Source organism: Neovison vison, chromosome 7 (assembly GCF_020171115.1).
Source record: "Neovison vison isolate M4711 chromosome 7, ASM_NN_V1, whole genome shotgun sequence".
In the NCBI taxonomy this organism is placed as follows: Eukaryota; Metazoa; Chordata; class Mammalia; order Carnivora; family Mustelidae; genus Neogale; species Neogale vison.
Window position 1 is genome coordinate 55,740,679 of NC_058097.1, and position 59,440 is coordinate 55,800,118.

Consider the following 59,440-nt stretch of genomic DNA (forward strand, 5'->3'; position numbering starts at 1 on the left):
CCCGTTCCATTTAAGAAAACATCTACCAGGGGCACCTGGGTGGCTCAGTGCGTTAAGGCCTCTGTCTTCTGCTCAGGTCATGATCCTGGGGTCCCGGGGTCAAGCCCCGCATCGGGCTCTCTGTTCAGTGGGGAGCCTGCTTCCCCCTCTCTCTCTGACTGCTGCTCTGCCTACTTGTGATCTCTCTGTCAAATAAATAAATAAAATCTTAAAAAAAAGAAAGAAAGAAAACATCTACCAAGTGCTAGTGTGTGCCAATACTATGCTGTGAGCTTAAGACACAAAGGGGACTGAGGCACAACTCTGCCCTCACAGAGACCTGGTCTGGGGGGAGACAGACAATACATGTGCAGTTACTGAGGGGAAGCAACACAGAGGAACCCCAGAGCAAAGGGAGAGAAGCTGGACACAGAAGACTACATACTTTAGGATCCCATTTACATGAAATTCTATGCAAAGCAAAACTATAGCAACCAGAAAGCAGATCAGTGGTTGGAAGTGCTGCGAGCTGGAGGGGACTTATGGGGTAATGGGCATGTTTTGCATCATGATTGTGGTGGTGGTTACACAACTGTGTGTATGTGTGTTGGGTGGGAAGGGGGGACTTATCATACAATCAGAACTGTGAATGCTATACTTATATTGCAATAAAGCTGACCAAAAATAAGTAAATAAACAAGCAACCATAAGGCAGAATGTTAAGGCTCAAGATAGGGAACACTCAGTAAACACTCAGTACTCTGCAGGACCCAAGAGAAGGCAGAGGGGGCAGTGAGAGAGGGCTTCCAGGAGGAGGTGATGCCTGAGATAAGACCTGAAGGACAGCAGTGAAGGTTGAGACATTTCCATGGGGGAGGGACTTTCACATGGAAGCATGTGAAAACTAGAAAAAGTTCAGTATGTTTTTTTTTTTTAAGATTTTATTTTTAAGTAATCTCTGCACCCAAGGTGGGGCTTGAACTCAGGTTTGGCAATCAAGCGTCACATGCTTCACTGACTGAGCCAGCCAGGCACCCCAAAATTTCATTATGTCTTGAGGCCAGAATGCAAAATGGAACTAATGAGAGTAGAGAAAAGCGAGGTCCAGAATACAAACCCCACGATGCTGGGAGTACCTTGTTGAATAAGTCCCCCCACCCTGCTGCCCCTCAGGCCCACAAGAGGGAAACTGCAACACAGAACTGGGGATTGTGAATCTGCCCCTGTCTGCCTCACAAAAAGGACTTCCTTCCTCCGCCCTTCCAGAACTTCTTCCCTACTCCTTTCACATCAGGACATCCCTACCCCTAGGAAATAGCCTCTACAAGGGACAACCCCCTAATCCCTGCCACAGCCCACATCAACCCCCGCCAGTTTGCTGGTCACAGTAAATCCCTCTAACCTGGATTCCGTGTGGCCACTGCCCCCTGGTGGCTAGAGCCATGCATTACTGAGGATAAAGGGACAGTCCCAAAGCCAGGCCTAGTCTCTGCTCCTCCAGGGCCCATGAAGGCCGCTCCCATCACTGTCCCCTTCCTGCTTCTTGCTAAATCCAACAGGTGCTTCTCGGCCTTATGTGACTTATCTTGGTCTTATGTGACTTGTCTTGTCGACCGCACAGGGGCCCAACCGTCTTTTAAAAATCCTCTTTGCATCTAAGAAAGCTCACTCTCTTGGTTCTCCTGCTCTGTCTCAGCTGCTGTCTCAGAGTGAAATTTTCCCTCCCACAACTGCCTTCTCTAAGCTGATATACCCAAATATTTCTCCATCTTATCCCTCTCGCCTAAGCTTCAGACCCAGATATCCAGCCACCTCCTAGAAGTCTCAAAGGCATCTCAAAATCAAAATGTTCAACCTGAACACACTGTCTTCCCCACCATGCCCCACCCCCACACCGACGTGGGTTTCCTCTTCCCATACTGGCACCTCCATCCGATCCAGCAATCAAGTCAGAAAAATGGCCCCCAGTCTTAACAGCCTCACATTCACCTCCAAGTCAGACTCAAAGTCCCATCCAGTTCATTTACTTTATTGTTTTTTAAAATTTATTTATTTGACAGACATCACAAGTAGGCAGAGAGGCAGGCAGAGAGAGAGAGAGGGAAGCAGGCTCCCAGCTGAGCAGGGAGCCCGATGCAGGGCTCGATCCCAGGACCCTGGGATCATGACCTGAGCCAAAGGCAGAGGCTTTAACACACTGAGCCACCCAGGTGCCCCTTCATTTACTTTCTTAATATTAACATGGGCCATATAAAAATGGCCAAGAGTCAACACGGGCTTTTTCTTACAAAACAGCAATTTCATAGGTTTCAACCTATTTCTCAAATCTGTCCCCTCTTCTCTTCCAGTGACCCCCGCCTCCAGGTCCTCATTCAGACCTCCATGCCTCCTGCTCAGCCTGATGTACGGGCCTCCCATCCAGCCTCCCAACCTCCAGTCCTGCCCTTTCTAGTCCATCCTCCACACTGGCCACTGGGGTGAGCTTTCTACAACATGGCTTTGATGATATCATTCCCTGCTTCAAACTCTTTCAGGGCTCCCTGTTGCCAACAGGATGAAAGCCAAAACCTTCCTTAGCCAGTTTTTCAGGCCCTTCCCAGTATCTGGCTCCCCTCCGGCTCAAGTCAGCACCCACTACGCATTGTATACTCCAACCAAACCAGACCAGCCCCACTTCCTTGAGCTGGCTTCCTCCAACTTCCTCCTCTTTACACATCCAATTCTTTGTAACTGGAATATCCTTTCCCCTTTCTTCCCCCTGGCTAATTTCCATTTGACTTCAAGAACCATTTCATAGCGGGCGCCTGGCTGGCTCAGTCATTAGAGTATGTTGACTCTTGAGTTTGGAGTTCAAGTCTCACATTGGGTGTACAGATTACTTAAAAAAAAAAAAAAGAGGCGTTTCATACATCCTAGGCTATCAGAAATCTCCTGTTTATACATCCATGCATTTAATACACACAGCTGGGGGCGCCTGGGTGGCTCAGTGGGTTAAGCCGCTGCCTTCGGCTCAGGTCATGATCCCAGGGTCCTGGGATAGAGTCCCACGTCGGGCTCTCTGCTGGGCGGAGAGCCTGCTTTCCTCTCTCTCTCTCTCTGCCTACTTCTCTGCCTACTTGTGATCTCTCTCTGTCAAATAAATAAATAAAATCTTAAAAAAAAAATACACACAGCTGGAGTAGCCATAAAAGTGTGACCTCCATGGAAAGTGCTAGTGATGCCAAGAGGGAGAGAATACAGTTCCCATACTCAAGAGCTCATGGTCCAGTAGGACAGACAAGCACATCGAGAAACCAAAACAATGTTGTGTGCTGGGACACAACACCAGCCTGAGAAATATCTTCTCCTGACGTTGGAGGAACACTGAAATCAGAGAGGACTGGGGCACCTGGGTGGCTCAGTGGGTTAAGCCTCTGCCTTTGGCTCAGGTCATGATCTCAGGGTCTTGGGATCGAGCCCCACATCGGGCTCTCTGCTCAGCAGGGAGCCTGCTTCCCCCCCCGCTCTGCCTGCCTCTCTGCCTACTTGTGATCTCTGCCAAATAAATAAACAAAACCTTAAAAAAATAAAGAAAAGAAAAGAAAATCAGAGAGGACAGTATAAACAAAAGCATGCATGTGAGGAAGAGCAGGTTGTAGGCCGGCGGGCAGTGGAGTTGCTAACATATAAACTGTGATGGAAAGATACTGCTGGAAGGGCCTGATGGGGCCCTATCATTAAGTATCTTTTGATCTCAGAGGCCACAAGGGTTTTCATCAAGGGAAGCTCTATGTTTCTGAGAGGGCAACAGTAGGGGCCAGAAAAACCAGGAAGCTGTTGCAATAACCCAAGCAAGACGAGCTATAGGCTGATATTGTGACATTATTATTAGCAATGCAGAGCAGGTGACTAGTTTGAAAAACCTTGAGGTAAATCAAGTCAGCAAGGCTTTATGTTTGGATGTGAGGGGGAGGGAGAGGGTGGCATCAAGGGTGATGGCCATGTTTCTCCCCTGGATGACCGGGTGGATGGAGGTGCCATTCACTGAGACAAAGAAAATACGAGGAGGCCCAGAGCTTCTTCCAAGAGGTTCTTTTCAAAACCTCCGATGTCTGAGGTGCCCATGGGACACGCACTGGATGCAGCAGTCTATACTGGTTCTGCAGTCAGTATTAGGGTATATTTACATGCAGTATCATGGAGAACTCTGGGTTGAAGGTCTGGACATCATCAGTATACTGGTGATAGCTAAAATCACGTGGGTGGACAACGTCTCCCAGGAAGACCATGCAGAATGAGAAGCACTATAGGCTGAGAGAGGAGCCTGGGGAAGACCCACATTTCAAAGCTGTGCAGAGGAAGAGGAGTCCCTGTGTGGACCAGAGAAGAAGCGGTCAGGGAGGAACAAGAACCATGAATACGCTAGGTCATGGGAGCTGTGGCAGGCAGCCTCTAAGAGGCACCCAGGGACCCTGTCTTGTGTGATCCCCTCCCCATAAGTGTGGGCTTGGCCTAGCAACTCGCTTCTCATGGACAGACTATGGCAGAGGTAATGGGGTGTAACTTCCAAGATTAGGTTATAAAAAGACCACAAATTCTGTTCATGCCTGCACGTCTTTTTCCCCTTCTCTCTCTCCTTCCCTTCCCTGATCCCTCTGTTGGATCACCCACCTTGGGGAAATTATGGCATGCTATATCCCCCATACAACCCGAACTTCATACGAGATCACAACCCCCACTAAGCCATTCATGGATTCTGGGCTTGCAGAAATTATGAGATAATAAACGTATGTCGTTCTGAAATGCTAAGTTTTTTGTTTTTTGTTTTTTTAAGACTTTATTTATTTATTTGACAGACAGAGATCACAAGTAGGCAGAGAGGCAGGCAGAGAGAGAGGAGGAAGCAGGCTCCCGGCTGAGCAGAGAGCCTGATACGGGGCTCGATCCCAGGACCCTGGGATCATGACCTGAGCCTAAGGCAGAGGCATTAACTCACTGAGCCACCCACGCGCCCCTGAAATGCTAAGTTTTGCAGATCAATCTGTTACCCAGAAGCCGAGGGAGGAAAGATTTTCAAGAGAGAGGTACTGGTCAATGGAGTAAAAAACTGCAGGTAAAAACTGGAAAATGTCCTTGGATTTGGCAAGAGAAAGTCACCCACAAGCTCAGTGCAAGTGGTTTCAGTGAGTTGAGGCTCAGTTGAGAGAGGAGAGCTGGGGTTGGTGAGCAGGAGTGCTCTGTGTTGCAGACATCCATTGTTTCTGCCTGTCCAGCAGCCATTTCACCCTCGTCTGTGACAGCTCTCTGATTTTTCTCTGAGTAACCACCTTGGCCTACCAGATAGGACTCCATGAGACTGTCCGTCAGGAAGCCCAGCTGTCCACAGGCCAAGGGGAGGCCATGTGACTCAAGCCGCACCAATCAGAGGCTCTCCCTGGAATTTGAATTGTGAGCTTACGGGACCTGCCGCTGGAACCTGGTTAGAGCTGATTCATGTGGCCAGCCAGGGCCCTGAGGAAACAGTTATTCCTTCCTGCTCTCTCCATCCCTGCCACTGCCCTGGTTCAATTCCTTTTAGAAATGGGGCTCTTCAGTCTCTCCCGCCATCTTGTGTGCCACCGTCATTTCCTTCTAATCAATTTTCTCTTGCTTATGCTTGCAATTCAGTCTCTGTTGCTTACAGCCAAAGAACCCTAACTCATACATATTCTTTCAAGAATTTTGGATGGGATGAGGAGGAGAAAAAGGACAAGCACTAGAGATAGAAGGAGGTAGAGGCTCTTTGTTAGTTTTTAAGGCGGTAGAAACTTGGACATATTTATAGGCTAAGAGGGAAGAGAGAGAAGAAAGGACTGTCAAAAAGGGAAGAATGATGGAGTGATGCTCTGGGAGTCATGATGGGCTGGGGGACGCATGGGAGGAGAGGCTGGCCTGGAACACAGCCTGGAAAGGTGAAGTAAATCCAGGTGTGGATACTTACAGGTTTGAATAGGAAGCTGAAGGAAATCACAACTGATTCACCATAACTGTATTTGTTGAACATGAAAGAGTAGTGTTGGGGGAAACTTGTGGGAGAGCGGCGGCAGAGAGAAGCTGGCCAAGAAGTAGGACTACTTTGCCACCATCCTTCTCTGAACCGGTCACAAGCACCTGGACTGAGGCTAGGGATATGCTGCGAGATGAGGCAGAAGGTCTCCACGTAAAGCAATCAAGAGTGTGCTGGTCATTTTCCCTTTGCCCTTCCAGGTCTACTCTCCATCCTTCTCTACCCAGGTGGACAACATCCCCTGGGCTCCTTTGCCCTCTGACGTCTAGCTGGGACCTCCACAAAGGCGCCAGCAGGATATTAGAGTGGGAGAAGAAAGCACCATTCTGGATATTTCTTCTCTTAATCCCAGCTCTGTGTCAGTGGTTCTGGCCATGGCTGTACCTTTCACAACTTCAGCGCCTCTCAGGCATGTCCCATGGCTCTCACTGAGCTCCAGTGGTACCATTTCCTTTCCTCACCCCTGCAGACCAAAGGGTGGTCACAGCTTCCTACTACTTTCACCTCCCTTGTTGGTTCCCTCAACCCTGCCCAACACCTCTGCAAATAATTCCTTCATTAAATTATCTTCAAAATCCCAGCTGTGATGCCCTCTGTTTCCTGCTGGGACCCTGGCTATTAGAGAGCTAGCGAGAAACATCATATAGTCTAATATGAGGCTCTGGCTGGGCAGGGAAGAGAGAGAAGCCAGGAGGAGTCTGACCAACTAGCCCTAAACAGAGGGACCAGGGGAGTGGAGCTCTCTGTGAGTTAATCTACAGGTGTGATGGCAGTGGGGGCCTGAGGGCCTGGAAGGCAGGTGCTGGGATCAGAGCACAAGATGCTGGATTTCAAACACACAAAACAGTAATAGGTTGTGGTTAAAACCAGGGCTTTTTTTGTTTTGTTTTAAAGATTTTATTTGTTTTTAAGTAATCTCCACACCCAATGTGGGGCTTGAACTTACAAACTCGAGATGAAGAGTCACGTATTCAACCAACTGAGCAAGCCAGGTGCCCCTACAACCAGGGGTTTTTAATTTGGGACCCAGGGAATTCTGTGTTAGCATCCTAGCTCTGCCACTTTACTATGCGTCAGCCAGGGAAGTGACTTCACCTTCCTTAGTGTGCATGCTCACTTTAAAATGAGGCTACTAATACCAACCTTGCAGGTTTTGTGAGGGGTAAACACATGTAAACCACTTGGCACCAGGCCTGACATGTGGTATGAATGCTCAGCAAATGTTCGCTATGTGCGCTGCACTTCCAAGCAATGACTAAATCCAAGGTGTGGTCACGGGAATGAATGGCTACAGCGGGATGAAGGTCAGCAGAGATGAGGTGGAAAGAGACCAAGAGGCTAGATAATTGGATGGTTGAGTCAACAATCTCCCTCCAACCAGGGAGGTTAAGTATTCCAGCAGGACCGTGGCATGGGGTAGAGATACAGTCTGTGAGGAGGTTCTAGAGTCCTCAGGAATGAGGGCAAGTGACCAGAGTCAACAGATGTCAATAAGGAAGTGGCAAAGAGGGTGGGAGAACCTGAAGACATAGCCTCTAGGAAGCCCGAGGTCCATGAAGCCAAAATTAGAGTCAGTGTGCCTCTTCTGAGCCTCCACAGCTCCTTGCATGTCCCTTTGAGATGCCCCCAGTGACCATGTCCCCCACTAAGCCAGAGCTTGTCAAGGGAGGGACTGGATCTGACCCATCCTATAGTAGCTAGAACAGAAGTATCCTTTGGCAAATGATTGTTGAATGACTTGGAGGGTCAGGAAAGGAGCACAGTTCTGAGTGACATTTAGTAAAGTGGCAGGGCCAGCATGCTAGTGCAGGACTCTCTGAGTCCCAAACTTAAAATCCCTGGTTTTAACCACAACCTATTACTGTTTTGCATGCTAGAAATGTGCTATCTCATGCTCTGATCCCAGCACCTGCCTTCCAGGCCCCCAGGACCTCACAGCCATCATACCTGTAGATAACTCATGGAGAGCTCCAGTCCCCTGGTCCCTCTGTTCGGAGCTGGTTGGCCAGACCCCTCCTGGCTTCTCTCCCTTCCCTGCCCAGCTAGAGCCTCATATTGGACCATCTTATTTAAGTTTCACTTTGTCCCACCTCTCTCTCTCTGCATTCTCTCTAAAATATTTTATTTAGGGGTGCCTGGGTGGCTCAGTTGGTTAAGCGGCTGCCTTCAGCTCATGATTCCAGGGTCCTGGGATCGAGCCCCGCATCAGGCTCCCTGCTTACCAGAGAGCCTGCTTCTCTCTCTCCCTCTGCCTGCTGCTCTGCTTACTTGTGCTCTCTCGCTCTCTCTCAAATAAATAAATAAAAAATATTTTTAAAAATATTTTATTTATTTATTTGAGAGAGAGAATGAGAGACAGAGAAAGAGATGATGAGAAGGGGGAGGGTCAGAGGGAGAAGCAGACTCCCTGCCGAGCAGGGAGGCTGATGCGGGACTTGATCCTGGGACTCCAGGATCATGATCTGAGCCAAAGGGAGTCGCTTAACTAAGCTACCCAGGTCCCCCTGCCTTCTCTTTTAATAACCGAGTGCCTTAAAAAAGATCTCTTATTCAATTCAAAACAAATGTTCCCTGAGGGGCACCTGGGTGGCTCAGTCGGTTGAGCCAACTCTTGATTTCAGCTCAAGTCCTCATCTCAGCGTGGCAGGATCAAGCCCTACATCGGGCTCCACACTGGGCATGCTCTCCTTTCCCTTTGCCCTGACTCCTCACTCACTTTCTCTTAAAAAAAAAAAAAATACAAATGTTCCCTGAGATCTCATGGAATACATTCTATTCCACCTATCTGGAATATCCTTGTCCATTTTATCCACCCAAAGACTTCCTACTCTGCATTCAAGAATGAGCAGAAATTAATCATCAGGGAGAAGAAAAATAAACCACAAGGACACCGCACGTTCATTGGACTGGTAAAATTAAAGTGTCTGACAATCCGAAGCTGATGACAGTATGTAAAGAGAAGATGAAAAGAGAACTCTCATCAGGGTGGGAAGGAGAATAACCTGGTACAAACACTTTAGAAAAGTTGTTTGGCAATGTGGTAGGCTGCAAAATGTCCCCCAAAAGGTGTCTATGGCTTAATTCCTGGAATCTGTGAAGGAAGGTAACCACGGATGGCAAAAGGACAGCAGATATGGTTAAAGTATGGATTTTGAGACGAGATTGTCCTGATTATTCGGTTGGTCCCTAAGCGCCATCCCATGTGTCCTCATAAGAGGGAGGTTGAGGGAGATGTGACACAGAGAGAAGAAGAGGCAATGTGATCACAGAAGCAGAGACTGGAGGGATGTGGCCATAAGCCAAGGGATGTTAGCAGCCACCAAAAGTTGGAAGAGGCAAAAAGCAAATTCTTCCCTAGAGCCTCTGGAGGGAGTATGGGTCTGTTGACATCTTGATTCTGGCCCAGTGAAAATTTTAGACTTCTCACTTCCAGAACTACAGAGAATACATTTCTGTTGTATTAAGCCATCAAATTTGTGCTAATTTATTACACCAGCCATAGGAAACTAACATAGGCAGTATCTACCAGACCTGAACATACCCAGGTCCAGCAGTTCCACTTGCGGGTATATCCCAACAGAAATGTAAGCATTTGTTCACCAAAAACCATGCACTACAATGTTCGCAGCAGCACTATTCGTAACGGTCCCACACTGGAAACAACCTCAATGTCCACCAACGGTGCCATGCATGAAGTACTTGTGGGATGTTTATAACAGTGAGTCAGCTACTGACGGATATGTGGAAGAAACTTACAAACACAACACTGAGCAAAAGAAAACAGACACAACGGGAGACTTATTGTATGGTTCCATTTATATCAAGTGCAAGATGAGAGAAGATTATCTACATCATTGCGGGGCCAAAAAAATAAAAAGAGGAATTATTACTAAAAGGCAAGGTAGTGTTCCCAGCTAGGAGAAATGGCGAGGGGGTGGGGATGGTCAGGAGGGAGCACATGACAGGCTGGGGGGTGAGGGGCTTCTGGGGTGTGGTAAGGTGTTTCTTAATGTGGGAGGCACATGTGTTTTACAACGTACTAACACCATATATCCGCTGTCCCTACTTTTCAGAATGTTCTAGTTCACAGCTGAAACGTAGGGTGGTGGTGTTGATTTTGAACAGAATGAACGGGGGTCCGATCCACGCGCCTTCCTGGGACCCTCCAATCCGTGTCCTCTGGGCTCCCCCGGCCTCTGCGGCTTATTCAGTCACTACCCACCCTGGGCTGTGGCCCGCGGTGGCCCGGCGTGGCTCGCCCACCAGCACAGGGCCTGCGGAGCCAGCGGCGCCCCAGCCAGAGCAATGCCCGAGCCCCGGCGGAGGCCCCGGGACAGGCGCACGGCTGGGACCCCCACACGTGGGGCCTCGTGAGCCCACCTCACACTACCACCTTCTAGCGCAACCATGCTGTGGCTGTCCTCGTGGCCAGCCCGCGGGAGCACATGGCCACTGTGCAGACGAGGGCTGACTAGGCGCCGCCACTTACCTTTGACTCTGCCGATCTGTCCGTCTCTCTGCACCCGGTTTGGGCACGTTTCCTAAGACCTTCCCCGGGCTGCCCTCTCTGCTGTAAGGCCGCTCTCCGTCATTCTGTTGAACTCCTACTCATCCCTCAAGAGCCAGCTCCGGGCTCCTCTCCTCTGTGAAGCCTTCCTCTGGGCTCTCACAGGCCCCTAGTTCGCCTGCCCGCGGTCTGCCCAAGCCCTGCCCCACGGACTTTCTTGACTCCTGAAGCTCTTTGATCTCCCCAGCTTGTCCTCACGGCCTTCCGTGACCCACTTCTTGGCCTCCGCGGTGTGTTGGTCACACCCCGGGGTACCGCGCGGTCTCTGGCAAATCCAGGCCAGCTCCACCGCAGACGCGCTCAATGGCGCTCTGGAGGCGACCGACATCTCCATGTTCCCGCCACCGCCGGCGCCTGCCGCGCACTGCGCCTGCGCGGGCTCCGGTGGCCTCGCGGCTAGGCGTCTCCACGTCCGGCACGCGCTGACCGGCGAGGTAGGGGGACGCCGGGCTGGAGAGGGTGGGGCGGGCGGGGCCTCGGAGAACGGGGAGGGGTGGGCCATAGGCGGGGCCCACACCCCGGAACCGACGGGTGGGCAGCGCCTGACTCTCTCCCCACAAAGGGGCGGGGACCCTTGTGCAGAAGAGGCGGAAAGACCCGCCTCAGAGCCGGGTGAGGAGGCTGGCTCCGCAATGCTGGCCAGCAGAGCGACAACCAGCAGCAGTTCCCGCCCCCAAGTACAAAAATCCCCCAAACCTTGAGAAGAAAACCTACTCCCGCCCAAACCAAAGGCAGTTCCCACAACTGGAGGGAAGAAGGGGCGTGGAAACCCCCCCACCCGCCTCCCCAACCTGCATCTACTTGGGGAGAGAGGCTCTCGAGCTCAGGTTTTCTCTATCCCCCAGGCAAGCCACCTCCCCTCTCTGAAACCCATTTCCTGTCAAATATGGGGGCAGAATCCCTACTTCACACAAGCTAAGCATTAAATAAATCTTGAGGTGCCCAGCAGACCCTAGCTCCTGCCCAGAAAGGGTATGGTGCTAGACCAGGTCTTCATTCCAGGACAGGTCTCAACCCTTAGACTTGCCACAATGTCCCTCCCCACCAACACAGGCCAGCGGTCCAGGTTCCCAAGTGTGGGCAGAAGTACCTCTTCCCCCAGGAAAGGCCAGCAGTCCCTGCCTACCTCCTTCCACCCACCCCCACTCCCCAGCCTGATTCCCTTCCCCCACAGGAAGGAAAACCTTGGTTATTGTGTAAGAAACCTGAGTTCCTAAGCCCTTAAACAAGGGGTGGGGAAAGAGGCCACAACCTCCAGTAGCCACAAGGCAGCAGAAAGCAGTGCTGGGCCCCGGGAGGAAGAATGCAGGTCCAGATTTAAGAGGTGACTGTCCAGAAGGCATGAGGAGCCATCTGGGGAAGGATTCCAGCCAGCGAACTGTGGCTTGTGACCCGTTTGGTTTCCAAAGCTTGGGGCTAGAGTGCTGGGCTAGATAGCTGGCACGAATAAAGTAAAAACACGAGTATTCCCAAGAACCTAACAAGAGCAAAGCATGTGCCAATGGAATTGGGACAGGTTATGACTCCCAAAGCAGTTAATTCCTTTGACAGATGAGGAAACTGAGGCCCAGAGAGAAGAGCAGGCCTGGGGTAGCAGCAGCTGATGATGCTCCAGCATCCTGCCCTTCCTCTAGCCAGATAACTGGGCCAGGAACCCCAGGGCTGGAACTGGGCCCAGGTCCTCATTAGCTCCTTCCTCCAGCCCATAAAGAAAGAGTCCTAGAGAGCCTTGATGCCCACCCTAAGCCCCAATCCAGGGCAGTTTTATTGGCGCCATTTGTAAAAGGCCTTTCCCATCAGCCCCAAGCCTTTGCCTTCCCTTTTGGAGAAGGAAGTTGGTTTCTGATCCTGGCCCCACGGGCAACGACACACTAGGTCTGATGCTACTGCAATGCACGTGTGACACTCCGGGTGCAGGTCCTTGTTCAAGTCTGCATCCAACTGTGGGGAGCAGTAGAATGTGGAGATCCAGGTCTGTGTCTGGAAGTCGGGCAGAGCCCCAGCTGGCTAGAGAGATGTGGGCAAGAGGAGCAGGTCCCGTGTGCACCCTAGCCCCAGTGCCCAGCGTGGCTGAGGTCCAGGCTTGGGGACAGTAAAATCAGAGATCCTGAGAGAGAAGCCCTTAGGCCAAAGACATGTGTGGAACAGGCCAGGGCAGGAGCCAAGGGAAGATTCCAGAGGGAGCAGTGTGCATGTGCACACACAGTTCACGGCCAGGGACACGGTGTGCAGGGGGCCTTTGGTGAATGTGTAGCTATGCCTCCCGCCCGTTCTGATCTGCATGCCTGAGTCCCTGGCCTCCTGAAGCTGAGGGAACACACGAGAGGGTAGGGTTGGGAGGAGGCTGGGAAGGAAACTCAGGTGGAAGTGGTTTAGGCCTCAGAGCCCACATCCTGTGGGAGAGTCTGTCAAGGGGCCAGGCCATCTGTCCCAGTCCTCGGGGCTACTGAAGTTGACAGTCCTCTAGGGGCAGAGATGGATGTCCTCCAGGGAAGAAAGTGGCCCGAAGGCTAGGAGGTGGGTTCAGTCCTGCCATGTCCAGAATCAGGAGGCCTCAGTCGGGCGCCGTCCTCCCTCCTCCTCCATCAGCAGCAGGCGGCGCCGGCCAGCCTCATAGTCGGCCTCGTCCACACTGACCAGCAGGCGGACAGCCTCCCGGCCTACGGCCTCGCGAAGGGCCTCAGTCAGGAACACGCCCCGAAGGGCCTGCAGCAGGGCGCCACTCAGGTAGTCGCCCCAGAAGGCGTCCAGATAGGAGAGCTCAGAGAACTTGATGTCACATACCACGGAGCCCAGGTCCCGGGAGCGCAGCACAGCCGTGGCCTGCCCAAACACGTCCAGCTGCCGGGCCAGTGCCTGCGGCCGCCGGGAGGCCACACCCTGCTCCAAGGCGGGCCCGTGCTCACAGTACTCTGCTCGCACCCTGAGCCGGATGTCTGTGGAGAAGGAGGGACTGGTCAGGGAGGGGCCAACACTACAGACAGACACACACACACACACACACATGCACACGCACATGCACATGCGCACACGCACACCACAGTGGGACCAGGGGCCCACAACCCCTTCCTCCAGCCCCAGCCTCCTCCCACAGGCTCCTCCCACTGCCCTACGGGTTGCTCGGCCCCTGCCCACATCCTTCCCCCTTCTGGTAACCACACCCAAGTATGGAGACGCTCTCCCATGGCTTCTCTCCTGCTGCCTGGCCTCTGTTACCTCCTGACCCGGTGCCGTCCTCTCTCCGCACGTGCCCCACTCCAGCCGCAGCACCCTGCTGCACCCCCACCCACTAGCCAGGCTCTACCTAAACCTGCCTCTCCTCCCGCTGGGGATGCTCTGGCCGGCCCAGTATCACTTGCTCCCTCAATTCCTTCAAACGCCACCTTCCCAATGATGTCTCCCCTAAGCTCCCCATTTAAAACTTCACCACCACCAGGGACCCCAGCCCCCCACCCTCCCAGTCCCCCAGACCCTGCTCCCTTTCTTCCCAAGGCACTTACCACGTAACCTCGGAGGTTTCCCTTATGCTGTCAGGTTTTTCACCTGTCTCCCCTGGCTGAGTCCCCTGTGAGCCCCCCGGAAGGAAGAGACTGTCTGTTTTATTCACGGGTGTAGCCCTGTGGCACCCAGCAGACACTCGATAGATACTTGTGAAAGAACCAATGTGCGGGCTGAAAGACCTGCCTTGCAGTAATGGGCCTCGCCCTATCCTGCACTCAGTGAGACTCCTGTGGGGCCACCACACCCAACAGGAGAGCACCACCCCCAACAGGAGAGCACCACCCAGGGGTCTCAAGGCTGGGACGGGGATGGCTTTGCTGGTAGCAGGTGCCCTCTTTCCTCAGAGGCTGCTAAGATGGTGGGCCCTAAGCCCGGAGCTGCCAGGGACACTTGGCCACCAGGGGCACTTGGCCACCAGGAGGAGAGAGCATGATTCTCTGCTACGATCCATTCCCTTTTTGCTCAGGCCAGTCAGAGCTGAGTTTCTGTTCTTTACAACCCTGACCCCATCTGCCCAAATGAGGGGGCAACTCTGCGCAGGGCACAGCACCCAAGATTTCCTAGACTGTCCCTATAAATGTGACCTCTGGCAGATCACCTCCCTGTGGGATTACTAAAGCCCCCCTTGGCGCCTGGGTGGCTCAGTGGGTTAAGCCTCTGCCTCCGGCTCAGGTCATGATCTCGGGATCCTGGGATCGAGCCCCGCATCGGGCTCTCTGCTCAGCGGGGAGCCTGCTTCCCCCTCTCTCTCTGCCTGCCTTTCTGCCTACTTGTGACCTCTGCCTGTCAAATAAATGAATAAATAAAAATATTTTTCAAAAAATAATAAAACCGGGGCGCCTGGGTGGCTCAGTGGGTTAAAGCCTCTGCCTTCTGCTCAGGTCATGATCCCAGGGTCCTGGGATCGAGCCCCGCGTCGGGCTCTCTGCTCTGCAGGGAGCCTGCTTCCCTCTCTCTCTCTCTCTGCCTGCCTCTCTGCCTACTTGTGATCTCTGTCTGTCAAATAAATAAAAATAATAATAATAATAATAATAAAACCCCACTTGTAACTCAGGCTACTAACAGAACTTCCTCTCCACACAACCCCAGCTCTGAGAGAGTCAGGTATGAGCTGGAAATGACAACAGGCACCACCCACACAGGAACTCATTTAATCCACGAACACCCCATGAGACAGGCTCTATAATCACCCCAATTTACAGGTGACCAAACTGAGGCAAAGAGAAGGGATTTGCCTAAGGTCACGCAGCCAGGGTGTGGCAGTCCTCCACAGAGGTCACTTGGGCTGCTCATGCCCCAGAGGGCAGCTTCGGGTCCATGAAGATGAGTCCAACCCAGAGCCTTTAGATGCCGCTGTGTGACCTGGCACAAGTCAGCACCTCTCTTGAGCCCAGGCTCTTGACGAACCCAGGAATTCCAACTCGAAAAGACCGTTGAAAGGACTAGAAAGAAAACAGTGGATGGAAAAGAAGTGACTAGCACTGCCAACAGTGCCCAAGGGGTACTCCAAGCACGGCGCTGCCAACAGCTCTGATGTGCCAAACGCTTCACCCTCAGCCTTCCGCCAGACCAGCCCCACCGGGTACGGGCCACATGCCACCCATCTGACGGATGAGGAAACTGAAGCTCTGGAAGGGGAACTACCATGTGCCCAACTCCCTGCGCCTTCCACACATGGTGTCAGCAGCAGGGCACAAGGTGAAGGCAGGTCTCTGCTCCCCCAGATGACTTCTCAGCACCACCCACTTCCTCCTCCCACTCCTACCCTTCCTCCTTCTGTGAGGGAACCTCATTCTCTCAGCTCAAAGCCCAGGGAACCCCACCTGGCCTCCGCACCTAGGACTTCCCACGGCACTCAGGCCCAACTCCCTCCATCTTAAGAACCACATGAGACCGCCAGGCCTATAGCCTAGACTCCCCCGAGTGCCTGACCACACCCTCAGTTAGTGTGGGCCGGGGAGCAGGGGACTGGGAGAAGCAGCACCTGTCCAAGGCCACACGGGGCAGCTTAGTGGCAGAGGCACAAAGCCAGGTGACGGAGTCCGACAGACCTTGAGGCGAGTCCCGGCTCTGCCACTCTCTAGCTGTGGGGCCTTGGGCATGTGACCTCACCTCTCTGAGCCTCAGTTTCCCCATCTGAAAAACATAAACAGACAAACAAGAGGTCCCTGCTACATGGTGCGGTCACGAGGATTCAAAAAAGCAACTCATGAAGCAGTTGCCCCAGGTCCTACGACATAAGAGGCCCCCAAAAACAGGAACTGTGATTTCGACACCCACCTCTCTACCCCACGGCCCCTGCCCAGGCCTGGTCCTCTCTCGCTTGGGCCCAAGTGAACCTCCCCCTCACCTTCTCCTTCAGTTCCAGCTGCGTTCTCCCCTGCCCCACCTCCAGTCACAAGGCCAGGGCCCCCATCACAAGCCTTACTCACTCGCACAATCACTGGTCCACCTCCTCTGCGGTGGACCTCCTCCCACTCACCCACCAAGGCCCAGCTCACAGGACCACACATCCCGAGCCAGTGAAGCCCTCCCACATCGCCCTTCTCCTCAGCACAGCTCTGTACTCAACCTGTGGCAGAAACTGTTCAGATCCTGCCCCCAGCATGAGGGGTGGAAGGAAAGCAAAACCAGGATGGACTACTGTGTGTCCCATCTGTTCTTTCATCCCACGAATCAATTTACAAAGCCCCATGAATGTGGGGTGACACGCATGCCCCACCACCAGTGGGCTGGCAAGATACAGAACCCCAGTTAGGGAACGCCTCCCATGGGCCAGGCCCTCCCCAAGGGCTTTCCCGATCTCTGGCTCTGAATCCTCACAGCATTTTCCTTATCCCCACTGACAAATGAAATCCCTCCCCAGACCAGAGGCCAACATCAGGTCTGGAACACAACAGTGTGACACTCAGAGAAAGAGGCCAAGGAGACTCCACAAAGGCAAAGGAAAAGACCTGCTTTACCACCCCTGGCCAAGGACCAGGGGCACCAAGCACCATCAACCCCTTTAGTCCTCGCCCAAATGACCAAAGGACAACAGGTGACACGCACAGAGGATTTACTGCAGACTGGCACACAGGTCACTTATTGACCCTTTGATTCTCCCTGTAACCTTCAAAAGCAGTGCTATTACCTCCTTTTTGCAAATGGGGAAACTGAGGCACAGAGGATGAGTCACCTGCCCAAGGGCAGAGAGGCAGGAAATAGCAGAGCTGGAATTCCAACCGGGGTGCCTGGCCCCGCAGCCCGAGCTCTGAACTACCCTGTCCTGTTGCGGCCTCTCGCACAATGATACACGGTAAGCTATCATTAAAAGACATCCCGAGGGCCACAAGAGAAAATGAGAGAGAGCGAGGTGTAATTTAGGTTTCAACAATCAGAAGGAACCTCTCTAGGAAATGACACTGGAAGTAAAATGTGAAGAACAAGTAGGTCGAGAGAGAAAAACGAGGAGAAGGAAGAGCAGCATTCCCGAGAGAGAACGGCCCCCATCGAAGTCCAGAAGCAAAAAACGAACTACGCGTTCAGAGGCTGGGGCCAGGGTGGATGGACCACGCAGAGGAGAAGGGCACCAGGGGATGACTGGAGGGACAGGACCCAACCCGGAGGAGCAGGGAGTCCAGGGCCTCGCGAGGCAAACACACCCCTCAGCAGCTCAGGGGCCTCCTTGGTAAAGCCTCACCCCTGCACTGGCTCTCGTGGGGTCGCTCTGGGGATTACACAGCTGGCTGCGAGTACAGAGCAGAGGCCAGTGCCTGGTATACAACGAGCCCTCCGAGGGCCTCAGGAAGGACGTGAGCTTACACCGAGACGACTTGGGCCGCACTGCGGAAGTAGCAAGGCAGCAGGAACAGAGCCAGGGTAGGGGCCGGGGAAGGCCAAAGGGCCAGGACAGATGCAGCAGACACGGACAGAAGTGGACAGGCTGGTCCAGTGTGTCTGTGAGGAGCAAGGCGCAAAGAGCGCCTTGTGTGACCTGGGCTTGGAGCTGGCTGAATTGCTTCCTCCGGCCAAGAACGCCAAACATTTAGCAATGGTCCCTCTCCCCTTGGGCAGCTTTGCAGCAAGGCTCCCTGTCCCCAGGGCAGAGGGGGTGGTGCTACCTTCCTACTGAGGAAAGCTGCTCTTGCTCCTGCACTCAGGTGGGCCCCAGCATCCTCTTGTCCCCCAACCCCAAACCTCATCCTTCTCTCCTCGAGCGCAGAATAAGATGCGGAGGGAAATGGGCAGGGATGCCCAGGGGCTGCTCAGGAAAGGACAGGGACAGGCACAAGGGGGAGAAGGGCAGCCAGAGTGCTCGGATGGAAAGACCCCTTCCCCTCCGCTGCCACTCCAGGGCCCGCACCCGCCCTCCTCTGGACAATACTGGTGCCCAACCTTGCTTTAGTCTTCCCCCGGGGACACAGTGTCATATCAAATGTAAGGTTTTCGGGAACGAGCAGATCAAAGCAACGAGGAGACGCTGCCACCAACGTCAGAGAAAGATAAGCAGCCACTCACTCCCCACTTCCTGATGGAAGGCTACAGCACCACCTGGGAAGTGAGCTTGAGAACAAAACATCGCACCAGAGTCTGATCAAGTCTCTCCAGGCCAACCACCGATTTCCAGGCAACACAGACAACAGGGGACCCTATCGATCTACTCCACTGCAGGATGCAGCTGACAAAATCCAGTCTTCAGGAAACAGGACAACTACCTCCAACAAACACAGAGCTCAGGGGATGGGGGAGAGAGAACAGACATGGCAGGGGGATCTCTGCAATCAGAAGAGACTTCCGAGAGCCAGCAGCAGGGGGCCTGGGCGGCTCAGTCGGTTGAGCGCCAGACTTCCGCTCACATCATGATCCCAGGGTCCTGGACTGAGCCCCACATCGGGCTCCCTGCTCAGTGGAGGGTCTGCGTGTTCCTCTGCCCCCTACACCCTGCACGCACACGCTTGCACTCTCAAATAAATTAAATTTAAAAAAACAGAACCAGCACTTCTGAGACAACTGGACATCAGAGGACTGACTGGACATCTGACAGTAAGAAACTTGACATTTTTGGGGCAGTAATTTTTCGAGAATTCTGATCTTTTAGAAGTACACAGTAGAAAATCCACAGAGCAAATAACAAAACTCCTGAAAACGACTGCAAAACACCGTGGATGGTCCAAGAGAACTGCTCACGAGCTGACAAGGGCTGAGGGCAGTGAAGGGGGGATGCGGTCATCATAATGGTGTGCCTGCCTCTGTACCTTCTCCACAGGAAACAGAGAAAAGAGCAAAGCTCCTCCTGTCATTCAAATCCTCTGGCTGCTTTCCGTCACATAAGGCAGTGAAAGCCCCAGCCCCCGGCCCTGCAGGACGGGCTCCCCACCTCGCCTGTGCTTACCTCCCGGCAGCCCCCTTGTTCCCTGGGCTCCAGCCTGGCCAGCTTCCTTACCAGCCCTTCACCACCACAGGCTCAGTCCTACTTGGACCTTGGCACCTGCTGTCCCCAGATCCAGAACACTCTTCCCCGGGCATCCACACACTCGCTCTGTCTCTTCCAAGGGGTCTTCTGAGACCACCCTATCTTGAAAATACACCTGAAATGGCATTTTCCATCACTCCCTACCCCCCTGCCCTCTCTTCTCAGCTGCCATCTGGTTTCTTTTGGCTTTCTCCTCCCATTGAAACCAATGGGAGGACAAGCGCCGCCCCCCTGCTGTGCCCAGCACATAGTGAGCGCTCTGAGAATACGCGTGGAGTATGAGCATACGCGTGGAGTATGATCAGAGCCTGCCACTCTGCAGATGGGGGCTGTCACCCCTACCTCAGGGCTGTCTTGAAAACTCAGTGCCGAGCGAACAGCGCACCCAGCACAGTGCCCAGTGGATGGCCCTGAAAAGGGATGTGGAAACTCAGAGCCCCTGTGTCCAAACCCCGGCTACTCCAGACACCCTTCCCCTTAAGAAACCCGGAGTTTGGTCCAGTTCCGGCCCTCTCAGGAGGGCAGTTGACTAGGGGTTAAGCCCCACAGCTGTCACACACACATGGGGTTAAGGAAGTCGGGTCACTCTAGTCTGAAGGAGCCTCTTTCCACCTCTGGTCTTGGGCCTCATTAAAGGTTAAGCATCCTAGCTTCCAGAGGGAACCATCAGCAGCCTACAGGGGAGGGCCTCCCTCCAGCCCCACCCTGCCCAGTGAGTCAGCAGTCAGACCTGCTCACAGTCCTCACCGCAAGACCCAGCCACACCCTGGGTAACAACCTCCCCGCCATAGCCCAGCCCACCTGAAGAGACCTGGAGCCTCTGAGGCAACAAGACCCCTCCCCAGCCTTGGCTCAGCTGGCCCCCTGCTGCCCAGCCAGGTCAGTATTTCTGCTCAGGACCGCCTGCCTCGGGAGAGTGTCACCCTGGGGCAGCCACCGAATCCAGCAGAGGGTTGTCGGAGGACACTGTCCAGCTGAGGGTTGTCAGAGGACACCAGTGTCTGTTCCTCCTGGCAGCAACCAGCACAGGACTCCACAGCCTCATCGGAGGAGTGGATGGGACACTCGGAAGAGGGGGAACCAGAGATGTGTGGGCTGATGATCCTACGCCCAACCATGCCCCTCAGGGCCACAGTTCTCAAAGGCAAGGCCCAAGCACAAATCTCTACAGCAGAGCCCACAAGGCACCTAGCCTAACATACCCGCAGGCCCAGGCAGCCCTATTAGTGCCCTCCCCTCCCCAACAGAACGTCTCTGGGCCAGACCTTCCACCTCTCCCGCTTGGGCTGTCCAGCCTCTTCCCTCCGTTCCCTGCTTCCTTTTTGTTTAATTTACTTCAACAAGTACCTGTCACGGCACATGCTATACCTATCTGTACCTGGCCCGCTTCTAAGCACTTTATATGTCATCATTCACTAGCTGATTTTCCAGATGGAGTCAGAGTTCCATCGAAAACAGGTATCAGGGGCGCCTGGGTGGCTCAGTGGGTTAAAACCTCTGCCTTCGGCTCAGATCATGATCCCAGGGTTCTGGGATCGAGCTCCGTATGGGGCTCTCTGCTCAGCGGGGAGCCTGCTTCCTCCTCTTTCTCTCTCTCTGCCTGCTTCTCTGCCTACTTGTGATCTCTGTCTGTCAAATAAATAAATAAAATCTTTAAAAACAAAACAAAAACAAAAAAAGAAAACAGGCATCAGATCACCTCACTCCCTGCTGAAAATCCACTATAACACTTGCTGTATGGAATAAAACCCACACTCCCATCTACTCCAAGGTCTGCCAGGCCCAATGGCTTGGCTCCTGCCAGGATCCTCCACCCACTCCCCACCCTCTGCTCACGGCACTATCTAAAGCCAGCTGCAGTTTCACTGATCTGTCACCCTATGAGAAGGTCGCCTCCCCAACCAAAGGGCCCTCACTGCTATTCCTGTCCCAAGCACACTGCACAGTGACAGGAAGACACACAAACCGGTACGGAGCACACGGCGTGGGCCCTCGGCCAGGAACTGGGGGAATATTTTACCGGGTTAATTCATCTTCTCTCTCAAAGACCCCAGTTGGGGAGCACCCTATCAGCCTCATTTTACACAGAAGGGTTCGGTCACCCGCCCAAGGTCAGACAACCTAGATAAACGCCAAGGCTAAGTGACCCTAGCAGCCTGCTCCAGGATCCTCATTTCTCACACACGCATTGTTCTACTGCAGACTAAGTAAACCTATAAAAATGGTTACTGAAAAAAAACAAATAAAATTGAGAGCAAGAGGTCGTGAGGAAAAGCTTCCTGGAGGAGGTCACACACGTGAGCCTTCCACAACAGGCAGGACGGAGACATGCAAGAAGAAAAAGGACAAACAGAAGCCACCACTTCCCCACTGGTGGGCCACACTCTGCACAGGTGCCTGCCTCTGCCAGCCCTGGGGTCAGCAGCCGGCCACAAGCACCGGCCATGCATTCTCCACGGCCCACAGACACCTACCACAGGTCACTTTGCCTTCTGAGGCAGGTCTGGATGTCTCATGTGGCTGCTGGGGGGCGGCGGCAGTCCCTCTCCGCCGCCGCCTGGCACCACCACTGGGCCTGCCCCGACTCCGCCGCTGCCGCTTGGTTGGTGGGGAGCCTGAGGAGAGAGAGATGGGGCACACTGAGGACCAGGATAACAGGTAGAGCATGGTGGCAAGGGCCTGCACAAGGGTTCAAGGCCGGTCTCCGAGCTGTGAGACCCTGGGTGAGCCCCTCTGCTTCCTGGGCCTCAGTGGCCCGGTCCGTAAGACGAGCAGTGAGTAGAACCTAGCTTCACCCAGAAGAGCACACCCCACCATCCAGCAGCCCCACTTCCAGGTCTGACCCTGAAGAAAGCCCTGCACAACCTCGTCAGCAAACAGGCATGACAACAAACAGACCACTGCGGCATTGTTCCTGTCTCAATGAGAACACAATGTAAACATATGGTGAGCAGTACACTAGGTTAATTACCAGGGTGCTGACTCCTCAGTAAAGTAAAAGCGAGGTACAGAACAAGTGTCTACAATTTGCTACATCTTGCCTTAAAAAAAAAAAAAAGAAAATAAGCATACAAACTTGCTATTTTTCCAAGACAAAACACTGTATAGGCAAACAGAAAATGAATGAAATTAGTTAGGGGTTGGGGGCCAGTGGAAACAATCCTCCTGAGAATATCCTTCTCCCGTTCTATTAGTTTTGACTTTTGAGTCTTTTTTCTTTTTTTAAAGATTTTTATTTATTTGACAGAAAAAGATCCTAAGTAGGCGGAGAGGCAGGCAGAGAGAGAGGGGGAAGCATGCTCCCCGCTGAGCAGAGAGCCCGATGCGGGGTTCGATCCCAGGACCCTGAGATCATGACCTGAGCCGAAGGCAGCGGCTTTAACCCACTGAGCCACCCAGCCACCCCTGACTTCTCAGTCATTAAAGTGGTTTACATACTCAAAAAATTAGAGAGACAAAAACACCAACCATAAAATTAACAGAAACAAACCTAGCTGCATATGTAACTGGTAACACGAACTGAAGAATTATTTCAAGTAACTTGGAAGAATGTTCTGACTGTAAACTCTCAGTGGGACACACTCCTAGGGCAGGAAGAACCACAAGTAACTGGTCTGCTTCATTCAGGAGAGGCAGTCAGCAGCGGCACTGATGTACTTTCAAAGCTATGATTGTCATAAAACCAACCAAATAGATTTTTTATCTCAAAGCTATTAATAACCAGTGTACAAGAAACAAATGTTTATAACGTTAATTTTGAAAACGATAAGACAAATTTTTTTTGTTTGGGGGTGGGGATAGAGTATGTATGCAGGAAAGAGCCAAGAAGGGGAGAGGGAAAGACAGCATCCCAAGCAGGCACCCCGCCCAGCACAGAGATGGACCTGGGGCTTGATCTGAGGTCATGAAATGAGAAAGATGGGACACACTGAGATCATGACCTGAGCCGAAATCAAGAGTTGGACACTAAACCGACCGAGCCACCCAGGTGCCCCAAAATATTAATATGAATTTTCTTAAAGTAATTTCTAGGTCTGTTCACTAAAAGAGGCCAGAAACAATACACACACTCAGCAACCAGGTCTAGGTCTCTAAATGACAGTCCCTCTAGAAGAAATGAAGCTTCTTCTGGAAACAGCTGATTCCAGGGCTAAGGAAGAAAAAAGACAGGTGAGTCCAAACATCTTGCAGTCCCCCAGAGCAGGAAGCCCAAAGAATGATGGAGCCCCATCAAAAAGACAGTAGGAGCTAATCAATTCGAACCTCAGGAAAAATGACTAATGGATTTTAACACAGTAAATAAATAATTATACAGGAATCCACAGCACTGCTCCCCCTCCTCCCAAGAAAAGAGAGAAAAAAGGAAAAGTCTCAAAAGAGTGCCAGCTAACAGACCACTGGAAAAGAATAAGAAAACCACCATTTTGTGAACACCAGTGTCAGCACTGGTTTGAGCAGAGATCATCGATGCCTACTAAACCCACCAGGGATGCTTCTGGTATCAGGATGTGCCAAGGTGTCCCCCATAGACTGTAAGTCAAAGGGGGAAATGTCCCTTGACAAAGGACAAACATGGGAGACCCCACCTTAACCAAGTGCTCAAACCTGCCACCTCACAGCAAGAAAACCAGACTGTCAGCCTCCTGATGGGCTCCAACGTAAAGCCCACAGCATCAACTAAAGAACATTCCTGCCAAAACATGTAACCTGAATCTCATCGAGCCTCCTGACCTACTTTTTACTGCACCTTACTTTACTTCACTCGATTCTCAGTCCTGAAAACCATTCTCTACTACTCTGACCACACATTTACAGGGTTTTCGAGTTTCAAGTCATGAACCAGAAACAACGCCCAGTGGCTGCTGCCGTGCTTGTCTCCTGGGGTGAGGGTGAGGGGGCTCCCCACTTCACGGGAGCTATACCAGCTCCAGCACCCCACGAGGAAATGATAGGACACTTCAAAACAATTGTGACATTCTACAAAACAAGCAGACAGACAGAGTCAGTAAGTCAAAGTCATAGCAAGAAAAGAAACAAATCTGGGGCGGGGAAGGAGTTTGGTTTCTCAAGTAAGAGATTAAGAAGACAAAATATATTAATGCAGGGGCGCCTGGGTAGCTCACTGGGGTAGGTGTCTGCCTTTGGCTCAGGTTATGACCCCAGGGTCCTGGGACGGAGCCTGGCATCGGGAATCCCTGCTCAGTGGGGAGCCTGCTTCTCCCTCTCCCTTTGCCTGCTGCTTCCCCTGCTTGCGCTCTTTCTCTAATAAATAAATAAAATCTTAAAACACACACACACACACACACACAGAAACTCAACTATGAGTGGGTCCTGAGAGTAGAGACCATCCGGTGGGAGACATGAAAATGAAACATTAAAATATCGGAGGATCAATATTTATTTTCTTAGACATAATAATGGTCTGGAAATGACCTAGGAGAATCTCCTCATTGTCAGAAAATGCCTGCTGATTTAGGGATAAAGTATCCTGATGGCTGTAACTCATTCTAAAGCATTCAACCACAAATCCACCTTACACACAAACACACACATAAGGCAAAAGTGGCAAAATGTTAAAATTACTGAGTGGAGATGAAAAATAGGAACAAGCTCAATGCACTCATTTTTTGGCTTCTCTTATGTTTCAAATTATGTTTGAATAATTTAAGAACTAGGAAAGAGGAGACGCCCTAAATGAATTGGCAGGGCAATTAAAACAAACGAATTAAAGATCCTTGACATGAATAAATCTCGAACATGTGTCCAGCAAAGCCAGCCACGTGAAGACTGCCCACCACATGATGTCATTCAGATGCCCTATAAAACTACCACAAACAATTCCATACATTGCTTCCAGACACATGCTTTTGTAGGATAAACACCACACACAATGCAATGTGGATACAGAATGACCCCTTGAGTCCCTTCCTTGGTGGGCTGGGATGGAGAGGTTCATCAGGGTTCAGGAGGAAAAAGGCACGCTGCCACCCCACCAGGTGAGAGGCTCACCTGTCTCCCACTGACCCTGCTGGGCATCTGAAGTACCGCTTGATTGGCGATGGCGACGGCGGCTGCCTTCGGTCCTTTTGGAAGAAGAGCTGGAGGTGCCATAGTTGTAGCGTTCCGGAGACACTTCACAAAATGAAAAACAAAGTATTCAGGGCCTCTAGCCCCTCCCCAGCCCAGCCTCCAATTCCCACCTGGAGATGGACTCCTGCCCCACTAGGTGCTGAGCTCCCCAGAGCTCGGAGCCCAGACAGCAGCTCCCTCCCAAACGCTTCCTGCCCAGTGGTCACTATATGCCTACAGAAGGGGCTCAGGACCTCCTGGGGCTGTTCAACTCGTGTCTACAGCAGCTCCAATGGCCAAGGCTGGATTCTGTAAGCTGAGTCATGGTCAGGATCCCTGCAATGTCGCCCCCCACCCCCACCACCTCGAAATGCCCCTAACACTCCTTGAGGCCCCAAGCAGTAGCAGGCTCTCCAAATCCTCTCTTCCACAGCCTAACCTCCACGTATCTTTTTTCCAAACACACGGTCAGTTCTTCTCTAGTGGTGCCCTTCTCCTGGTTACCCAATGCCCATGGGCTTCCTCTGGCCAAGAAGTTCGTGATCCCCCTCCGTGACTCGCCACCTCACCTCTAATGACCCACCTGAGGGCTCAATAGCTCCAGGCCTATGCACAACAGGACTCCTGACCCTTAAACCCTTGGGTTCCTCACCTTCTCAGAACTGCTCCTCCAGGAGTACTTCCCTCACAGGATGCAGGGCATCATCTCAGAGCCGAGCCAGTCAGGTATGAATCCTGACTCCCACACTTTCTACCTGTGTCACCTGCAAGCCCCTATGTGAAGTGGCTTCCTCCCTCCCTCCCTCTCTGCTCTTGCTCTGTCAGTACCCCCAGCTCCTGCCACACTGTCTCTGATGGTACCAAACTCAGTACTGACTCAGGGCTTGAAAGCTTCCCTTTCCCTCTGCCTGGCATTTTCTCCTCCGCACAGCAGGGGTAGAGCCACCACCTAAACATTGCTTTCTCCAGGGCGCCTGGGTGGCTCAGTGGGTTAAGCCTCTGCCTTCGGCTCAGGTCATAATCTCAGGGTCCTGGAATTGAGTCCCTGCTGAGCAGAGAGCCTGCTCCCCACTCTCCCTCTGCTGCTCCCCCTGCTTGTGCTCTCTCTCCTTCTCTCACTCTCTGTCAAGTAAGTAAATTCTTTTTGGGGGGCGCCTGGGTGGCTCAGTTGTTTGGTGTCTGCCTTTGGCCCAGATCATGGTCCCAGGGTCCTGGGATGGAGCCCCGCATAGGGCTCCCTGCTCAGCAGGGAGCCTGCTTCCCTCTCTCTCTCTGCCTGCCTCTCTGCCTACTTGTGATCTCTCTCTGTGTCAAATAAATAAATAAATAATCTTTTAAAAAATAATAATAAATAAACATCCCTTTCTCAGAGAGGTTTTAAGTGGTTACCCAATCTGGGGGGCAGGAGGGGACTCCCTTCACTGTGAAACACTCCCTATTCTCTGCATTCTCTTAACTTTGCTTTTCTATAACCATGTCTAAAAATAAGCTATCTGCCTTAATGGCTGCTTCCCCCCACCAAACATAAGCTTCATGGAACAAACACTTTGTCAGTCCCAACACCTTGTACTTCCTGTGCTCAGCACACAGGATTCAGTTCTTACATATGGGCAAGCTGCTTAACTTCTCTTAACCCTGTTCTTTTCCCCGTAAGATAGGGACACTACCAGGACTTCCTCATGGGATTACTGGGAGGATATAAGGCGACAGAAAGGGCTTACCACTGTGCTTAGCAAGAAATAAGCCCTCCATAAACAGTGGCCACAAACGTCATTGCTGTGGCCAAATTCCACAAGCTCACCTCTCCCAAACCCATGCCTCCTCCCTGCCTGTGTTCCTCACTGATACTCTGAGCAAAGGGGAGGAGCGAGCACCCTGGAGGCGCAGCCAGGGCACGGCCTCATCCCCACCGGAAGTCTGTCACCCTGCCATTCAACCATACCTGGACGGCGCCTCTTGCGCGCCAGGTGTGGCAGCAGGTCGTGGCGAGCCAGCACGCGCAGGAGTTGCCCCAACAGCCGAAGGTTGCTCTCGTCGCACTGCCCGCGGCGCTCCAGCTCCAACAGCAGCTCCAGGCCGCTTCGGGCGCGGGCCAGACCGCCGGCCGCGCCGGGGGCCTCATCGAGCAGGAAGGCCAGCAGCTCCAGCTCGCACTCTGTCAGCTGTCCGCCCACCACCTCGAACATACGGTGAAGCGACAGCATCCCGTAGTAGTCCAGGCATTCGTCCTCCTCCCAGCTAGGAGCCGGGGTCAACCCGGACAGCGCCATACCCGGGGGAGGGGGCAGCACAAGCTCTGAACCAGGGCCTAGAACCCACACAGCGGGGGAAGGGACAATGGTCAGCGACGCAAGGACCCGGACCCCGCCCCCGCCGGCGCGTCTCTCCTGCCCCGTCCTGCCGGGCAGCGCCACCTTCGCACCCCAGTCTTCTCTGCCGCTCCCCTTCCCCCAGAAAGGAATGGTATCGCCCGAGGTCCCCTAGTAACAGGTCGAGACGCTAGACCCCGCTCGTCCTCCCACCAATCGGGCCTGCCCAGCCCGAACGCCCCTCCCCAGGTGGTATGTCCCGAACCAGCCTCCGGACCCTACCAAGTGGACTGGGTCCGAACAAGCCTGGGGCCCCATGCCAGAGAACCCTGCCAACTGCCCTTTGACTCTGGGCAGCACTGTCCGGACGTGCCCTTTGGCTCCGTCCAGTGGTACTGTCCGATCAGCGCCGCGGCTCCACCCCAATGGTAGCGTCCGAAAGTAAGCCTCTGCCCCCCACAAGTGGAACCGACCAAAGCAGCCCGTCGCCCCGCACAGGTGGAGCTGTCCGATCCCGACCCCCTTGCCCTGTTAGGGCGGTACCGCTCTCCCCCCAACACCCAAGAGGTTCCATCTACCCACCACCCGCCGCCCTCAGGCCTCTGTGGATCCTCACCGGACTCCGGCGTCTTACGACTCCCGGGCGACGGCCGCAGCCACTTGTTTTGGATCTTTCTGGCACCTTCTCTATTATTACGCCTGCGTCACCTCGCCCCTCCTCCTTCCCCCAACTCGCGCAGGTGCGACCGCCACGCCCCTTAAGCGCAAGCGCAGAGTGAAGCTTCCAAGCCCCACCCTTCAGGGCCCGCCTCCAACCGTAGCGTCCTGCCCGGCAGTGTCGCGCCTGCGCAAAGCGAGATTGATTTCCGCGTTTGAGTTGGCTCTGACTCCTGGTTGCAGGGTTGTTCCTGTCCGCAAGTGACTTACGCCGCTGGGTGCTTGTTGCCCCACGTCAAGCCCTGTTGGAACTACTCATCTCATGGACTACAGCCCCATCCTAAACACGATCTAGACGCACACATTACCACTGCTCCCGGCTGCCCATGGCAAAGGACCACAATAGCGACCGTCCTGGCTTCAAATAGCTCCCGGACCCATTATGATCTGGACTTGGCCACTCCATCAGACTGCCCCTTACTCCTAATGACGACCAGGAACCTACGTCAGAACTGTGCCATCTCATGACCCCAACTGGAATCTCCTTTCATCCAACAGAAGCCCCCATCCCCGATGTTATTCCCCTGATAAATACCAGAAATCTCCATCTCATGTTAGGAACCAGAACCTTCCTCCCGATTGCAATAGTCCCCTCCATCCTGACTGTTCACTTATTGATGGCATCCATCACGGACTGGTCCCCTATAACAGTCAGACACCCTCTTCCTGTCTCAAGCCCAACCCTCGTCTTGCCCCCCCTCCCCACAACAACCCTTTCCAATCTCTGCCTTCCAAGGTTAGGGGCTTCCTAATACCCCGTCTCTAACCTGCACCTACAAGTTGCACTTTGGCGAGGGTAGATCCCTATCAAGAGAAGAGTCCAGGTTGCCTGTCTGAGCAGCTACCCTGAGGTGAGGCCTTGGGCACCATAGCCAGCCCCCACCCCCCACCCCCCACAAACACTTAGGTGACTCAAAGTCAAGGCTCACACGTACCTTGAAACAAGTCCCCTCCCCGGAGTGGTTCCCACCCCTGGAATTATCTCCCCTTGAAAGGGAGGGGACCTAGGCCCTGCTTGGCACTGGCTCAGCACTGGCTCTGCTTAGGCTGCAACAATGACCTTGAAAGAGTCCCTCTCCCTAATGGCAATTGTCACCTACCGAGGCCTAGTCCTGGGCCGTACACACAATAGGGGACGGTTAAGTGAATATCGTTAAATTAATTGAAGAGTGGGAGGGAAGGGAAAGCGGTTTTACCAACTGGGAAGGACTCCATCCATGTTAGATGGGTTATAGTGAGCGTCGCGGTGTATTGGGCCCTGCGCTGAGCGCTTTCATGTGTTTGATTTCATTCAATCCCCTCAACAGTCTTTGAGGTGTATGTGATTCAAGCCCATTTTACAGAGAAGTAAGAGTGAGGCCCTGAGAGAGTTACCCCAAGTGTGTCTGGCGTCAAATCTATGCTCTCAGTGATGCTCAGCCTCTTCGGCTACGAAATATCACCTCTGTCAAGGTCTCCCGAGATCCAGTTCATTCCATACGCCCTCGCTTTCCAATGATGCCCACTTCTCACCACTTAAACTCTGATTTTTGGCAAACTAGCCCAAGAGAACTGCGCAGGCGCTTTTCTGAGCCGCCCCCCCCAACTCCGCCCACAGGGCACAGTTGTGTGCGTGGAGAAACTCGGCGAGCCCCGCCTGAACGTCACCACGCAGGCGCAAGGGCGCGTGCCCTTCGCTGCCGCCTCTAATTGGCTACCACGGGTAAGGGCACCGCCCAATGGGAGGCGTGGATAGTGAGGGGTCCCGCACGCCTGGAGCAGAGTGGGTCTGTTTCAAGAGCGGCGGGGGATGCAGGAGGCTGGCGAGACGGGTGAGGGCGCCGCGGGGTGGGCGGGGGACGGGAGCGCTGGGCGTCGGGAGAGGGCGGAGGGAGAACGAAGTGGACACCGGGGGAGGGAGAGGGGACCTAGAGCCTTGGGGCCTGCGCTAGGGCGGGAGCGGCGTGGAGTGGAAGGAGAGAGTGCTCCTTCCTGTGTGCCCTAGAGCATTGAGTTCACCGTGCGGCGTGCAGGACCCTACCCTGGAGCCCAAGGCCCCCACCCCTGCAGGGTGCTCTCCCGCAGCGGAGCTGGTAAGTCTGGTCGATGAACAGGGACGTGTAGCGGAAAAGTTGAACTTCCAGGCTCCCGCTGGGTTCTTTCCTGGAAGGACTTAACTGATCTCCTGTGCGAAAAGCCCCTATCTCCTCCCCACCAATACTACACTGTCCAGCAATTGAGAAAGGAGGAATGTAGACTAAAAATCTGAGTTTTAGATTGCTTGGGCCTCCTTCCAGAGGGACATTTACTGGGTGCCTACTTGGCGTTAGCCTTAAAGCAGGCTTTGGGCCTCACCCCATGGGAGTTGTGTTTGGAGTGTGGCTGTAAACAAGGAAAAACTGAACTCTAGGGCTCCGGGCTGACTTCTTCCCGGAAGATTCTTTATTGGGTGGCTGTTGTGTGCAGGACCCTGGCAACTCAAATACTGGTGAGGGAGTTGTAGTAGGTAGTTAACAAAAAGTGACTCCTGGGCTTTTAGTGAATCATTTATTCGAGGAGCCCTTATTGGGCAGCTGCTAAAAAAACAGGATCATGGGGCGCCTGGGTGGCTCAGTGGGTTAAGCCTCTGCTTTTGGCTCAGGTCATGATCCCAGAGTCCTGGGATGGAGCCCCACATTGGGCTCTCTGCTCAGCGGGGAGCCTGCTTCCTCCTCTCTCTGCCTCTCTGCCTACTTGTGATCTCTGTCTGTCAAGTAAATAAATAAAATCTTAAAAAAAAAAACAACAACAACAGGATCATGTGCTGGGCTGTGTCACCGTGGGAGTACACGGTCCATTGGGAGCATTGGTCTGTTGCGAGACGTGGAATGGGCACAGGGAGAGTTAGACTCTCATGCCTCACTTCCTGGAGCGGGTACCATTCATTCACAGAGTATCTACTGAGTACCTGTTGTGGGCTAATCACTGTTCCTGGTGCTGGAAGTACATCAGTTATGAAGACACTAACTTCCCTACTCTCTGGGACCTTAATATGAGGAACTTTGCCTAACCTCTGGCACTAACAAATGAGTTAAACAAGAGATGGAGACAGTGGAGGTTGGATTCAGAAACTCAGCTGTGAGGGTTGCTGCCACTTGCTGAAGCTCAGAGGCCAGGGTTGTGTTGACCCCACACACGTAGAAAGGGAGATGGGGGCATGGAGAGCGAAGTTCAGAAGTTAAAAATGCCCATCCCAGGTCCATGGGTTTTTGGGTGACATCAGCCCCTACAGTGAATCAGCCCTGCTGTGCCTACATGCTCAGTCTGGAGAGAAGCACAGACTGTATCCTAGGTGGGTGACATTGGCTTTTATAGAGGTGGCACAGATTGCCATAGGAACTCCAAGGAGGCAGGAGTGGACATCCCTCTGAGGATATAGAGAGATTGTCAGAAAAGGCTTCACAAATGAAATGCTGAGTAGGGTTTTGCTAGACCAGAAAAGGAGAGAATTTTCTTGGCAGAAGGAATAGCAACAGGGAAGACTTCGGGTTCAGGAACATTTCTGGAGAACTATGAGTCAAGATTCTGTCTGACCTTTCTCAGGTACCAGGGTCTTCCTGGTCATCCTTGGTGACAAAATAGCATCAGAGAGAGGAAGTAAGAGCTGGAACTCAGATTCAAGTCAAGGGCAATCTGGTCCAGAAGCCTGTGCTCTTGAACTCTTTGCTGTGTCTCTGTGTGTCCTTACAGTAGGAGGAAAGGGGGTGCCCAATGAGGAAACCAACCAGGCAAAGGTCAAGAGGCATAATGAGACATGTGTTCTTAGAAAGGGTGCAAGTGGCCCTCTGGGAAGGGAGAGATAATAACATCAGAGGCCAGACTGAAGGGGACCTTTCACTGTCTTACAGGTGTCTGGCACCATGGGGCCTGTGTGCACTTCTGAGTCTCATGATCATTGAAAACTAAGGTACCAGCACTGGATCCAGGCTTGCTGAGTGATAAAGGCTGGTGAGTGAGGGGACGAGCCGGGAAGATCCTGAGCCGCGCCCCCATCCTCCTTGGTTCCTGACATCTCACCAGCTCTGCCATCTTTCTCCAGACACTGTCCTCCCCAGCATGGCGAAGGTGGCAGCCGAGGTGGCTGAGGTTGCTGAGCTACCCGCACAGATGTCTCCAGGGGCAGTGGAGATGTCAACACCGATGTTCGGGGAGTTGACGGAGATGTCAGGGATGTCAGCAGAGGTGACCGAGATGACACCAGGGGAGGCCCTGGCCTCATCCCTTTTCTTCCAACATCACAAGTTCATGTGCTCTGAGTGTGGCAGCCTCTACAACACGCTAGAAGAAGTCCTCTCACACCAGGAGCAGCACGTGCCCACCATTGCTGAAGACGAGGCCTTGGCCACCCACGATCCTGGCCTGGATCCGGAGCTCATGGCAGGGACCGAGGATGGGCCTTTCCAGTGTGGAGAATGCAGCCAGCTCATCATGTCCCCCGGCGAACTCCTGGCCCACCAGGACGCCCACCTCCGGGAGTCTGCAAGCCAGATCCAGTACCAGTGTGGGGACTGCCAGGAGCTCTTCCCCTCACCTGAGCTGTGGGTGGCCCATCGCAAGGCCCAGCACCTTTCTGCTGCGGCTGGCGAGCTGCCAGGGCCGCCCCCACTGTCCCCGCCAACACCACCCCCTCCACCCCCAGCTCCACCCGAAGTTAAGATGGAGCCCTACGAGTGTCCTGAGTGCTCTACCCTCTGTGCCACTCCCGAGGAGTTCTTGGAGCATCAGGGCACCCACTTTGACTCCCTAGAGAAGGAAGAGCGTAATGGGCTAGAGGAGGAGGCAGATGACGAGGAAGACAATGAGGAAGACACTGAGGAGGAAGAGGAGGTGGTGGCAGAGGTCAGTGATGATGCTGTGGGAGGTGATGGGTCCCCAGCTGGCCAGGCCCAGGGCTGTGGGGATTGTCCCCAACGCTGGGCCTCCGCTGAGGTGCGCCGGCGACATCGGCGGGCCTCCCGAGGCCCGGGACCGGGGGCCCAGCCCTTCCACTGCGGCCAGTGCCAGCGCAGCTTCAGCTCGGCCAACCGGCTGCTGGCTCATGGGCGGGCCCACGTCGGGGGCACGCACGAGTGTACCACCTGCTCCAAGGTCTTTAAGAAAGCCGCCTCCCTGGAGCAACACCTGCGACTGCACCGCGGCGAAGCACGCTACCTCTGCGTGGACTGCGGCCGCGGCTTTGGCACGGAGCTCACGCTGGTGGCACACCGGCGGGCCCACACCGCCAACCCCTTGCATCGCTGCCGCTGTGGCAAGACATTCAGCAACATGACCAAGTTCCTCTACCATCGGCGCACACATGCAGGCAAGAGTGGGGCGCCCCCATCAGCGGCGGCCACAGCAGCAGCCTCCCCTGCACCCGCTGATCCCGCGCCCCTGCCCCCGCCACCCGCGCTGCCCGCTCAGCTGCCCTGCCCACAATGCTCCAAGTCCTTCGCCTCTGCCTCCCGGCTCTCCCGGCACCGGCGCGCTGTGCACGGGCCACCCGAGCGGCGGCACCGCTGCGGTGTCTGCGGCAAGGGCTTCAAGAAGCTGGTCCATGTGCGCAACCACCTGCGGACACACACGGGCGAGAGGCCCTTCCAGTGCCATTCATGCGGCAAGACATTCGCCTCCCTGGCCAACCTAAGCCGCCACCAGCTGACCCACACAGGTGTGCGGCCCTACCAGTGCCTGGACTGCGGCAAGCGCTTCACACAGAGTTCCAACCTGCAGCAGCACCGGCGGCTGCACTTGCGGCCTGTGGCCTTTGCCCGCGCACCCCGCCTGCCCATCACTGGCCTGTACAACAAGAGCCCCTACTACTGCGGCACCTGCGGCCGCTGGTTCCATGCCCTGGCCGGCCTGCGGCTGCACCAGCGTGTCCACTCCCGCGCCAGGCCTGGCCCCCCTCTGCCGCCCCCACCAGCCCCGCCGCCAGCCCCGCCCCCACCCCCTGAGCCTCAGCAGACTATCATGTGCACCGAGCTCGGGGAGACCATTGCCATCATCGAGACATCCCAGCCGCTGGCGCTTGAGGACACACTGCAGCTGTGCCAGGCCGCTCTGGGGGCCGGGGAGGCCAGCGGGCTCTTGCAGCTGGACACGGCCTTTGTGGGCCGCAGCTGAGGAGCCACAGGGAAAAAGCTGGGTTGCCACAGCAGTTGTGGGCCTCTCTGGGGAGCACGGAGACACCCCCACCCTACAAGGGTGCCAGCATCCACCCTGGCCTCTTAGCCACTGACTCCTCACAAGAGCCCTGCCCAGGTGTGTCTTGCCACTTTTCTCTGCCTATGGGGAAATTGAAGTTCTGAGGCCTGATGTGATCTGGCTCAGGGCACCCCACCCGCAACCCATCACGGGGCTCGCCAGGGCTCTGCGCTCTGCTTCCCTCACCCTGGTGCCCAGCTACGTCAGGTTACCTTTCCTGAGCCCCGAGTACGTGCCACTTCGGTGTTGGGCACTGTCATATACCTCTTCAGGCCCTCGCTTGTCCCCAAGCCCTCTCCTCCCCTCCCCTGGACCCTGGGCTCCCGGGTCTTGGCTCTGCCTGGTGGAGAAAGGTACTTGGTTTCTTTGGGCTTCCTTAAGCTCACTTTTGACAGTGTGGCAGGAAATCTCTAGGTACCCAGGTACTCTGCTACGGGCCAGGTGATGCCGGAGCCCCAGCAATGACTTGGAGCCAGGCTCTACCCCAGGTGGTGCACAGTGGGGTAGGAGGAACACTCAAGTACAGACAGCCTTGCTCTCTTGAATGTGTCTCATTGATTCATTCAGCCTGGGAGTCCTCAGGCCTCCCTCGCACGTGCTGGGCAAGGCTGGGGCGGGAGAGGAATCAGGCCTCTGCCCTGCCCCTGGGGAGGAGGCAGATCTCAGCTCTGTGATCCTCAGGGCTGTGATGGGAATGTGCAGGGAAGGTGGGATCCCAGAGCAGGGAAGACTGCCCCCACCTTCCCCACCCTGGCCAAGAGGAAGTAGTCCTTGAGGAAAAATTAGGAATCTGCTAACAAAAGAGGAAGAGAATGTAGCAGGCAGACAGCACTGCAAAGAGGGTGAGTTCTTGGTATACTTGGAGACTGTCCAGTTATTCACAGCTACAGTGACAGCAAACATGACTGCCTAGCTGTGGCAGGCACTGCAGCTAGCCATGTACGAGGATTATGACCCGGAGGGCCCGTGAGGCGATCTCTGCACTAGCCCTGTTTTACGAGAAAATGGGCAGAGACTGGCCCAAGGTCTCACATGAGGCAGCAGTATCACGGAGATTTGAATCCAGGGGGACTGTTCAGCCCATCTCCGTAACCAGTACGGTTGAGGGAATTTGACCTGAGACAGGTAGGGGCAGCGAGGGGGGTGGGGTGGGGGGAGGTTCAGAGCAGTACTCAGGAGGATTTGCTACACCTGGAGGAAAAATGAGCCGGTATCACAGAGCAGGTGGTTTATTGGGGCCTCGGAAGATCAAAGGTCTTAGAAACAGGAAGGGATCCCCAGCCTTTTCAGAGGTTCCCTAAGGTGGCACTCCTTTCTTTAAATGGAAGTAGAGGAGTTAAAGCAGGTCCCTTTGGTGAGATTCCGCCAGCCTCTGCAGACTGAGGCGTTCAGGCAGTGGGGGGCTGTGGCTGAAGGTTGTCTGGGAGGGAGGCAGGCCCAGACCTGGGAAAGCCAGGAAGGCATGCCCCAGTAGGGTTGTGGGGGGTCAAAAGTGGGGCTTCTGCCTCCCCGGCATGAGGGTGGAGCAAGGGGGAGGTGGAAGTTGGTCTAAAAGGAAAAGGACAGGACCAGAGGAGTGGGAGGAGGGGAAGGGACCCCCTCAGTGACCTAGCGGCTGAACAGACATGAGCAGCAGGGAGGTGGGGGACCAGCCCTGCTCCCCTCTGGCCTGCTTGCTCTGCATATTCGTCTTACAAACAAGGTGATACCCAGAGGGTGTTGAGCAGGGATGAGCAGGGATTGTTCTGGGCAGTATACAGATGCCCCTGGGGCTGACCTAAGCAGACTGGAGTCCAGATGCCACAGCAACAGTCCCTGACCTCTTGGGACATGTTCAAATTTCTCTTTCTGGGCCCCTGGCTGGCTCAGTCAGTAGAGCATGCAACTCTTGATCTCAGAGTCTTGAGTTCAAGCCACCCCACCCCCACAGGACAGAGTTTACTTAAAGCAACAAACTCCTTCTTGTTCGCAATCCAAGTCCAGTGGAGGACATACCAGTTGCTCCTCCTCAGGCCCCCACCTCACTTGTGGGGCCTCCTGCCCTCACATCCCCCATTGGCACCACATGAAGGAGCTGCCATTGCCCTCTGCCTGTGACCCCCTGTCTGGCCCATCATGTTTTTGAAGCAAGTGGAAGCAGCCAGGTTCTCTGCATCAACCTTCCCAGGCTTGTCACTTCCAGCTTCCCCAGATGGGGGCCAGGTGTGTGCCCTATTTGAAAGCTAGCAGAGCTGTTAGCGTTCAGGGACCACATCTCTGCCCCATCCGTGCCCACTAAGAGTCTACATCCAGGCTATTTTGGCCTGAGTGACCACGCATCCGGTGTCCTGTGAAGCAGCAGTTAGTTCGGGCTGTGGGACACAGCCATCTGTCAAGTCTGAATTCTCCCACCTCTATCCTGTGGCCTTGACCCTGGATCCCCCGTTCTCTCAGCTATCACCTGGGGAGGACAGTGCCTGCCTCCCTCCTGAGGCAGAAGAGGATGATGGTGGGGTCCATGAGGCTGGCTTCCCCGAGGCCTCTACAGTAGGTGAACCAGACTGGTCATCCCCACACGTGTGAAGGAGAGCTGAGGCCAGGGGAGGCTGGGCACGTGAGCCCAGGCCGGGACTTGGGACTCAGGCTTCTGGCAGCCCAGCCTGGCTTCAGTCTCCGCAGTTCCCTGCCTGAGAGGTCCTGTCCCAGCACAGTTCCTCAGGCACCTCCCTCACCTCTGTGGAAACAAGGTAGCCAGACAGGAAGCAGGTTTTCATGCCAATAATTTATTGAACGGAGGTCTGTACACAGGCAAACCTTACTGTGGAAACTAAGACATCAAGAGCTCCCCAACCCCCACCCCCTCGGCCCTCCAGGGTGGGGAGAGGAGGGAGGAGACCTTAGGGGCAGAGGACAGGAAGGGGAACACAGCTGTAGAAGGGGGATGGGCCAGGTTGGACGGTGTGAATCGACGTTTTCTTTAAGAAAAAAATTATAACAATCTATTTACACCCGGGGGGACCAGGGAAGGGAAGAGGAATAGACAGGCTGGTCTGGTTCTATTTACAAGGGACACAGGAAGGGAGGAGGGATTGGAGGAGTGCAGGCCTGGGAAGAGGGGAGGGGGCCAAGGGGGTAGGAGGTCCTCATGCCTCCAACCCCCTGTCCTTCCTTCTCTGCCCTCCCCACAACCAGTTAAAATCCTCTTAAAAAGCCCACCACAGGGTGAGGCTGGTGAGGGAGGGCCTGGAGGTAGGGACAGGGACTCATTTACCTCTGCCCTCTAGTCTAGGGGCCCAGCCAGGTCAGGAGCTTGATGGGCTATGGCCCTCCTTCCCAGCCCCACTGGGGGCTCCCCGATGGAAGGGTAGTTTGGTGGGGCCCTCAGGAAGAGTTGGTGAGGGGAGCTGTGGCGTCGGGTGTCTGCCAGTCCGAGCCGGTCTGAGCCTCACTTAAAGCTGAGGGGGAGGAAAAAGACAGTTACCCTTGGCGCCTCAGACCTCCCACCCAAGAGCAGGACCCTGGTGGGAGAAGCTACATCAGAAACGGACAACTGCTGCTTTAGGTCCAGCTCCACATACTCAAATGCCCAAGGGCCAGGCTGGTCACTGAGTGACTCACCAGAGAGTTGAGCCTCACAGGAAAGAGGGCACTTAGAACTTGGCCCCGACTCACAGCACTGCCCTGAGGAAAGGTAGGCCCACTGCTGCCCACTTGGATTTTCTTTCCCAAGAGACACAGGAAATCTGAGTTTGTACATGCAATGGCCTCAATTTTTAAATGTGGACAACAAATTTAACTTTTTGTTTGTCCAAGCCAAACATATATCTTTGGTTTTCCAGTTAGCACTTCAACACAAATATGGGCAATCTGGCCCCAAAAAGGTGGCTGTCTGCACATGCGCACTCAAACATCAACAATTCCCATACCCATGCAGGGAACTCGGGGGCTGTGGCAACACACCAGCCTCCCAGGCTGAGGAAGGCCTTCATCTGCAAAGAGGGCCTCCGACTTACCTTGTGAGGATGGAGTGAGGGTGGCAGTGCCCGCTGGGGACCTCAAGTGAGGAGGGATGAGAATGGCATTGAGAGATGGTTGGATGGAGAGTTCTAGAAACAGGAATGGACATGCCCAGTCAGGACGCAGGGTGTTGGGAGACCAGGTCGAGGCTGAAAAGGGCCACCCCAGGTAGGGACCCAGCTCTTGGCAAGGACAACGGACGTGTAACCACTGAACACTTTCAGTGACAAACTGGAAGGGGCCCAGCACGGGTGAAGCCACTTCAGGTCTCCTGTATTGGGGGCATCTCCTGAGCACCCCCAACCCCAGTATCCCACTCCTATCTTAAACACCAAGCCCCCTTCCACAACCTTTGCCTGCCCTTCTGGTTCCCCGCATCCCAAGCTGTGCCCTCACCTCCAGGACTAAAGTTGAAGAGGGGGGGAAGCGGGCGGTTGTTGGGGAGCTGGGTTCCATGACATCGCAGTTCATCAAAGAAGCTGTGGGCGCAGGCTTCCAGAGGGGAGAGCCTTGAGGACGGTGTGTACTCCAGCAGGCTAGAGCAGAGTGCAATGGCCTCCGGCGGCGTTCGAGATTTGAACACCTTAAGGGGAGGGGACGGTGGTCAGGAGGGTGAGCCGCCCAGGCCCTGTGGACTCCTGCACCCCCACTTTCCAAACAAGGCAGAGCTACTGAGGGGAAGCCACGTTCCTTCGGGTGAGCAGCTCACATGGGTCCCACCATTGGACAGGCCCTGCAGAGAGCCTGTTTCACCAGCAGAGAAATGGCACTCTCAAACTCACCGTGGACCCTCAACTTCCGGAGGATGGAAGATGCCGTGAACTTTGAAATCTGATGAGTTACGGACCCACTCCCAAGCCCTACAGCCAAGACTCTACAGCCAGGTCCCCAGACCAGCTGGCCTCCAAAGGGGACCTCGGCCATGCTGCCTGAGCCCCCAGCCCTGCCCCACCTTTGTCCAGGGATGAGCTTTAATCTGGGGAAACTTGAACTCCGTGTAGTTGGGGTTCATCTCTCGGATCTGTTCCCGGGTTGGTGTTCCCAGCACCTGGAGAGGGAGGGAGGGCTCTGAGCCAAAGCCCCTATCCCTCAGCCCCAATCCCTGCCCACCCCACTGCACCCTCACCTTGATGATCTCCACCAGCTGGTCTACCCCACTGTCCCCAGGGAAGATGGGCTGGCCCAGGAGGAGCTCGGCCAGAACGCAGCCAGCTGACCACACATCTGGAGGGGAATGCAGGGAGGGTCAAGACTGCCCACCCAGCCCCTCACAAAGGCTTATCTCCCCCACAGTCATCCTGAGAGTGCCAGGAGGGAGCCCCATTTTCTTGGCACCGAGAGGAAGCACCCTGCTCAAGGTCCTACAGTTTAGGGACACGGGAGCCTGCTGCTGAACCTCCAGGTCCACCTGGCCACGCCACACTGTGCGGCCTGTGCTTGCCGCCTTCATTGTCTCTCTCCAGCAGGAACCCCAGGAAGTCCCTGCTGTGCCTCTAGCCTCCAGGTAGCCCAACGGACCTCTAACAGGCTTCTGTGTTCTTGGGGTCTCAAGAAGCTCAAGGCTCAAGTCCTAGGCCTAGACTCCATCCTGCCCGCGGGAACAGCTATAGGCAGGCAGTCTTGCCCCCTCCCTGGTATGTACCTTGGCCCCCAAGGCACAAGTTCACCCCTAAGGACCACACAGTTTCTTTACATTGCTGAGGGATGTTCTCTCCCAACCCTTTCACCCCCTCTCCTCAAGCCTGGAAAGGTAGCACTGTCATCCCCACCAATGGGGAAGGTCCCGGAGGCCCCCGGTGGGCAAGTCACACCCTCCAGCTGGTACTCCTGGCCTCCAAGGTCACAGGCAGCTCCTCCCCCACCAGCCCCTCCCCCCTAGGCCAAGAAGGGAAGGCTGACTGAGAGGTTCCGGAGCCGGAGTGGACTCTGGAGTCAGGTCAACTTTCAAAGCCCAGCCCTGCCCAGCCGTGCCCAACCCCAGCAGTGCGAGTGCAGGCAGGTGGCCTCCCCGCTCTCAGCCTCAGACTGCTCATCTGTGCAACGAGCAGACACCAACACCGCCCTCCAAAGTTTGTGAGGACTGGATAAAAGAACACAGGTTAAGCTTGTATCACAGAGGGCGGCAGACAGCCCACAGAAAGAAGGCAAGCCGCCAGCCGGCCACTCCCTGCCCCCCCAACCCCGCAAAGCTGACCAATGGACGAGGTGTAATCGGTGGCTCCGAAGATCAGCTCCGGGGCCCGGTAGTAGCGAGAGCAGATGTAGGAGACGTTGGGCTCCCCCCGCACCAACTGCTTTGCACTGTGGAAAGAGAGGGCCAGGAGTAAACAGAAGGTGAGGGTTGGCGTCCCCCCATCGCCCCTTCAGCCACTCAGTGCACCCCAGGTCAGGCCCACCTGCCAAAATCGCAGAGCTTGAGGACAGCAGTGTCGGGGTCCACCAGCAGGTTCTGGGGCTTGATGTCACGGTGACACACCCCCTGGGAGTGGATGTAGGCCAAGCTCCGGAAGAGCTGGTACATGTACACCTGGCAGGGGGCAGGGGACAGGGCAGCTGCAGCCGGGCCACACATACACACCCCGCCCCATGCGTGCTACCCCTGGGTCTTCAAGCGTTAGTATAAATCACTCAGAGGACTTGTTTAAACAGGGACCCCTGAGTCCCGCTCCCAGAGGGTCTGATTCTGAAAGTTCGGGGTGTGGCATTTGCGACATGCCCTCCCAGGTTGCTGCTGCTCCCCACTTTGAGAATACCGCCTCAGCCACACACCTCAGAAGCCTGATAAAGAGACTCGGACGGCGGGAAGGCCTTGTGGGAGCCAGTCTCTCAGCTCCACAACCACTGGCTATAGGAAGGGCTCAGCGTCCTCCGCCTGCCAGTCAAACCACCCACAGGCTAGTCTCTCTCCAGCTGGATTTTCCTGCCACTCTGCCTCCCACTGATTAGAACGAAAGTGCCAAGAGAGCAGGGATCTTGGGGTGTTCGTCACCGCCGCGTCTCCCAGGGCCTAGACCAGTGCCCGGCATGGAGTAACTGCGCAGGCCAGCTTCCTGGGCCCCCCTCCTCCTGTTCTCGCTGCCCTTGGCTACAGATGCCAGCTCTTCACCCTACCCCTCATGGGCTCCCAGAAGCCTTCCTTGATCCTTCTTACCCCCAATGCAGGCAGGCCTGGGGGCCTGTTTCCAGAATTCCCTGTACTCCTTCTAGTACGGCAGTTGCTAGTCATCTACAGTTCTTTGTGACAACAGCTGTCCACTCGGGCTAAACTGAGAGCTCTTCCGGAGCAAAGCCTGGGTCTCCGTCAACTGGCCTTCTGAAATTGCTCAGTGCTGGATCCAGCACACAGGCAGCCACAACACAGACTCACCAAACCAGAGGGCTCCCCTCCCAGGAGGCATGGTCTCCCAACACCACAACCAGTAGGGCTCTGTGGCCCATATGGGGTCAGGGTTCTTAAGGCCGGCAGGAGGAACAACCTTCATCAAACTTGAACCCACCCGCTTCCTCCCTGTGCAGAAGGCTGCTGCAGCCTCTGCTCTCCACATCAGCCCTCAGCTCACTGATTCACTCATCCATTCATTCAAACACCTGCTGAGGGATTGTAACACGCAGGATCCAGCACCAGGCCCTGGGGAATGAGCCTGCACAGCAATGAAGACACAGGCTTTCCTCCAGCCCTGCCTCCTTCTCACACCCCCTCTGCCAAGGATCCAAAGGCCAGGACTTGACCTCTCTCCCTTGGCATTGTCAGGCTCTGCGCTAACTCCACCAACACCGCTGGTGCCCCTGGGCTCCCAGCGGGGACCCAACCAGGTACCCTGCAGTCTCACCAGACCCCGATCAGCCTGCCTCCCTGATGTGGTCAGGCCCGAGGGGGGCCTGCCCCGCCTTGGGCAAGCTCTATGACAGTTATGGAGACAAGGACAGAGAACTCAAGGGCTCCAGAAAGCAACATCAATTTGGAGAAGGGAAGCCACAGAAGACAGGAAGATCCAGGGCCCCTGGTCTTGGGACAGTAAGGGCCCCTTACTGTCTTGGGACAGTAAGCCCCGGTCCCAAAAGCTGGCTGGCCTGCCTGACTACCCACCTTGACATAGATGATAGGGATGGTCAACTTGGCCTTGGTGAAATGGCGGGCCACCCGGTATACTGTCTCGGGCACGTATTCCAGCACCAGATTTAGATAAAGCTCGTCTTTCTGCAGAGAGCAAAGGAGAGGTTTGAGGCACTGCAAAGAACGGGCGGGGAAGGGGAGGGAAGGCTCATGGGGGATAACGGGGGAAGGACTGGCAGTCATAGGAAAGGCAAACAGGAGCAGGGGTGGAGGACATCCCCACACAGCCAAGGTCTCACCTTCTCCCCACTGGAGTAGAAGAAGTATCTCAGCCTCACGATATTGCAGTGGTCCAGCTTACGCATAATCTGCAGCTCTCGGTTCTTGGGGGCAAAGGGAAAGTGCCTCAGACAACAGCCAACTCTCCCTGCCTCCCCACCTCTGGTGCCCCTCGCCACAGCCCTGCTCCTCCACCCCTGCCAACAGAGCCACACACCGACTCCTTGCATCCCAGCTCCAGGGCCCCTCTGGGGCACCCCCTAATCCCTCACCCCAACCCATTCTCCCCGCACGCAGGCTGGAGGCCTATGGGCTAAACCCAACCTACAGGTGAGTTTTTTTCAGCCCACCATCCAAAAATCTCCAATTTATTGCTAACCTTTGAAAATCAAATGGCTTCACCTATAAATTCAGTTTTCCAGCTTATCTTGAATAATCAAATGATGTGGCCACACAAGACCCAAGTGACAAAAGATGAGTACTCCCCACCCAATTCACCCCAGTCTCCAGTCCTCTCTACTGCTTTCCCTAGAGACATCCGGGTCCTTAAACCCTGACTTGGATCCTGAGTCCCAGGCTCCAGACTTTTCATCTTCCGAAAGGGGATCTGGTCTCAGCCTCTTCTCCGAGACAGAGTCTTGGTCTCTTCACTGTTCTCCGTTCCCCTAAGTTCTGCCCCTGGAACTCCTGCCCTCAGATCCCTCTCACTTCCAGGCCTCAACACTAATCAAATTCTGAGCCACATTCTGGAGATCCTCCTCCCCAAGGGTTCTCACTGCTAACACCAGGCCCTGATCTGGTTCCCTCCAGGTTAGGCTCAGGTCCTTTATGTCCAGAATGGCCTCAGCTCCAAAACACCAGTCCTTGCAATGCCAAGTGGCCCTCAACTTCTACCTCTTCCATCTGCTCCTTGTTCCCTGGACCTCCACTAGGTTACAGGGCACAGCTGTATGAGGAGGAAAGGGCACCCCTTCCTCAGGGGGACAGAGCCCCAAACCCAGCCACATGGTCTGGCTGGCTGGATTTCACCCCACACTTGCCAGGCACCTGGGTCAGAGCACGACCTTCACAAACACACTCATCACCTCTACCAGCTTCCTTCTCCTCTGTGCAGAAGGGTAACTTAATGCGTAAGGTTGGAGGCTTTAGAATCAGACAAGCCAGAGTTTCGTCTTGCCGCAAGTCAATTCTCTTATCCGACTCTCGGTCTTAATAACACACCAATACCTACCCTCCAAGAATCTTCATGTGAATTAAACAAGAACTTGCCTACAAAGCAATTCACACCAACCCAGAGCCCAATAAACATCAGCTCTGGGCTCTCTCTAAACCCACACTCCCATCTTCCACACAATTCATGCCCTTCTGCTTCCCTTCTCTGGCCCATGTTCAGATCCCTGTGGAAACCCAAGTTTAGTACTCTCACTAGGGCCCTCTCGCCCATCATGCCGGGTCACACTTCCTTGTCCCCATGTGCCCCAAGCTACCTTGAACCTCTTGTCCTGGAGAACCTTCTTGATGGCCACCAGTTCCCTGGTCTCAGCCAGCCGTGCCTGGTACACCACCCCAAACGAGCCATTGCCAATCACTTTGATGTCTGTGTAAGCCACCTCCTGGGAGCGCTCCGGGCCTTGGCCTAGAGTGGCTACCACTGTGGTCACCTTCCCGCTGTCACCTGGGGAACAAAGGGGATACACGATCCACTGACCTTCCCTTTCTTGCCACCACCCAATCACAGGGCTGTGGGAGGGAGGGGACATCACTATAGGATGCTCACTGGGGGCCTCCTTTTCCCTTCCTTGTCTTTGAGCAAAGGTGTGTGTTGGATGCCTCTAGGCGCCCTTTCTCCTCTTCCCTTCAGGGAACCCTAAATCCTGCCTCTTCTCATGTGGGAGGCCATGGACAACTAAACCTCTTGCCCTTCAAGTGTTGATAAATGGTAATTTCTACCTCCAGTAAGCAGTAAATCACTGGTTCCTTTTGGTTTGAGGGCACCCTCACATGTCTACAGGTTGACTCTGTCTGCTCTGAGCTTACTGCCTGCTGGGGCCCCTCCTGACTGGGGAAAGCCTGACCCAATCTCTTCCACTTACCGGAACAGTAACCCTGAGGTACTTTTTCTTTAGGAAAGCACTAGCCCTTCTGACAGCCTGGGGATAGTGACGTCTAAGTACTCCTTGGTACAACCAGTAACTGCCACTGGGTTTTGGTGGCAGAAAGGACCCCTTCAGGTAGGAGTGCCAGTGCCAGGACTCTCACTTCCCCAAATATTTCAGGGCTAGAAAAGGTGCTAACCTGACCTCTTCATCTGGTGTTCATCTGTGTCCAGAGCCCTAGAACCCTTCATGTATTTGGGTGGTCCCCAACGGACAAGTACTAAGTGATGGGAATGGTGAACCTGACCTCTGTTAAGAAGGGGCTATCCAGGTCTCAGTCCTCCGAAAGAAAGTTGCAATTTCCAGTTCCATTCTCTAGACAGCAGCAAACTTTTATGGCATTCTTAGGGAAGAGTGATCCCTTTTCTTTGGGGACACTTTCATCAGTTCGTTTGAAATCAAATTCGTTTTGAGGGGCCAATGACACCTTCTTTTGGAAGGAGATTATCCTACATAGCTATTCATCCAGAACCAATGACACCATACCTCAATAACGAAAGGGGTTTAACCTCAGATCCACAGTCTATGGGGAACTACGATCCTCCCTGACTCTGTTCCATTTTTGTGGAAACAGACCCACCATGACAAGTTTTTTTGGTTGGCTTGTTTTTAATAAATTCTACCCCCAACATGGGCCTTGAACTCATGATCCCAAGACCAAGAGTTGTATACTCTACCGACTGGACTGGCCAGGCACCCCAAGCCAAGCATTTGGAAAAGTGACTATGGACTTGATCTGCAGGATGCACTGATTCCCAGTTTGTCCTTTTTTGTAAGAAACAGCAACCATTAATTTCTACCATTGGGGAATACAGTTCTACCTGTTACAGATGCGTGATGGTAACAGGTCTTGTGCTTTAAAATCAAAGACTACCTGGGTACCAGGTTTGGGAAGCCTTGACCCTATCTTTCGGAGACAGAGAAAGCCCAAATCCGTTTCTGTGTGATATTCACTCCAAAGCCCCATCTCCTAAGGGGGAGCAAATTCGGATCCCCCTCTTTTGGGGTGATGATCTTATTCTTTTTGGGAACAATAACTCTCTAGCCCCATTTGCAAGCGACGACGACTCCTGATGCTGTTGTCTAATGGATGGCAACATCAGATTCCTGTTTTTGAGGTTCAAGGATCCAAGACCTCGGTAATGGAAGAACAGGAACCTGTGACCCCTGTTTTTTTGAGGATTACTAATTCTAATCCTAAACTCCCAATTGATAGAAACCCCTCAAATCCCTTTCTCTGGCGGGGGAGAGCTCAGATCCCATCTTCGGGAAGCACAGTGAACTGGAGCTTCTTTCTGGGCATATGGAAGAACCAGATCGACGTCTGAAGGCCTTCAGGAACCCTGATCTCCACCCCCACGGACACCGCGAATACTCACGGCCCAGCTTCACTCCGGGCGGCGGGAAGCTAGTGCCCGCACCGGGGCCGCCGCTGCCTCCTCCGCCGCTGCCGCTGGGGCCACCCCCGGAGCTCGAGGCCCCCACGCCCCCACCCATAGCTCCGACTGACGCCTTCCCACCGCCGCTGCCGCCCGGGCCGGAGGCCGAGCCCCCGGGACCGCCACCGCCGCCGCCGCCGCCGCCGCCTGGCTCCGCGAACGAGCTGGTCCGCGCCCGGCCCGAGCCCCCAGGGCCGCCCCCTGAAGGCGCGCCGCCGCTCATGGCGCCGAGCGCAGGCCCAGGCCGCGGGGCTCGGGCTGCCCGGGCTGCCCCCGCCGCCGCCGCTACCGCCGCCTCCCCCGGGCTCTGGCCTCTTCCAGGCCGCGCCGCTCCGGCTCCGGCTACGGCCCAGCGCCCGCCGCGGGGCACGCCGGGAGATGCAGTCCGCCTGCCCTACGCGCCGCGGTCGCCGCCCTCGGTCTGCACAGAGAACCGCGTGGCACGCCGGGAAATGGAGTCTGCAGAGGCCGCAGAGTCGACCGCGGGGTATGACGGGTCGCGTTGCACGTCAGGAAATAGAGTCCTGGGCAATAAGTCCCCGGAATGTGTCGACGGCGGACTCTGAAGCACTTTGGGAAGTGGAGTCCGAGGCACACACTCCAGCAGCTGCGAGCCCTAGGTATGTTTCAGAAAGGTAGTCGCTGCCACTCTTTCGGTGAGCTTTGTAGACCTGATGCATGCCGGGAAACAGAGTCCAGACGCTCATTTAGTCTGTTGGCTGTGTATGCCGATCGGGGCTAGGTGCACTGCGGGAAATTGAGTCGGCGCCCGTGCATTCGCAGCTATCGGGCCGTGAGGCAAGTCGGGAAACGGAGTCGTCGCCAGGCCCTCACCGCATTGCAGGTGTAACGCGACTTCCAAAGCATGCCGGGAAATGGAGTCCCATGTGCTCCCCAAGCCCCAAGAGGACACTGCAATTATGGAGATAGGCTAAGAAATAAAATAGGAAGGTACGGCGTTCTTCCGCCCTCCTATGCTAGGCCGCAGTCCCTGCCGGGAAATGTAGTCAACACCAAGGCTTCAGAGTAGTTGCTGCAGGGAGCCTTTGTGTCTTCTGGGAAATGGAGTTCAAGGCAGCCTCTCCATTTGACGGGGAGGAAATCTACCAGGAGCCTGAGCATGTTGAGTAATAGTCCCCCCGCATGCTGACCCTTTCTTTCTGAGACGCGGCTGCAGAGGCTTGCTGGGAAGTGAAGTTCAATCGGTGCTTTTGGGAAAGCGTGAGCCAGAGGTGAAAGACATCAGTCCCTTGGGGGAGACTGCAGAGTGTTCAACGCCTCCTTCCCCTCCCCAGGCCCCAAGAAAAAGCTAAAATTGATCAGGAGCCGCAAGAAAATGGTGTCCAAACATTCCAAGTTCCAAGTTTCCAAAATCAGGAAGGAAATTTCTCCCACAAACAATTTGGGGAACAAAGTTCCCGGTGGTCTCACAGAACAATATGCTTCAAATACATTCCAGCTTTTTCTGCCAACGCGGGCTGCACCAAGAAGCTGAGACGGGCTTTAAAAGGGTGAAGACAGAATTTGTTTTGAATCCCCTTTCAGCCTTTTGCGTCCTCCGCTTCCTAAGTTTACAGGATCCAGGAGGCCCCAAACAAGGAAGCCGGCTGTTGAGAGTAGCCTCGGGTTTTATGCGCGGCCTAGGTCGCCCTATTTATCGATTAATACCGGGTAAGACACTATCCCCCAAGGACTCTGGGAAACGGAACTCGTGTGTGTGTGTGTGTCTGTGTGTGTGTGTGTCTGTTTGTCTGTCTGTCTCTCTCTCTCTCTCCCGGAAATACTTAGAACTAGAATGAAATCATCTTCAGCCCCTCCCGTCTTGTAGAATAATGGGAAATGGAGTCTCTAGACTTAATTTTAATCTGAATCTCTGTTCATACTAACTGTCCTGCCCTTTCTGAAGCCTGAAGAAAGTCTCGTCCACTGGGACTGACTGCAATTCCCAGCGGACCCACAAGACACCCTACCCCTCCCCGGCCCCCGCTGGGGCCTGCAGACAGTCTCGCCCGGAAGGCGAAAGCTTTCTCGGACTACATTAACCAAAAGGCAAAGCGCGGACATACTTCCGCTCCCTTTTCAATGAACGCGGGTGCATTCGGAACAGTCGAGAGCGGGTGTTTCTGGGAGTTGTAGTTTTTCAGCCAAATGATGGTTGCTGCCCTCTGACGGCAGCTCAGAGATGAAAAGCAAAAATCTGAGTCAATCCTCAAGACTGGGAAATCATAACCGGGACCAACAAGGCCCAAAAGGGCAGCAGAGCGGGGGGCGGGATGGGGCGGTTACTTAACGGACAAAACTCACGGGATGCGCGCAGTGTACGGCTCGTGGGCAACCGCCACGAGAGGACTGGGGTCGGTGGGAGTCTGAGGGCAACCGCCTGAGGGAATCTTACCAGGATGTTTGCAGGCGTGAGAACATTTGTTGAGGGGTGCTAGGGCAGATTGTAAGTGTCTATGAGGGGCCTGTGGGGGTCTGGAGGTGTTCAGGGGAGTCCGTGGAGAGGTCAAGGGATCTTACTGGGGACCAGTGGAGAAGTCACAGGGGATTTGGAGCGTTTTTAAAAGGTCTGTGGGATCTCTGAGGGACCCAAAGGGGTGAGCGATGTTTAAGAACCATCAGGAAGGAGCTTCAGGGGACTGGGGTGCTGGAGGAGGGCAATGCTGGGGGTTATAGGCATGAAGAGAGTCTCTGAAAGGTTGAATTAATTGATGGGAGTGTTGTGAGCTCTATAAAGGGCTCCCTATTTGGAATCAGCGATCCTGGGGTGTAGAAGGGAGCAAGAGTGTGGTCTTGCAGAAACCGAATAGGCTTAGGTAAGTCATTAAAGATTGGAGGACAAGCTGGAGTTTTGAAAACGGGAGGTCACCTGTGACATCGCACTGGATCAGAATGGGGCAACAAGCCTGGCTCTGCTCTGGTCTGACCTGGAAAGCAGTTCTGGAGCTGAGCAGTTTTTAATCCATACTAGACCTGGTTGGAGGTGCTCTGAAGGCACTGGAATCAGCCTAAGACTACTAGTCCGTGTCCTCCCTCCTCCCCCCAGTGATAACATCCCCCTTTCTCCATCACACCACCACCACCAACTCCGTTGCGTCTCTGTTGCCAGGAGACATGCCTCATCCCAACTTCCAGAAATAGCCCAGTGGCCCCCACCCCAGGGAGTGACTTACATCACCCAGGAGAGGGAGCAGTTGCCCACAGGCTGCCAAGGGAGCCTCGGTTTCCTGCCAGTACCCCAGCCCTGGATCCTCTTTACTGCCAATCAACATCATCTGGGACCACCCACCCTGGGCTGGCAGGAAATGAAGGTGAAGCCTGAGTAGATAGGAGCTGCCAGTTCCTTCTCCCTCAGGGCTGCGCAGGTGGAGTTTCTCCGTGAAGCCAGTCCAACAGACCTGAGTCCTCAATTCCCACTCCATTTCTTAGCTGTGTGGCCTTAGGGAAACTCCTTCCCCTCTCTGGGCCTCCTGCACCTCAACTGCACTTGAAGGGGTTGGGCTGTTCCTAATGACAGATTTCAGCCAGAATTCCTCCCGATTCTTTCATCCCTGAATCAAGCTCTCCAGCTTGAGCTGTTGGCTTTACAAGCTCAACTTTCAGAGCCTATGATCTGGAGACCATATCTAGAGCCAGCCATCCTGGCCTTAGGAGTCAAAGGTGTTGTCAAAAGAACATGGACTTCAGAAATGGACCTCATTTCGTGTCCTGCCTGGGCTTAGGGTCTTGAGCAAGTCCTTTGACTGAGCCACCGGCCCCCACCTTGCTGGTTGTGGGAGATACGGCGCTGTAGCTGACCTGGCATCAGGTACTGGGTCCCCAGCCAAGCCAACCAGGAGCAACCAGAATTAAGCCGGTCTCTTCTCAACTTGCTGGTGGAGGACAGTTCCCTCAGTTTGACAGAAGGACCAATAAGGAACCCTGGAAGGCCTACATTTCAAGTAACCCTGCAGGGCTGTTGCCAAAGTTCCAGGTCACGAGAACATGGACTGAACACAAGTCAGCAGAAAGGCAAAGCAGTTCTGATGATCCGAAGAGCAGGGGCAATAGCATGGTTCCAAGGACTGGCGGATCCCCACCGGAACAGGGGAGCTATCACAGGGCCAGCAGATGCCTGAGACCTTTACCATCAGGCCCTGGGGGTTATCGTCCCCCTGAGGGTCCGATCATTTCCCAGGCCTGGATTGGACCCATTCGGATGGGGATTAGACCCTTAGGCCATAAAGCCACTGGAGCAGCAGTCTAGGCTCCTGTCTTTCGCAATCAAAGACTGCAACCTCCTGATGGTTTTCCCAGCACCCAGGACAAATCACCACATCCAAAGGCCCAAAGTTTTATTGTTTTGAATACATTCTCCAGCAGCCCCCCAACTTCCCTCCCCCCCATCCGCAATACAGAATAAGGCTTGACCACAGACCCCCACCCCAGGGGCCCCAGCTAGGAGGCAGAGGGGGCTTCCAGTTTGGTTTCAGGGCACCCCCTTCCCACCCCCCCACCCGCCTGCCTATGGGCTAGTCCTAGGAGCAGCTGGGGGTGAAGGGGTTGGACCAGTGCTGGGGTAGGAAGTGGGAGAGGGATAGCAGGCACTTGTAGAGATTTGCGGCCTATGGGCGACACCCCTCCCCCTCCTCTGCCCCCCCACCCCCCAAAATGGAATTTTTGGTTCATCATAAAATGTCCCTCCCTCCCCTGCTGCAACCCTGTGGGGTATGAGAAACCCAGGCACTCAGGGCCCCTGGAGGGGCAGGGAAGGCAGGATCGGGGCTGAAGATGGCTGGGAGTGGAAAGGGACAGGGACAGGAGGCAGAGAATAGGGAGGGAGACAAGGCTTTTACTTCCTAAGCGATTGTAATAAAAAATGTTCCTGGGCATTGAGGCCAGCGCCTCAGTTCAAATACAAATTCCCCAGAATGGAGGTGGCCCCCTCAACTCCCCCCTCCCTACCCCCCCACCACCACTTTGCCTGGAGCTTAGAAACCCACAGATAGGGAAAGCCCCCAGCCTGGGAACCCACCCACCCTCACCATTAAAAAAAAGGAAATTAAAAGTTTTATACAAAACGTGGGGCAGGAAAAGGGAGGAAGCAGGGAAGACACCAGAGAGCCGTCCTCACCTCCAGGACTTGGTGGGGGGTTAAGGCAGCAAAAGAAGCATGGGAGGTGGGGGGACCGGGGCCCCCTGCCCACAGCCCTCAGGAATCTCGATGCTCCAGAGAGAGCTGGGCTGTAGCGTGCTGGAGGTCAGAGCTCACGCGCCTCGGGGTGAGGGGTCCCCCGGCCTCCCCGGGCCCCTCCCCACGCACCTTCTTGTCCTCACCCTCATCCTCCAGACCCCCAGCAGGGCCCCCACCCCCCTCCAAGCGACAGTCTTCACTCCAGCGTCGCTTAAAGCGCAGCTTGAGAGGCATGCACTGGGCTGCCCCGGGTGCTTCACCAGGCTCCGGCTTGGGGGGTGCAGGTGGGGCACGAGGGGTCTTGAACACCTCCCCGTCTTCCTCATCCTCATCGCTGATATCAGTCACCTCCACTTCCTCCGACTCGCCTTCAGAGATGGGCTCCACCTTGATCTGAGGTGGCAGAGGCGGCGGGGGTGGGGCCAGTGCCCCGGCGCCCTCCGCCAGCCCACCTGCGCTGCTGACCCCGCCAATGCCAATGCCACTGCTCTTGTCAGCACCCGCCGGAGCCTTCTCCCCAGCAGCCCGCTGCCGGCGTCCCAGAGGGGGCGGCTGGAGCTTAAACTTGAATGGGGAGGAAGAGGAAGAAGAAGAGGACGAGGCCGAGGAGGGGACCGGTGGGGTCTCGGGCGCCATGGGCGGTAACGGGCACTTGTCAGGGCGCTGGGGCTGGGGCACCACCAGCCCGGGGTAGTGCAGGAAGGCGCGGGGACTGAGGTGGTAGTTGTAGACGCTTTGGGTGTGGGCCTGCAGGTACCGTTTCATGTCCTCAGGGCTAAAGGAGAAGTGGGAGCCTCCCCCTGAGCCGCTGGGGCCCCCGCCACCACTGGGGTACATCGGGCTCAGCGTGGGTGAGGGAGTGTAGGCCAGGTGAGTGGGTGTCATTGGCAGAGCCGGCGAGAGCTGAGGGGGTAGCAGGGAGCCAGGCCCGGCCAGAGGCGACACAGGAAAGGGGCTCAGGGGTTCAGGGCCACCCCGGGGCCGGGGGTAGACGCGAAAGACGCCAGGGTCATGGGGCAGGCGTGCCAATGGGGGCCCGCGGAAAGCCCCCAGCTCTGGAGGGCCTGGCGCTCGGGCCCGGGGGTCCTCTCCCAGCGGCTCTTCCAGCTCTGACGTGCCATCACTACAGTCACTGACTGAGCCTCGACCCAGGCGTCGGGCCACCACAGCCGAGAAGAGGGAGGATGAGGATGAAGAACAGGCTGGTGGTGAGCGGGGGTCCTCGGTGGGGGACAGCACCTCGGAGGGCGTTGAGGGAGGGAAGCGGAAGTGGCTGCCACCTGACGGCACTGGCGGGGCACTCTGGGGCACTGCACCCCCTGCAGGAGAGGGAAGATGTCTTGTCAATGCCCATGCCAAGCCCCCTGGCCCAGGATGGACCCAGAGACAGATTCCCGCCTTCCTCCATCTGAAGCCCCGCCGCCAGCCACAGTAACTCACCAGCCAACCCCACATCGATGAAAGGGTAATTAACCAGCACCAGTTTGTTGAAGTTGAACTTGTAGGTGAACCGTTTCCCCTTGGTCTTGTGCAGTATGCGTTTGTTGTAATAATAGCTGTGGGCGCAGAAACACATGGGATCATTGGTGACACAGGACCCCAGTCTAGACCCTGTTCCTTGACCGGGGAGTCCAGTGCAGTTCACCAAGAGGGACTAAGAACCCTGGTCCACCTGAGAGAAACCAAGCAGCAGGAGGAATGGAACTAGCTCTCCTCTCAGGTCTAGGGCCAGACTAGAGGCCACACCCAGGACTGCAATCTCTCCCCTTAGGACACCTCTATGGGACAGAGGCATTCAGTGCAGGCTTGGGACTTGCCCATCCGTGGTCACACAGCTACAGTTTGGCAGAGGATCAAACCCAAAGCCTATTCCCATGGGCTACAGGCTCCCCAAACAGTGGGGGCTAGCCAAATCTGCCCAGGGGCTTCTGCCTCTCCTCACCGCAGGGCCCGGCTCAGCTTGTCATAATTCATCTGAGGTTTGCACTTGCGGACGCCCCAGAGCCGAGCCACTTCATCCGGGTCCTTGATGACGAATTCCCCGTAGTCCCCCTGCCAGGCGATGACCCCCTGATACTCCTCCTTCCGCAGCAGCTCCAGGATAAAGTGCCACAGCTGGATCTGCCTCGAACCAGGAGACGACTCCGGCTTGTAGGCCCAGTCCGGGAAGGCAAACCCTGGGGACGGGAGGCAGGGGAGTGGCCCCGGGTCAGGACGCCAAGTCCAAGGCTCTGGGTCCCCTCCCAGGGTCCACCCTCCTACCCCACCCTCCACATGGGGAAATCCATCTCTCCTCTGCCAAGTCAGGACCCGAGTTAGAGGGAGACAGTGTGTGTCTGTGTGTGAGGGGGCTAGACGGGAGCTTGGGGGGGCGGGGAGGGAAGCTGGAGCCTGCTCCAGCGACACCAGGAGAAACAGGAAACCGTCGGCGGCGGGTCCCGGGGCCAGTGCCAGGGGGCCAGGCACCAAGCCAGGCCAGCGGGCAGGGCTGCCAGTGGGGGGAGGGGCAGGAAGGGGCACACGTGGCCAGCGGGTTGGGGAGAGCCCCCCCAACCCAACTCCCATTCAGGGACAGTGATACCCCCCCCCCAACTCACCCCACAGCTCCAGTCCCCTCCTGAGAATATAACACTGTCTTCCTCCCAAAACCTGCCAGAGCCTTACTCCCACCCCAGGACTCGATGATTTTTTTTTTTTTCTTAAAAGGACCAGGAGGGGTGGGGTGGCTGGTTGACGATGAGGTCAGCGCTTGCACACACAGAGGCTTCTGTCTTCCCTGGAGAGTGAAACCCAGACTGTCTGAGAGAGGCCCCCCCACAGGCCCCAGCCCCTCTGTGCTGCACTGCCCTCCCAGGACCCAGGCACATGGACACAACCTGGCTGGAAGGTCCCAGCCCAGGCTGGGAGGCTGAGCAGGCAACGCTGCAGCCAGTTCCTCCTCCTGCCTTCTCATCCTCACTTCTTCCCGGCCCACCTGCCTACCCGCCCCCAGCATTAACCTTGGGTAGAGGTTGGTGGTGGGCTGGCTGGTCCCTGGAGGGGGTGGGCAGCCTGGGGGAGGGGGTGGGGGGGGGCTGCGGTTGTCATTTCCCAAACCCCCGGGTAATCAGGGGCCATCAATAATTCAGCACTAGGCAGCCGGTAATGGAGGGGTGGGAGGAGGGAAGGGGAGGAAGAGAAGGAGGGGGAGGCAAGGCAGGGGCTCTGGTGCCACCAGAGGGAGAAGACCAAGGTATAGACAGCTAAGGATGGGCGGGGTCCCAAGTCTCAGGCTGCCCCTGCGAGCCTCTGGCCCCTGGGCCCCGGATCAAGCCCCAGCTCAAGCAGGTACCAACCAGGCCTGAGCCAATGGTGAACCCCCCTCAGACTCCACAGCAGTCTGGACTCCAACAGGGGATCCTTCCCCTTGGGGACATGGAGGTTCAACAGTTCCTGCTCCCACAGGGACCACCCCTTCTTATTCCAGAACTGATTCTGTTCCCTACAGTGACCCAGCTTCCTGAGCCCTGGCCTTGGGGAGAATGGGATGGCCAGCATTCCCCAGGCAGTCCCTGCCCCATTCAGAAATCCCGGCCTCAAACCAGCCCCTCAGGGCTCCAAGGATACGACCTCCAGCCCTCCAACTGGTAACAGACCGGAGTCCTACACCAGCAGCCCTGCTCCATTTAGAAGTGACAGACTCTAACAATGCCTTCCATAGAACCCAGCATCCATAACCCCATCACTCTCAGGAATCCAGGTGTTCACACCATTATCCTCACCCCGTTTGAGAATCCAGGTCCCAGGGTCTTCCTCAGGGCCCCAAGGCCCTTGGGAACCCAAGTTACCAAGTTACTAGCTCCTCGTACCCTCTGAGTCCTCCCAAAAGCTCCTACACCTCCTCCCCGACTCAGGGCACCAAGCTCTATGCTTCTCCCACCTAAGCCTCAATCTGGCTCTCACACCCAGGAGTGTGTGTGTGGGGGGAAGCCCCTGAGACAGCACTCTGGAATTGGGGGGGTATACTGACTTCCATCCTCCCCCCCCCCAAAATTAAAGCCACCCTTCCCAGCCCACCCGCCCCAGCCTCCTTGTCCCGGTAACCAGGCAACGTGTGTGCAGCGACAGTCCTGGGAGCGGGGGAGCAGGAGGCTAAAAATAAACTTTGCAGAAGAGAAGGAGTGAGAGAGACTACATGCAACACAAAGGGAACTCGGAAGGGAGGTGGGGGGCTCTGGAAAGGCCTCAAGCTGCATTCCAGGGACTGTCCCAGGCCACCTTCTTAACCGCCCCCCCTTCCCTGACCAACCCCCCTCTGTGGCTAGAACGCTGGATCCCACTCCAGGCAGGGACCCTCCCTCCCCACTCCCAGGTCCACCCCAACCCGGCTTTCCTCATTGGACATAGCATACATGAGGGCCCGTTCCTGGCTTTGCGGGGAGAAGAAGAGCAGGGGTGACGTCAGGGTGTCTCAATGGGGCTCTGTTCCCCAGGCCTTGGAGCCAGGAGCCAGGCACGGGCAAGGGGAGCATGTGTGTGTGTGTGTGTTGTGTATGGGTCCACGTGCTTCAACAGGGAACCACCGGGCCTGCACGGAGAAAGCTCCAGGGAGCAGGACCTCTGGAGCATGGGGGCTGCTGCAACAGGGAGCAGGCAGCTGACACTGAGAGAGGTGCTCAGGACATTTTGAGACAGGGTGGAGAGGTGGCAGCAGACAGACAGGAAGGGTTGGGATGGCAGGGTCCCAGAAGGCACACCTGGGTCCCACAGAAGTGGGGTTGGGATTCTCCCAGACAGACTGGAAACCAAGGGCGGGGGGGCGAACTCCTGGGCACCCCCCAAATTCACATAACTGGCCAAACTTTTTTTAAAGGGACTATAGGGGTCGGAAGGGAGGGGTGGTGGTAGAGGAAGAACACGCCGACCTTCTGGGGGGCCCTACCACCTCCCCCACTCCAGGCAGCCCTCGGTGGCGCCAGAGCCGGGAAGAAAACAGGAAGTGGGAAAGAGCCGCGGCAGAGAGAAGAGGGGCCGGGATGGAGGATCGGATAGAGGGGTGTGCAGACGTACAGACGCACCGATGGACCGATCGGGAAGCCGTTCCAGGCCCCCGCCCCTTCCCCCAGCCGGAGAACCCACACGCGGCTCGGCCCCAAGACAGAGTTAGGGGAGCGGCCCAGCCGGTCCCACCAGGAGAAGGCCCGAAGCAGGGAGGGAAGACGAGGCGGGGTTGTCTGGGCGCCTAGGCCCCCTCCTCGGGCGAGGAGGCTCCTGCTGCCCCCAAGGCCCAGCGGCCCTACAGCCTGTGGGAGCCAGAGAGTATGTGGGACGCACGTGACTGACCCTACAGCACTCCGCACCCCTGCCCCACCCCCTGCCCCCCTCCTCGGCTCCAATCCCCAGGCGCTGGAGCACTGTTCGGAGCCCTTTAAGAGCCGACCCCACCCGCCGTGCGAGGGGGGGCGGGGTGGGTGGGCCGGTCGGGGCACACACCCGCACACAGGAGCTCTAGCCGCGGCCGCCGCCGGGGGAAGGAAACAAGTTTGAACAGCGGCGCCCGGCCCCCTTCCCCCTCCCCCGTCCCCGCCCCGGGCCGGATTCCGACGGGGTAGACGGGTAGGGGGCGGCTGGGACCCCTCCCCCCAGCGCGCTCGGGCGCAAAGTCCAGCCCGCGCGAGCCCGGGGGCTGCGGGGGAGGGGAGGGGGGAAAGTCCGAGTGGGAGGGGGGTTAATCCCGCTGCCCCCCGCCCGCCAACGGAGGGGGTTGGGGAACCTTGGCCCCTTAAGGAGGAGCAAGTTGGCTGGGAAGAGGGGGGCGGAGGGAAAAGACGGCCGGTTGAAAGAGAAGCGCTGGATGGGGGGGCGAAGGGGGAGCCTCCGCGGCTCCCCCCACCTTCCCCACCCTCCTCAACCCGTGGGCCCGGCGACGCGGGAGGAGGGTACCCAGGTCTCCCCGGAGCCACCTTAAAGCCGCGCGTTCTAAGGTCGGAAACAAAAAGTTCCTTTTTCGAACGTTCGGGCTGCGCTTTGGAACTTTGCGACTCGGCGCGGGAGGGGGAGCGAGGAGCCGGAGGAGCCGGGCGGGGGAGGGGCGGCGCACCCCGGACCCCGAGTCCTGGGCTCCCCAATCACGCCCTCCTCCTAGAAGCCATCCCGTAAGCCCCGCTACGCCGGTGCGGGGCACGCGCCGCGGTGAAGGTCATGGGCCGGACCACGCAGCGCGGAACCGGGAATAGCGGGCCCCGTGGACAGCCCCCCCCACACGCCCCGCACACGTCCCGGCCCCCAGAGTGCAACGTGACAGAGCGGCGGGGAGGGACCCCGCCACCCCCGTGATCCCGAGAGTGGGCGAGGACCCAGCTTTCGGGGTCCAGCAGGGAGAGGACCAGGACTCGCAGCACCCACACTACTCGGCCCGGACCCAGAAATTGGGGGGGTCCCATGCAGCACCCCTCGCTTGTGCCACAAGAAGCAACAGGTCTCGAGTGCTCGGGGGTCCCCCCAGAACTAGGGATCACTCGGGCTACCCCGGAACCCTCCAGCCCCCCCAAAGTTTCTCCGCCTGGTTTCCCGGGGCAACAAGTCTCCCCCACACGTGCTGCCCCCGCCCCCACCTGTGTCCGCCGGGGTCTTCATGCTGGGGGGCCCGGGGCGAGGCGCCCCGACTCCGGGCCGCAGCTCCCGGCGCCCGCGCTGCCCCGTCCCGTCCCGCGCCCGTCGGGCCGCCCTCGGCGCTTCACCCGGCCTCGCCTCTCAGAGCCTCTCCCCTCCCCGCCGCCGCCTCCCGGGTTAATATCTCACTCCGGGGCCGGGACGCCCACGCCCCCCGGCCGGCTACGTCACCGCCGCGTCGCCATGGAGACACTGCGCCCGCCCCCTCCCCGCGCACTCACACACACACTCGCCGGCGCGCAGCCACTGAGGACCCGCCGGCTCTGGGCTTAAAGGGGCCGCGCGGCGGGGGAGGAAGGAAGGAGGGGGCGGGGGTGGGATGGGGTCCTGGGGGTCATGACCCTTTTCCGAGGCTCCAAGTCTGCAGATAACTTAAGTCCCCGGCACTCGCGACTTGCCGCCCCTCCTCCTCTCCTGCCCGCTGCAGAATCCAGAGTTTCTTTTGGGAGCTTGTAAGAGGGCGGGGGAGGGGGGCGGGGGGGAGGTGGTCATCGAGGAGGGGGTTCAGAAACTTTTGAAAGGCCTGGACCTTTCGGTCCTTTCGGACCTTTCGGGAGGGGCCAGAATCTTCACTGCAGGGGGCGGGGTCAAGATCTTGGAGGGTGATCCAGACCACATTTCCCACCCTGGCTTTACCCTTCTCCCCCACCTCCCCCCAGCCCTGACCCTGAATGGGGGCAGCTGTCCAGGGGTGGGGTGGAATGGGTGGGAGGCATTTCCCAGCATCGGAAATGGGGAGGCGGCTGTGCTCTCCGCTCCTCCGGGGATGGGGTCTTCCAGATATCCCCAACCCCAGCTGGGGAGGAAGTGACCAGAGAGAACGCATACTGGAGCATCCCCCCGACTCTGTCCCCAGGATGCAGCTG

At 55.9% G+C, this 59,440-nt stretch overlaps 4 protein-coding genes across 5 annotated transcripts; 1 reads left to right on the forward strand and 3 right to left on the reverse strand.

The window, feature by feature from the left end:
• Positions 1-12,304: 12,304 nt before the first annotated feature.
• DEDD2 (death effector domain containing 2) lies at positions 12,305-28,586 on the reverse strand. Its single transcript, XM_044257270.1, has 5 exons — positions 28,522-28,586; positions 27,539-27,904; positions 25,537-25,659; positions 22,002-22,142; positions 12,305-13,507 (listed from the first exon to the last, which is right to left on the reverse strand). Exons 2-5 carry the CDS (start codon positions 27,864-27,866, stop codon positions 13,116-13,118), a joined length of 984 nt encoding a protein of 327 aa, XP_044113205.1. The 5' UTR covers positions 27,867-27,904; positions 28,522-28,586; the 3' UTR covers positions 12,305-13,115.
• Positions 28,587-30,375: 1,789 nt separating this feature from the next.
• Positions 30,376-35,371, forward strand: ZNF526 (zinc finger protein 526). Of its 2 annotated transcripts, XM_044257272.1 has the most exons (4): positions 30,376-30,433; positions 30,607-30,694; positions 32,489-32,588; positions 32,680-35,371. In XM_044257272.1, exon 4 carries the CDS (start codon positions 32,697-32,699, stop codon positions 34,743-34,745), a length of 2,049 nt encoding a protein of 682 aa, XP_044113207.1. In that variant the 5' UTR covers positions 30,376-30,433; positions 30,607-30,694; positions 32,489-32,588; positions 32,680-32,696; the 3' UTR covers positions 34,746-35,371. The 2 variants fall into 2 exon arrangements, with proteins under 2 accessions (XP_044113207.1, XP_044113206.1); XM_044257271.1 differs by lacking the exon at positions 30,607-30,694.
• A 2,197-nt stretch (positions 35,372-37,568) lies between these two features.
• Positions 37,569-47,007, reverse strand: GSK3A (glycogen synthase kinase 3 alpha). The gene is made up of 11 exons (XM_044257274.1): positions 46,691-47,007; positions 44,643-44,830; positions 43,176-43,259; positions 42,910-43,020; positions 41,219-41,349; positions 41,017-41,123; positions 39,949-40,046; positions 39,775-39,870; positions 39,219-39,405; positions 38,819-38,911; positions 37,569-38,260 (listed from the first exon to the last, which is right to left on the reverse strand). Exons 1-11 carry the CDS (start codon positions 46,971-46,973, stop codon positions 38,187-38,189), a joined length of 1,452 nt encoding a protein of 483 aa, XP_044113209.1. The 5' UTR covers positions 46,974-47,007; the 3' UTR covers positions 37,569-38,186.
• Positions 47,008-51,067: 4,060 nt separating this feature from the next.
• Positions 51,068-58,633, reverse strand: ERF (ETS2 repressor factor). The gene is made up of 4 exons (XM_044257273.1): positions 58,517-58,633; positions 53,866-54,100; positions 53,364-53,479; positions 51,068-53,242 (listed from the first exon to the last, which is right to left on the reverse strand). Exons 1-4 carry the CDS (start codon positions 58,536-58,538, stop codon positions 51,942-51,944), a joined length of 1,674 nt encoding a protein of 557 aa, XP_044113208.1. The 5' UTR covers positions 58,539-58,633; the 3' UTR covers positions 51,068-51,941.
• Between the last annotated feature and the right edge of the window lie 807 nt (positions 58,634-59,440).

Coding starts and splice junctions, on each gene's coding strand:
- DEDD2 (XM_044257270.1), bottom strand. CDS start 27,866: ATGGCGCTGTCCGGGTTGACCCCGGCTCCTAGCTGGGAGGAGGACGAA. Junction 25,660..27,538: donor GCGCAAGAGGCGCCGTCCAG/GTATGGTTGAAT, acceptor CATTTTGTGAAG/TGTCTCCGGAACGCTACAAC. Junction 13,508..22,001: donor AGAAGGCAAAGTGACCTGTG/GTAGGTGTCTGT, acceptor CCTTCTCCACAG/ACATCCGGCTCAGGGTGCGA.
- ZNF526 (XM_044257272.1), top strand. CDS start 32,697: ATGGCGAAGGTGGCAGCCGAGGTGGCTGAGGTTGCTGAGCTACCCGCA.
- GSK3A (XM_044257274.1), bottom strand. CDS start 46,973: ATGAGCGGCGGCGCGCCTTCAGGGGGCGGCCCTGGGGGCTCGGGCCGG. Junction 39,871..39,948: donor AGCTGGTGGAGATCATCAAG/GTGAGGGTGCAG, acceptor CTCCCTCTCCAG/GTGCTGGGAACACCAACCCG. Junction 38,912..39,218: donor CTTCAACTTTAGTCCTGGAG/GTGAGGGCACAG, acceptor TCCTGTTTCTAG/AACTCTCCATCCAACCATCT.
- ERF (XM_044257273.1), bottom strand. CDS start 58,538: ATGAAGACCCCGGCGGACACAG. Junction 53,480..53,865: donor AAGCTGAGCCGGGCCCTGCG/GTGAGGAGAGGC, acceptor CTGCGCCCACAG/CTATTATTACAACAAACGCA. Junction 53,243..53,363: donor CATCGATGTGGGGTTGGCTG/GTGAGTTACTGT, acceptor CCTCTCCTGCAG/GGGGTGCAGTGCCCCAGAGT.